Source organism: Eleutherodactylus coqui, chromosome 3, assembly GCF_035609145.1.
Source record: "Eleutherodactylus coqui strain aEleCoq1 chromosome 3, aEleCoq1.hap1, whole genome shotgun sequence".
NCBI lineage: Eukaryota > Metazoa > Chordata > Amphibia > Anura > Eleutherodactylidae > Eleutherodactylus > Eleutherodactylus coqui.
Window position 1 is genome coordinate 177,731,351 of NC_089839.1, and position 72,089 is coordinate 177,803,439.

The following is a 72,089-nucleotide window of genomic DNA, read 5'->3' on the forward strand; positions in this document are numbered from 1 at the left end:
TTATTTTACATACTCCAGGGCCAGTAGTGGTGAGGCAGGGACAGAAGACATATATTTATTGAATATAGGCAGTGGGCCTTTCCAAAAACATTTGGGAAAAAAATGTATTTGGGCTGCCTGTGACTGTCCTCAGTGTACTGGGTCTGTGCTGGGTGTAGTTGTCCTCCTAATTAATACGCAGCCAGCTAAGTGTTACAGCAGGCTTGCGCAAAATTATTTCCTGGCTCTGTGTTGGCTGTTACATCACCGCTGTATTCCTGTCCACAGTGCAACAGTCTGCAGTTATTTTACATACTCCAGGGCCAGTAGTGGTGAGGCAGGGACAGAAGACATATATTTATTGAATATAGGCAGTGGGCTTTTCCAAAAACATTTGGGAAAAAAAATCTATTTGGGCTGCCTGTGACTGTCCTCAGTGTACTGGGTCTGTGCTGGGTGTAGTTGTCCTCCTAATTCATACGCAGCCAGCTAAGTGTTACAGCAATCTTGCGCAAAATTATTTCCTGGCGTTCCGTAAGCGAAGTCAGCCTCCAAAAGCGGCACATTTAATTACAGTGTTCTGTTTCTGCACTACTGGTAATACACCATGCTGAGGGGTAGGGGTAGGCCTAAAGGACGTGGACGTGGGCGAGGACGCGGAGGCCCAAGTCAGGGTGTGGGCACAGGCCGAGCTCCTGATCCAGGTGTATCGCAGCTGACTGCTGCGGGATTAGGAGAGAGGCACGTTTCTGGCGTCCCCACATTCATCTCACAATTAATGGGTCCACGCGGTAGACCTTTATTAGAAAATGAGCAGTGTGAGCAGGTCCTGTCGTGGATGGCAGAAAGTGCATCCAGCAATCTATCGAACACCCAGAGTTCTGCGCCGTCCACTGCTGCAACTCTGAATCCTCTGGCTGCTGCTCCTCCTTCCTCCCAGCCTCCTCACTCCATTACAATGACACATTCTGAGGAGCAGGCAGACTCCCAGGAAATGTTCCCGGGCCCCTGCCCAGAATGGGCAGCAAGGGTTCCGAATCCTCTCCCACTGGAGGAGTTTGTCATGACTGATGCCCAACCTTTGGAAAGTTCCCGGGGTCCGGGGGATGAGGCTGGGGACTTCCGGCAACTGTCTCAAGACCTTTCAGTGGGTGAGGAGGACGATGACGATGAGACACAGTTGTCTATCAGTGAGGTAGTAGTAAGGGCAGTAAGTCCGAGGGAGGAGCGCACAGAGGATTCAGAGGAAGAGCAGCAGGATGATGAGGTGACTGACACCACCTGGTTTACTACGCCTACTGAGGACAGGTCTTCAGGGGGGGAGGCAGGGGCAGCAGCAGGGCAGGTTGCAAGAGGCAGTGCGGTGTCCAGGGGTAAAGGCAGGGCCAGACCGAATAATCCACCAACTGTTTCCCAAAGCGCCCCCTCGCACCATGCCACCCTGCAGAGGCCGAGGTGCTCAAAGGTCTGGCAGTTTTTCACTGAGAGTGCAGACGACCAACGAACAGTGGTGTGCAACCTGTGTCGCGCCAAGATCAGCCGGGGAGCCACCACCACCAGCCTCACCACCACCAGCATGCGCAGACATATGATGGCCAAGCACCCCACAAGGTGGGACGAAGGCCGTTCACCGCCTCCGGTTTGCACCACTGCCTCTCCCCCTGTGCCCCAACCTGCCACTGGGATCCAACCCCCCTCTCAGGACACAGGCACTACCGTCTCCTGGCCTGCACCCACACACTCACCTCCGCTGTCCTCGGCCCCATCCACCAATGTCTGTCACCGTCCAGCCATCGCTAGAGCAAGTGTTGGAGCGCAAGCGCAAGTACGCCGCCATGCACCCGCACGCTCAAGCGATAAACGTGCACATAGCCAAATTTATCAGCCTGGAGATGCTGCCGTATAGGCTTGTGGAAACGGAGGCTTTCAAAAGTATTATGGCGGCGGCTGCCCCGCTCTACTCAGTTCCCAGTCGCCACTACTTTTCCCGATGTGCCATCCCAGCCCTGCACGACCACGTCTCCCGCAACATTGTACGCGCCCTCACCAAAGCGGTTACTGCCAAGGTCCACTTAACAACAGACACGTGGACAAGCACAGGCGGGCAGGGCCACTATATCTCCCTGACGGCACATTGGGTGAATTTAGTGGAGGCTGGGACCGAGTCAGAGCCTGGGACCGCTCACGTCCTACCCACCCCCAGAATTGCGGGCCCCAGCTCGGTGGTGGTATCTGCGGCGGTGTATGCTTCCTCCACTAAACCACCCTCCTCCTCCTCTGCAACCTCTGTCTCGCAATCAAGATGTGTCAGCAGCAGCACGTCGGCAGCAGTCGGTGTCGCGCGGTGTGGCAGCACAGCGGTGGGCAAGCGTCAGCAGGCCGTGCTGAAACTACTCAGCTTAGGAGATAAGAGTCAGACGGCCCACGAACTGCTGCAGGGTCTGACAGAGCAGACCGACCGCTGGCTTGCGCCGCTGAGCCTCTAACCGGGCATGGTCGTGTGTGACAACGGCCGTAACCTGGTGGTGGCTCTGCAGCTCGGCAGCCTCACGCACGTGCCATGCCTGGCCCACGTCTTTAATTTGGTGGTTCAGCGCTTTCTGAAAAGCTACCCATGCTTGTCAGACCTGCTCGGAAAGGTGCGCCAGCTCTGCGCACATTTCCGCAAGTCCCACATGGTGGAACTCTACGCTCCACATGTTGGCCAGGCTCTATGAGCAGCGTAGAGCTATAGTGGAATACCAACTCCAACATGGGCGGCGCAGTGGGAGTCAGCCTCCTCAATTCTTTACAGAAGAGTGGGCCTGGTTGGCAGACATCTGCCAGGTCCTTGGAAACTTTGAGGAGTCTACCCAGATGGTGACTGGCGATGCTGCAATCATTAGCGTCACCATTCCTCTGCTATGCCTCTTGAGAAGTTCCCTGCAAAGCATAAAGGCAGACGCTTTGCGCTCGGAAACAGAGGCGGGGGAAGACAGTATTTTGCTGGATAGTCAGAGCACCCTCCTGTCTATATCTCAGCGCGTTGAGGAGGAGGAGGAGGAGCATGAGGAGGATGAGGAGGAGGGGGAAGAGACAGCTTGGCCCACTGCTGAGGGTACCCATGCTGCTTGCCTGTCATCCTTTCAGCGTGTATGGCCTGAGGAGGAGGAGGAGGATCCTGAAAGTGATCTTCCTAGTGAGGACAGCCATGTGTTGCGTACAGGTACCCTGGCACACATGGCTGACTTCATGTTAGGATGCCTTTCTCGTGACCCTCGCGTTACATGCATTCTGGCCACTACGGATTACTGGGTGTACACACTGCTCGACCCACGGTATAAGGAGAACCTTTCCACTCTCATACCCGAAGAGGAAAGGGGTTCGAGAGTGATGCTATGCCACAGGACCCTGGCGGACAAACTGATGGTAAAATTCCCATCCGACAGTGCTAGTGGCCGAAGGCGCAGTTCCGAGGGCCAGGTAGCAGGGGAGGCGTAGAGATCAGGCAGCATGTACAGCACAGGAAGGGGAACACTCTCTAAGGCCTTTGACAGCTTTCTGGCTCCCCAGCAAGACTGTGTCACGCTCCCCAGTCAAGGCTGAGTTGGCGGGAGCACTGTAAAAGGATGGTAAGGGAGTACGTAGCCGATTGCACGACCGTCCTCCGTGACGCCTCTGCCCCCTACAACTACTGGGTGTCGAAGCTGGACACGGGGCCTGAACTCGCGCTGTATGCCCTGGAGGTGCTTGCTTGTCCTGCGGCTAGCGTCTTGTCAGAGAGGGTGTTTAGTGCGGCTGGGGGAATCATCACAGATAAGCGTACCCGCCTGTCAACCGACAGTGCCGACAGGCTTACACTCATCAAGATGAACAAAGCCTGGATTTCCCCAGACTTCTCTTCTCCACCAGCGGACAGCAGCGATACCTAAACAATACGTAGGCTGCACCCGCGGATGGAAGCATTGTTCTCTATCACCATCAAAAACGGGGACCTTTTAGCTTCATCAATCTGTGTATAATATTCATCCTCCTCCTCCTGCTCCTCCTCCTGAAACCTGACGTATTCATGCCGAACGGCAATTTTTCTTAGGCCCACAGGGCTCAGTCATATAATTTTTGTAAACAATTTTTAGATGTTTCAATGCTCATTAAAGCGTTGAAACTTTCACCTGAACCAATTTTTATTTTAACTGGGCTGCCTCCAGGCCTAGTTACAAATTAAGCCACATTAACCAAAGCGATTAATGGGTTTCACCTGCCCTCTTGGTTGGGCATGGGCAATTTTTCTGACGTACATTAGTACTGTTGGTACACCAATTTTTTGGGGCCCTCGCCTACAGTGTAATCGAATTAATTTTTTCCCCACCTGCATTAAAGCTGACGTTACATCAGCTGTGTTGGGCACTGCAATGGGATATATTTATGTACCGCCGGTGGTTTCCAGGGAGCCACCCATGCTGTGGGTCCACAGGGAGTTGTAACTGCATGTGTCCACTTCTAAAGAACCCCAGTCTGACTGGGGCATGCAGTGTGGGCCGAAGCCCACCTGCATTTAATCGGTCGTTACCTCAGCTGTGATGGGCACTGCAATGGGATACATTTATGTACAGCCGGTGGGTTCCAGGGAGCCACCCATGCTGTGGGTGCACACGGAATTCCCATTGCGGAGTTGTACCTGCCTGTCACTATTTATAAAAAAACGCGGTCTGACTGGGGCATGCAGACACCTTGACAGAATGAATAGTGTGTGGCACATAGGTTCCCCATTGCTATGCCCACGTGTGCAGCTCCTGATGGCGGTGGCACAGGATTATATTTCTCATTGCTTCTGTACAGCATTGTGGGCTATCCCCCGCCCCTTTTAAAGAGGGTCGCTGCCTAGCTGTGCCAACCCTCTGCAGTGTGTGCCTGCGGTTCCTCCTCATGGCAGACGCACTTATAAATAGACATGAGGGTGGTGTGGCATGAGGGCAGCTGAAGGCTGCGCAGGGACACTTTGGTGTGCGCTGTGGACACTGCGTCGTGTGTGTGTGTGTGTGTGTGTGGGGGGGGGGGGGGGGTTGGACAGCATGTAACCCAGGAGAAGTGGCAGCGGAGTGTCATGCAGGCAGTGATTGTGCTTTGTTGGAGGTAGTGTGGTGCTTAGCTAAGTTATGCATTGCTAATGAGGGCTTTTCAGAAGTAAAAATTGTTGGGAGGGGGGGGGGCACTCTTGCCGCTATTGTGGCTTAATAGTGGGACCTGGGAACTTGAGATGCAGCCCAACATGTAGCCCCTCGCCTGCCCTATCCATTGCTGTGTCGTTCCCATCACTTTCTTGAATTGCCTAGATTTTCACAAATGAAAACCTTAGCGAGCATCGGCGATATACAAAAATGCTCGGGTCGCCCATTGACTTCAATGGGGTTCGTTACTCGAAACGAACCCTCGAGCATTGCGATAATTTCGTCCCAAGTAACGAGCACCCGAGCATTTTGGTGCTCGCTCATCTCTAATAATAACACATTACACGGATTATCATGTGGTGTTTGATAGCGATATATTTTGTGGTGTATAATACTGAAATATTATGTGGTGTATTATGTGGTGTATGATGGTGATATATTATGTGGTGTATTAGAGTGATATATTATGTGGTGTATAAGAGTGATACATAATGTGGTGTATTATGTGGTGTATGATGGTGATATATTATGTGGTGTATAATAGTGATACATTATTTGGTGTATTATGTGGTGTATAAATCCATGTATGGTAGTGATATATTTTCTTATACATATAACAACATACTTGCTGCACACAATAGTTCATTTTCTTATTCCACATTTCCTTTATGATTCTTCCTTATTTGCATGTTATTCCTGTTTGAATCTTCTAGAAATATTGTGAAATGTTGAAATAAGGTTGACTTCCTTATCTTACAGTCACCTATAAAGGTCATTTTCAGGTTGAAGGCAAGGTAAACTGGCCATTACAAATATGTATTGTATTTTTTATGGTTACTGGTTTTAAGATCATGTAGAAATGTATTAACTCATTTAGCTCACCGCAGCAATATATTATATGGTGTATGATAAGGATTAGAGATGAGCGAGCATACTGGGTAAGGAAAATTACTCGAGCGAGCATTGGCATTTTCGAGTAACTGTCTGCTCATCCGAAAAGATTCGGGGGGCGGTGGGGGAGAGTGGGGGAGAGATCTCCCCCCCCCCCCCCTGCTTTCCCCCCTGAATCTTTTCGGACGAGCAGACAGTCAGTTACTCGAAAATGCCAATACTCGCTCGAGTAATTTCCCTTAACCAGTATGCTTGCGCATCTCTAATAAGTATATATTCATTTATGTATATTATTGTAGTATGATAGTGATATATTTTGTGTATATTATGGGGAGTATGATAGTGATATCTTATGTGGTGCATTATGTCATATATGATCCGAAAGTCATGGAAACACCATAGAAACGGATAGGGCAGGGAAGGGGCAGCATGCAGGGCTGCATCTCAAGTTCCCAGGTCTCACTATTAAGCCACAATAGGGGCAAGAGTGCCCCCCCCCCTAACAATTTTTACTTCGGACAAACCCTCATTAGCAAGGCACACCTTAGCTAAGCACCACACTACCTCCAACCAAGCACAATTACTGCCTGCGGGTCACATGGCTGCCTCTTCTCCTGGGTTACATGCTGCCCATCCCCCCCCCCCCAAGACCCTGCGGCCACAGCGCACACAAAAGTTTCCCTGCGCAGCCTTCATCTGCCCTCATGCCACACGCTCGCTTCATAGCTACATCACCCTCATGTCTATTTTGTAAGTGCGTCTGCGATGAGGAGGAACCGGAAGCACACACTGCAGAGGGTTTGGCAGGGCCAGGCAGCGACCCCCATTGAATGGCGTGGGGGGAGGGGGATAGCCCTCAATGCTGTTGAGAATCAATGATAAATTGACGTACGATCATCATTCCAATCCCATGCCTCCTCCATCGCAAAATTGCCACGAGCTGCAAACGTGGGCATAAAGGGGACTCAGGTGCCAGTACTTCCACACATCTCCACAATGCAGCAATACTCTGTGTGGGAAGCACGTGAGCGGGCCCAGGGTCAGGCTCGGTCCCAGCCTCCATCTTGTGTGACCCAAAGTGCCGCGAGTTACATAGCAATGGGAAATCCATGTGTCTCCACACAATTCATTCTGTGTAGGTGTTAGATAGCGCAACACCGCAATGGAAAGTCTTAGAGTTCCTTGGGCTTGCCTATGCTGTCGGTGCACAAAGATGGTATTACACAAGAAGAAATCAGAGCGCCCAAATATGGCAGAGTTTCTACCCACCAAGGACCTCGGCCCACATTTCTACCCTAGTCAGTCAGTGCATTTGTGCCAGACAGGTAAAGCAATGCAATGGGAACTCATTGTGCACTCACAGCAAAGGCTAGCCCAAGAAACTCAAGCATGGTATTACACATGAGGAAATCAGAGTGCCCAAACATGGCAGAGTTTCACCCTGTCAAGGGCCTCGGCCTACTTTTCTGCCCTAGTCACTCAGTGCGTTTGTGTCAGACAGGTAAAACAGACCCCTGTAACATTCCTGTAGCAAAGGTATAAACAGACCCAAGTAACATTTCTGTAGCACAAGTATAGGCAGACCCCTGTTACATTTCTGTAGCACAAGTATAGGCAGACCCCAGTAACATTTCTGTAGCACAAGTATAGGCAGACTCCTGTAACATTTCTGTAGCAAAGGTATAAGCAGACCGCTGTAACATTTCTGTAGTAAACGTATAGACAGACACCTTTCTCGTGACCCTCACGTTAAACGCATTCTGGCCAACACGGATTACTGGGTGTACACCCTTTTCAACCCACTGTATAAGGAGAACCTTTCCACTCTCATTCCCAAAGAGGAAAGGGGTTCGAGAGTGATGCAATACCACAGGGCCCTGGTGGAAAAAGTGATACTAAACTTCCCATTTGACAGCGCTAGTGGCAGAAGGCGCAGTTCCGAGGACCAAGTAGCAGGGGAGGCTCGGAGATCAGGCAGAATGTCCAGCGCATGCAGGGGAACACTCTCCAAGGCCTTTGCAAGCTTTATGGCTCCCCAGCAAGACTGTGTCACCACTCCCCAGTCAAGGCTGAGCTGGAGGGAGCGCTGTAAAAAGATGATGAGGGAGTATGTAGCTGATCGTATCACCGTCTTCCCTGATGTCTCAGCTCCATACAACTATTGGGTGTCAAAGTTGGACACGTGGCATGAACTTGCGCTGTGCGCCCTGGAGGTGCTGGCTTGCCCTGCTGCTAGTGTCTTGTCAGAGAGGGTGAATAGTGCAGCTGGGGGAATCATAACGGATAAGCGTATCGGCCTGTCAACTGCCAGTGCCGACATGCTTACACTCATAAAGATGAACAAAGCTTGGATTTCCCCAGACTTCTCTTCTCCACCGGCGGAGCGCAGCGGTACCTAAAGATTCTTTTCGCTGCAACCGGAGAAATAAGCATTCTCTATCACCGGAAAAAAAGGGGGAATTAGCTTTGTCAATCACTCTCGGATATTAGTCCTCCTCCTCCTCCTTCTACTGAAACATTATGTCATCACGCTGAACTGCCTATTTTTCTGTGGCCTAAAAGGCTCTGCTTACAATTTTTTTACAATTTTTCAAACTTTCAAAAGTATTGATACTTTAACAGAAACCAATTTTTTTTCTCAGGGCTGCCTCCAGGCTCTGTTACAAATTAAGCAACAGCGAGCTGTATCTTTAAAAAATATTTATGGGTTTCACCTGCCTTCTCAATTGAGCAATTTTTCAGGGGTGGACTTGTACTCTTGGTACACTAATTTTTCTGGCCCAAATTGCTCTTCTCTGCTCCCCCCACCACCTGCACTAGCGACCCCCTCCCCTCACACCTCCCCCGATCCTTCTCCCCAGTGGTCATCTCCCATCCCACCACTATATTCAACCTCTCTCTGGCATCTCTGGCTCTTCTTTCAAACATGCCATCATATCCCCACTGCTAAAGAAGCCGACTCTGGACGCGAATGATGCTGCCAATTACCGACCCATCTCAAACCTCCCCTTCATCTCCAAACTACTAGAAAGCCTGGTTTACTCCCGCATTGTAAGCTACCAGAGCACTCACTCCTAGACCCCCTACAGTCTGGCTTGTGACCTCAACACTCGACAGAAACTGCCCTTACAGGGGTATCCAATGACCTACTGACAGCCAAATCGAGGGGCGATTACTCCCTACTGATCCTCCTCGACCTCTCCGCAGCATTTGACACTGTTGACCACGAACTCCTCCTCAGTATGCTTCGCTCCATTAGCCTAAAGGACACTGCTCTCTCCTGGTTCTCTTCCTACCTATCTGACCGCTCTTTCAGTGTCTCCTTTGCTGGCTCTACCTCCCCTCCTCTTCCCCTTGCTGTTGGGGTCCCCAGGGCTTGGTCCTCGGCCCCCTTCTTTTCTTTATCTACACAGCCGCTATTGGACAAACCATCAGGAGATTTGGCCTCCAATGCCGCCTGTATGCTGACGACACCCAGCTATACACCTCTTCCCGTGACATCTCTGCACCTTTACTCCAAAACATCACCAACTGTCTGTCTGCTGTCTCTAAGACCATGTCCTCTCTCTACCTAAAACTAAACATCTCTAAAACTGACTTACTGGTATTTCCCCACCTCCACTAACCGACCTCCTCCTGACATCTCCATCTCACTGTGTGGCACCACCATAACTCCTAGACAACATGCCCGCTGCCTTGGGGTCATATTCGATTCTGATCTCTCTTTTACCCCCTACATCCAATCTCTGGCCCGAACATGTCAGCTGCACCTCAAGAACATCGCAAGAATCTGCTCTTTTCACACTGTGGACACGTTAAAATGCTTACTGTTGCCCTCATCCACTCGATTATTGCAACTCGTTGCTGATCGGCCTCCCCTGCACCAGACTCTACCCTCTCCAATCCATCCTAAACGCGGCAGAAAGGCTCATCTTCCTGTCCAGCCGCTACTAGGACGCCTCTGTCCTGTGCCGGTCACTGCACTGGCTGCCCGTTAAATACAGAATTCAATTTAAACTCGCTACCTTCATCCACAAAGCCCTCCACAGCGCAGCGCCCCCCCCTATATCGCCTCCCTCATCTCAATCCATCAACCAGCCCGGGCTCTCCGCTCTGCTAATGAAACCAGACTGAGCGCCCCTTTAATTCGAACTTTTCATTCCCGCCTCCAGGGCTCTCCAGAGCAGCACCGGTCCTCTGGAACGCACTACCAAAGGCTGCCCGAGCAATCCAGGACTCACAGAACTTCAGGCGTGCTCTAAAAACGCACCTCTTCAGGGAGGCATACCGCATTCCCTAAACAAACCCCTCTGTACCCCCCTGATAACATGCTCCCTGACCTACTGACTGCAATCCCTGCTAGCCATCATAAACCGCTCCTGCAGTCATACTGTTTCTGCCGTCACACTGCTAATTGTCTATGTGTATAACATCGCTCACTCTCCACCTCGCCATACCGGGCACATCTCCAGCCCTTTTACCTTTTGTATCCCCCCATTATGTGTAGTATGTAAGCTAGTTGGAGCAGGACCCTCACCCCTATGGTTTCAATCAACTGATTACTACATTTAACCGTGGTTCTGTAATTTTTGTACTTTTGTCTTTCTGTATTCCCCCTGTCTTTGTAAACGTTGCCGAATCTGTTGGCGCTATACAAATAAAGATTATTATTATATAAAATATCAATATCATTCACACATATATCATTATTATACACCACATAATACACCACATAAGATATCACTATCATACACCACATCATATACATAAATTATATCTCACTATCATAGACCACAAAATATATCGCTGCGGTGAGCTGAATACGTTATTATTAGAGATGAGCGAGCGTACTCGTCCGAGCTTGATACTCGTTCGAGTATTAGGGTGTTCGAGATGCTCATTACTCGAGACGAGCACCACACGGTGCTCGACTCCATTACATTTCCTTCCTTGAGAAATTTGCGCGCTTTTCTGGCCAATAGAAACACAGGGAAGGCATTACAACTTCCTCCTGTGACATTCCAGCCCTATCCCACCCCCTGCAGTGAGTGGCTGGGGAGATCAGATGACACCCGAGTATTTAAATCTGCCCCGCCCGCGGATCGCCACAGATGCATGCTGAGAGACATTAGGGAAAGTGCTGTCTTGCTGTAGCTGCTATAGGGAGAGTGTTAGGTGTTATATTCGTCTTCAAGAACCCCAACGGTCCTTCTTAGGGCCACATCTGACCGTGTGCAGTACTGTTGAGGCTGCTTTTAGCAGTGTTGCACAATTTATTTTTTGTATATCGGGCGTGCAGACCATAGCGTCCTCAGTCTGCAGTCCTTTTACAGAGTATAGGGGCAGTACTGGTGAGGCAGGGAAAGAGGTATACTGGCTATATAGGCATTGGGCTTTTTCCCAAAAAGTGGAAAAATATACTATATTTGGCCTGCCTGTGACTGTCTTCAGTTTACGCCGTGTCTGCTGGGGGGAGTAGTCGGTGATTAATACCCAGCCTTGCGCATAATTGTTTCCTGGCTGCACTTCGTTTTCAGTAACCACAGTCATCCTCCAACAGGGAAATCCAAATACAGTGTATATCAGAGGCAGTGGGCTTTTTCCCAAAAAGTGGAAAAATATACTATATTTGGCCTGGCAGTGACCGTCTTCAGTTTACACCGTGTCTGCTGGGGGGAGAATTCGGTGATTAATACCCAGCCTTGCGCATAATTGTTTCCTGGCTGCACTGGGCTTTCAGTAACCACAGTCATCCTCCAACAGGGAAATCCAAATACAGTGTATATTAGAGGCAGTGGGCTTTTCCCCAAAAAGTGGAAAAATATACTATATTTGGCCTGGCAGTGACTGTCTTCAGTTTACGCCGTGTCTGCTGGGGGGAGTAGTCAGTGATTAATACTCAGCCTTGCGCATAATTGTTTCCTGGCTCTGCTGTGCGTTCCGTAAGCGAAGTCAGCCTCCAACCACAGGCCAATAAGCGGCACATTTAATTACAGTGTTCTGTTTCTGCTCTACTCGTAATACACCATGCTGAGGGGTAGGGGTAAGCCTAGAGGACGTGGACGGGGGCGAGGACGCGGAGGCCCAAGTCAGGGTGTGGGCACAGGCCAAGCTCCTGGTCCAGGTGTATCGCAGCCGACTGCTGTGGGATAAGGAGAGAGGCAAGTTTCTGGGGTCCCCAGATTCATCTCACAATTAATGGGTCCACGTGGTAGACCTTTACTAGAAACTGAGCAGTGTGAGCAGGTCCTGTCGTGGATGGCAGAAAGTGCATCCAGCAATCTATCGACCACCCAGTCTTCTACCCCGTCCACAGCTGCAACTCTGAATCCTTTGGCTGCTGCTCCTCCTTCCTGCCAGCCTCCTCACTCCATGAAAATGACAAATTCTGAGGAGCAGGCAGACTCCCAGGAACTGTTCTCGGGCCCCTGCCGAGATTGGGCAGCAATGGTTCCTCTCCCACCGGAGGAGTTTGTCGTGACCGATGCCCAACCTTTGGAAAGTTCCCGGGGTCTGGGGGATGAGGCTGGGGACTTCCGGCAACTGTCTCAAGACCTTTCAGTGGGTGAGGAGGACGATGACGATGAGACACAGTTGTCTATCACTGAGGTAGTAGTAAGGGCAGTAAGTCCGAGGGAGGAGCACACAGAGGATTCGGAGAAAGAGCAGCTGGACGATGAGGTGACTGACCCCACCTGGTTTGCTAAGCCTACTGAGGACAGGTCTTCAGAAGGGGAGGCAAGTGCAGCAGCAGGGCAGGTTGGAAGAGGCAGTGCGGTGGCCAGGGGTAAAGGCAGGGCCAGACCGAATAATCCACCAACTGTTTCCCAAAGCGCCCCCCTCGCGCCATGCCACCCTGCAGAGGCCGAGGTGCTCAAAGGTGTGACAGTTTTTCACTGAGAGTGCAGACGACCGACGAACTGTGGTGTGCAAGGTTTGTCGCGCCAAGATCAGCCGGGGAGCCACCACCACCAGCATGCGCAGGCATATGATGGCCGTTCACCGTCTCCGGTTTGCACCACTGCCTCTCCCCCTGTGCCGCAACTTGCCATTGAGATCCAACCCCCCTCTCAGGACACAGGAACGACCGTCTCCCGGCCTGCACCCACACGCTCTTCTCCGCTGTCCTCGGCCCCATCCAGCAATGTCTCTCAGCGCAGCATCCTGCGCAAGTGTTTGAGCGCAAGCGCAAGTACGCCGTCACGCACCCGCATACTCAAGCGTTAAACGTGCACATAGCCAAATTGATCAGCCTGGAGATGCTGCCGTATAGGCTTGTGGAAACAGAGGCCTTCAAAAACATGATGGCGGCGGCGGCCCCGCGCTACTCGGTTCCCAGTCGCCACTACTTTTCCCGATGTGACGTCCCAGCCCTGCACGACCACGTCTCCCACAACATTGTACGCGCCCTCACCAACGCGGTTACTGCCAAGGTCCACTTAACAACGGACACGTGGACAAGCACAGGCGGGCAGGGCCACCATATCTCCCTGACGGCACATTGGGTGAATTTAGTGGAGGCTGGGACCGAGTCAGAGCCTGGGACCGCTCACATCCTACCCACCCCCAGAATTGCGGGCCCCAGCTCGGTGCTGGTATCTGCGGCGGTGTATGCTTCCTCCACTAAACCACCCTCCTCCTCCTCCTCCTCCTCCTACCCAACCTCTGTCTCGCAATCAAGATGTGTCAGCAGCAGCACGTCGCCAGCAGTCGGCGTTGCGTGGCGTGGCAGCACAGCGGTGGCCAAGCGACAGCAGGCAGTGCTGAAACTACTCAGCTTAGGAGAGAAGAGGCACACGGCCCACAAACTGCTGCAGGGTCTGACAGAGCAGACCGACCGCTGGCTTTCGCCGCTGAGCCTCCAACCGGGCATGGTCGTGTGTGACAACGGCCGTAACCTGGTGGCGGCTCTGCAGCTCGGCAGCCTCACGCACGTGCCATGCCTGGCCCACATCTTTAATTTGGTGGTTCAGCGGTTTCTGAAAAGCTACCCACGCTTGTCCGACCTGCTCGGAAAGGTGCGCCGGTTCAGCGCACATTTCCGCAAGTCCAAGACGGACACTGCCACCCTGCGGACCCTGCAACATCGGTTTAATCTGCCAGTGCACCGACTGCTGTGCGACGTGCCCACATGGTGGAACTCTACGCTCCACATGTTGGCCAGGCTCTATGAGCAGCGTAGAGCTATAGTGGAATACCAACTCCAACATGGGCGGCGTAGTGGGAGTCAGCCTCCTCAATTCTTTACAGAACAGTGGGCCTGGTTGGCAGACATCTGCCAGGTCCTTGGAAACTTTGAGGAGTCTACCCAGATGGTGAGCGGCAATGCTGCAATCATTAGTGTCACCATTCCTCTGCTATGCCTCTTGAGAAGTTCCCTGCAAAGCATAAAGGCAGACGCTTTGCGCTCGGAAATGAAGGCGGGGGAACACAGTATGTCGCTGGATAGTCAGAGCACCCTCATGTCTATATCTCAGCGCGTTTTGGAGGAGGAGGGGGAGGAGCATGAGGAGGAGGGGAAAGAGACAGCCGGGCCCACTGCTGAGGGTACCCATGCTGCTTGCCTGTCATCCTTTAAGCGTGTATGGCATGAGGAGGAGGAAGAGGATCCTGAAAGTGATCTTCCTAGTGAGGACAGCCATGTGTTGCGTACAGGTACCCTGGTACACATGGCTGACTTCATGTTAGGATACCTTTCTCGTGACCCACGCGTTACACGCATTCTGGCCACTACGGATTACTGGGTGTACACACTGCTCGACCCACGGTATAAGGAGAACCTTTCCACTCTCAGGGCGCCCACCCACTGGCGTTTGCGATTTCCGTGCGTGAAAAACGCCGCATTTTCGCGGCGTTTTTCCCGCGTTTTTCGCTGCGTTTTTTGCCGCGTTTTCGCGGCGTTTTCGCGGCGTTTCCATTAATTTCCATTGACTTTCATGGGTGCATTAGGAGAAAAATAAGGACACATATGCAACTGACAGTTCCTATGTTAAAAAACGCTACGCAACGCAACGCAAAACGCCAGTGGATGGGAGTACATTCAATTCTAATTGCTCTTGAGAAAAAACGCAAAACGCAGAGAAACGCAAATCGCCAGTGGGTGGGCGCCCTCATACCCGAAGAGGAAAGGGGTTCGAGAGTGATGCTATAGCACAGGACCCTGGAGGACAAACTGATGGTAAAATTCCCATCCGACAGCGCTAGTGGCAGAAGGCGCAGTTCCGAGGGCCAGGTAGCAGGGGAGGCGCGGCAATCAGGCAGCATGTACAGCGCAGGCAGGGGAACACTCTCCAAGGCCTTTGCAAGCTTTATGGCTCCCCAGCAAGACTGTGTCACCGCTCCCCAGTCAAGGCTGAGTCGGCGGGAGCACTGTAAAAGGATGGTGAGGGAGTACGTAGCCGATCGCACGACCATCCTCCGTGACGCCTCTGCCCCCTACAACTACTGGGTGTCGAAGCTGGACACTTGGCCTGAACTCGCGCTGTATGCCCTGGAGGTGCTTGCTTGTCCTGCGGCTAGCGTCTTGTCAGAGAGGGTGTTTAGTGCAGCTGGGGGAATCATCACGGATAAGCGTACCCGCCTGTAGCCAACATGTAGCCCCTTGCCTGCCCTATCCGTTTCTGTGTCGTTCCCATCACTTTCTTGAATTTCCCAGATTTTCACAAATGAAAACCTTAGCGAGCATCGGCGATATACAAAAATGCTCGAGCCGCCCATTGACTTCAATGGGGTTCGTTAGCATCGCGGAAAGTTCGACTCGAGTAACGAGCACCCGAGCATTTTGGTGCTCGCTCATCTCTAGTTATTATATTTCTACATGATTTTAAAATCAGTGCACCATAAAAAATACAATACATATTTGTATTGGCCAATTTACCTTGCCTTTAATCCGAACATTACCTTTATAGGTGACTGTAAGACAAAGAAGTGAACTTTAGTCCAACATTTCACAATATCTCTATAAGATTCAAACAGGAATAACATGCAAATAAGGAAGAATCATGAAGGAAATGCGGTATAAGAAAATGAACTATTGTGTGCAGCAAGTATTGTTGTTATATGTATAAGAAAATATATCACTACCATACATGAATGTGTAGTGGCCCAGCGGGTACTAGAGAACACTAGCAGCACACTTGTCCTGTCTCACCTGTCTGTATGCCATCCCTGGATACAGAAGGTGCCGTCTGTGGGAGAGAAACTGTATCTCCCCTTCTGCTCTAAGCTAGAGCTGATCACTAACATCAGCTGGCCTCTCATTGACTGACAGTCAGGTTTAATTCCAGTGGTGCAAAGCCCCAAGGGCGGGAAACAAACATACAATTCCTTATGCAAGTGAGCAGGTAGAGAGAGGTGATAAAAGGAAATGACAGACCTAGGCCGTACCTGAGGCACATCCGCTCCTTAATAACAAAATTCATCTGGCGAGGCCGCAGACCCAAGCTAAAATATAACATGCTTGCCAGACCAAAGGAGAGAGGTGGCTTGGGCCTACCGGACTTCTCTTTGTATTATAAGGCTAACATTGTCAACTGCGTGCTGAATCTCCTCAAGCACCGGGGGTCCAAGCTTTGGGTCGAAATTGAACATGATCTCGACCTGAGGTTGGCTCGGGGTTTGTTCTGGATCCCCAGGGGCCTAATCGGGGGCTCCCCTAGATTGTCCCCTTTGCTGAGACAGCTGGTGGAGGCGTGGGTGGGCATCCTGAGAGGACACCCGCTGGTCACAGTCCTGGGACCTCTCACCTCACTATTTGCAAATCCCTAATTTAAAGCTTTCGAACAGCGGAAATCCTTGCTGATCGACCCTGCGAATATAACACCGCGCCTGAGAGACGTGCTGGGGTAGTCAGGGCTCTGAAGCCCCTGATGGAACTTTTTATAGAGAGTCATGTACCTCCAGGGGCCTGGATGGAATACTTCCAGCTGAGGGGCTCAATGGATTCCCTGACACCTGGATCAAACCTAGTAAAGGATCTCACCCCCTTCGAAAAAATAAGCATGTCTACTGGCTCTCCCGGTCACTTGATCTCACTGCTTTATAAGATGTTGCTGGAGTGGGGGATGGGGGACACGCCGCCGGGGTACATCGCGGCCTGGGAGAAAGAATTAGGCAGAAACTTGCCCCCGGAAGCATGGGAGAAGTCGTTTGCCCTGACACACAAAGGGTCGGTCTCTTCCAGACTACAGGAATTAAACTTCAAGATTGTGTCACGCTGGTACAGAACCCCAGAGAGAATGCACCGAATGTTCCCTCGGGATCCTCCCACATGTTGGAGATGCCCGGACGTAAGGTGTAACATGTCGCACATCTGGTGGGAATGCCCGCCAATAGCAGCACTATGGGAAGATGTGTCAGGGTTGTACAATAATCTATGCAGAAGGGAAGAGTGTCTCACACTAGAGATAGCGGTGTTATCCATGTATCCGAAAATCTGTTTCAACCACCAAAAAGGGGCTGCTTCGCTTCTTCGGGCAGGCAGTAAGGCAAGGCATCCCAAGGTTCTGGCGGTCTTCTGCCCACCCCTCCAGGAGTTAATGGGTCGAGGCAGTCAACGAGCTGACAAGGTTTGAGGAAATGAGGGCCGACGAAGACATGACCACTGAGAAGTTTTATGAGATCTGGAGGCCATGGCTATACTTTAGGTCGTCCCCAGGGCTGCGGAATGGATAGCACATGATCCGATCTCGACTTAGTTATGCAACCAACCCCGTGAGACCAGGAAAAGGAGACACCGGAGACCAACATTCCAGAAAAGACCCAATATTGACTCCTGGATAGGTCAGTGCAACCCGGGTAAAGTTCAACTCGTGGAAATGCAATCATAACCGCTGAGGCATGATGTCAGCCCAACTCTCTCACCCCTCCACCTCTGTCTTACCCCCTCCTCTCCCACGCTTCCCCCTACACCTTTCCTATGCTGTAGTTAAACTCTTTCTAGTTTCTAGATTTCTTTCCTTTTCGTAAGTTCTAATGTTAATTCTCTGGTTAGACTAATAGGTTTAGTTTAAATATACTCTAGGGCAACATAACATCGGCAGAAGGACTCCAGAGATTGTTAAGGATAGAAGAGAGTAGATGATATGGCATGTCATGTTTTGGAAAATCTGGTGTCTGCTGCGACACAGCCAGACATAATATCTGTATGTAATAAGCCTTGTCCTAATAAAAACTTTTTGAACAAGGAAGTGACAGGAGAGTGTAAGGAGAGGTTGCAGTTCTGTAGTTGGCAAGGAGGAGTATTCAGCAAGCCATTCCTAGCCAAAGTAGAGTGTGGTGCGCAACCTGCTCCCTTGCTTTTCTACAGCAAAGTTCCAGAAGACCATTTCAGAGGTGCATCTTCATCAAACAGTGAGTGTGAAATCAATGCCAAGATCAGCATATTGTCACTAGTCTCTCTGCTTCACTAAAATACCTTTAGTTAAAGTAAACTTAAATCTGTTCATCTAACTTCACTAGTGGTGAAAATTGTCTAATCAATCAGTCTTCAGTTAATATCAGAGAGAGCATTGAAAGCCAGCGAATCAAAGGGCCATTTACTACAGACTGAAGCCCACTACCTTGAGGATATCGTCAGTGCCAAAGGGGTATACCCAGATCCAGATAAAGTAAATGCCATGAAAAATTGGCCCACTCCTAAGACCTTGAAGGATATTAGGAGTTTTCTCGGGTTTGTTGGGTATTACATGTGTTTCATCCCCAAATTTGCGCAGATCGTAGCCCCATTACAAGAGGTTTTGCGCAAGCACCCAAAAGAAACTTTTAAGTGGCTCGTTGCCATGAATTGGGAAAGAGAGCAAGAGCAGGTCTTCCAGGTATTAAAAGAAAAATTAACTACTCCCCCCATTCTTGCTTATCCCGATTATGTGCTCCCATTTAACTTATACACGGATGACAGCTTCAAGGCCCTAGGCCCAGTGCTTAGTTAAGTACAAGAAGACAAGGAAAGGGTAGTTGCTTATACTAGCTGCTCATTAAAGGGTGCTGAATGAAATGACCAGAATTACAGCTCCTTGAAACTGGAACTTCTCACCCTAGTCTGGGCTGTGACTGAAAAGTTTAAGGACTACCTTGCTGCTTCCACCTTTACTGCCTATACAGAAATAACCCAGTTGCCCACCTAAAATCTACAAAACCAGGGGCATTAGAGCAGAGATGGCTGTCCTGCCCAGCTAATTTGACCTTCCAGGTCAAATAGCACACTGAGAAGAGCAACACCAATGCTGACGCTCTCTAGGCTACCCACTACACTAGACAATTCCCCTGAAGAGGACACATGGCTGGATGTTGAGATGCCAGACTTTACCCTACAACAAGCCCACCAGAGTTGCCAAACCAGTTCTTTTAATCATCCATCAAAAACTGTAGACACGTTAAAAAATGGTTTTTGCTTCAACAGGACAGTCGGACCTTTGGAGACTCATAGAAACATTTGCTCACAAGAACAATCCCAAAAAGTCTATTACGCAAATCCATGGACCCCAAGTTACAGCGATTATGGAGACAGAGGAAGAGACTCATCCTCAAGAAGAATATCATTTACAGAAGTTCCATCGACCCTGCCTCTTGACACCGCCTGCACTAAATAGTCATTCCCTGCAGAGATGTCAATCAGGTACTACTTTCTTAACATGACTAATCTGGACACTTTGGAGTCCATAAAACTGAAGCTGTGATTCGCCAGTGCTTTTACTGGATTGGCATGAGAGATGATATAGTGAAGTGGTGCCAAGAATGCACAGTTTGCGAAATCAAAAGAAGAGCCCAACATGATCTAAGAGCCCCATTACATCCCATCATCACCAACAAGCCCTTGAAAATCCTCACCATCGACCATTTAAAAGTAGAAAGTACTAAGTCCGGATATAGCTATGTACTCACCCTAATTGATCACTACATCAAATTCAGTTGCCATCCCTGTCAAAGATCTCACTGCCAGAACCACTGCTGCTGACGTCTGGAAACACTTCATCCTCAGCTACGGATGCCCTGACCAAATCCTTTCTGACAGACAGCCAGCCTTTGAGTCACAACTGTTCCAGGAGTTGTGTGACACCTATGACTGTAAGAAACTGCGTACCACCACTTATCACCCCCAAGGAAATGGAAAAGGCAAAATCAGACCATAGTGGATTTGCTCAGAACCATCCCATCTAAACAGCGAGAATATTGGCCCACGTTGCTATCTGAATTAATATACACGTACAACAATACCCCTCATTGCTCTACTGGATACACCCCATATTATTTGATGTTTGGCCACCAGGGAAGATTGCCCTCTGGCTTAAAACTGGGAATCCAAGTAATTGATGACTACAACACAATGCCCAAGTCTGACTAGATTCTTTTTAACCGTGATGCCTGCTTTGGTCACGCAAATTTTTGCCGTATGCATTTTGCGGGCGTTTTATGCAAGTAAATGTTCAGCAAAAAACGCTCATCTGACTGAGCCCTCATACAGCACATAATGCTCCACATAATAAATACCTATCATACACCACAAAATACACCCTTTAATATATCATTATTATACACCACATAGTAACATAGTAGGTTAGGCTGAATGAAGACAATGTCCATCTAGTTCAGACTGTTTAACCCCCCCCCCCCCCCCCCTCGCCCCTCTCCCGGTCCATGTTGGTCCAGAGGAAGGCAAAAAACCCCCAACCAGCCAATTTAGCTCACCTGGAGGAAAATGGCAGCCAGAGTAATCCCTGGATCAGCGTTTAATTTCAACAACCCCACTGTTCACCTAATGTCTATATCCTGTAATATCCTTCTGCTCTAGAAAGACATCAAGTCCCCTCTTAAACTCCTCTATGGATTTTGCAATCACCACATCCTCAGGCAGAGAGTTCCACAGTCTCACTGCTCTTACAGTAAAGAACCCTTTTCTGTGTTGGTGATGAAACCTGCTTTCCTCTATACGTAGTGGATGCCCTCTTGTTACCGTTGCAGTCCTGGGTATAAACAGATCGTGGGAGAGATCCTTGTATTGTCCCCTCATGTATTTATACATAGTTATTTGATCACCTCTTTGTTGTCTTTTTTCTAGAGTAAATAATCCCAGTTTTGGTGCCTCTCTGGGTATTCCAGTCCCCTCATTCTGTTTATTATTTAGTTGCCCTTCTTTGAACCCCCTCCAGCACTGTAACATCCTTCCTGAGCACCGGTGACCAGAACTGTACGCAGTATTCCATGTGAGGCCTGAAAAGTGCCTTATATAGTGGGAGGATAATGTTCTCATCCTCTACCCCTTTTAATTCACCGCAAGGCTTTATTAGCTTTTGCAGCTGCTGACTGGCATTCATTACTCCAGTTTAGTCTACGGTCCACTAGTACCCCCAGGTCTTTTCCCTAGCGGTACCCCATTTAGTGTATATTGGTGACATCCGTTTCTCCTGCCCATGTGCAGAACCTTACATTTATTCACATTGAACTTTATCTGCCATCCCCCCCCCCCCCCCCCCAAAAAAGCCCCTGGCTTATCTCGGTCCGTTTGTAGCCGCACATTGTCCTCCGTTGTATTATCTTGTATAATTTTGTGTCATCTACAAATATTGATATTTTACTGTGCAGTCCCTCTATCAGGTTGTTGATAAATGTGCTGAACAGAATGGGGCCTAGTACTGAGCCCTGTGGTCCCCCACTAGTGACGGTGGCCCAATCAGAGTACAAACCATTTATTACCACCCGCTGCTTTCTATCTCTGAGCCAGTTCCTTACCCAGATACACACGTTTTCACCCAATCCGAGCTGCCTCATTTTACATTTTAGCCTATTATGCGGCACAGTGTCAAATGCTTTAGAGAAGTCCAGATATACGAGATCAATAGACTCTCCCAGGTCCAGCCTAGAGCTTACTTCATCGTAGAAGCTGATCAGATTGGTCTGACATGATTGACCCCTCATAAACTAATGCTGATGAGGAGTTATCCCGTTGTTCTCCTTGAGGTATTCTAGGATGGTGTCCTCCTTAGCAATTTTGATCTTTTCTTTACATCATTTGTTTTTTTCCCTGTATGATTTTAGTGCTTCTTGTTTTCGTAGTTTAAACACTTTCTTTTTTTTGTTTATTGCCCCTCTTACAGTCTTTCGAGCCACATTGGTTTCACTTCTACTTGTAGTTTTTTTGTTGCAATGGGATGAAGGCAACCCCTGCAGGAATGACTTTTAGGGGGAGATGGCTTGAAATATAGGCCCTACCCCGAAAATCATCCCTAGCTATAGAAAAAAAAGGTTAACTCACCTAGAAGCACTGTTCAGCTCTTCTCCCCATCCCAGGTAGTCTTCTGTGTATTCTGGTAGTCAGGTATTGAAAAATTCCCATCTCCAGAAAGCACTGGCTCTGATTGGTTGAGTGGTGTGACCAATAAGAGGCAGCACTCAGTAATTAATTGAATGACAGCTGAGAGCTGCCTTTTATTGGTCACAGCACTCAGCAAATAAGAGCCACTGCTTTCTGGAGATAGGAATTTTTCAATACCCGACTACCAGAATACACAGAAGACTGCTAGGGATGGGGAGAAGATCCAGACAGCGCTTCTAGGTGAGTTAAAAAAATGTTAACAGCTAGGGATGATTTCCAGGGTAGGGCTTATATTTCAACCCTCTCTAGAAAATCATCGCTGCAGGGGTTGCCTTCATCCCATTACTTTCAATGACAGCAACGACGGCCCCATTGAAAGAAATGGGATAGCATTGCGCTCCTCTGCCACAGCCGTCATAGCTATGGCAGGGGATTCCTTCATCCCCCCCGATCACCAATAAGTCCTTTTTTTTACAGGTTTGACTTTTTCGCGCATGTAAAAATCGGAGATATGACCGCTTCTATTGAACAGCATTGGTTCTATCAAATGCAATTTTTTTCGCACGCCTATACATGCGCTTAAAAATCGCTCATCTGACTGAGCCCTCATATACCTCATAATATACACATAATATATCATTCTCATACATCACATAATGCTCCACATAATAAATAACTATCATGCACCACAAAACATTATCACATACCACATAATACACCACATAATATATCACTATCATACACTACATAATATACTGCTGCGGTGAGCTGAATGAGTTATTATGTTTGTACATGATCTTAAAATCAGTATGTAGTGGCCAAGCGGGTACTAGAGAACACTAGCAGCACATGTGTCCTGTCTTACCTCTCTGTATGCCATCCCTGGATACAGAAGGTGCCATCTGTGGGAGAGACCCTGTGTTTCCCCTTCTGCTTTAAGCTAGAGCTCATAACTGACATCAGCTGGCCTGACAGTCAGGTTTAATCTCACTGGTGCAAAGCCCCAAGGGCGGGAAATAAACATACAATTCCTTATGCAAGTGAACAGGCAGAGAGAGGTGATAAAAGGAAGTGACAGGAGAGTGTAAGGAGAGGTTGCAGTTCTGTAGTTGGCAAGAAGCAGTATTCAGCAAGCTATTCCTAGCCAAGGTAGAGTGTGGTGCACAACCCGCTCCCTTGCTTTTCTACAGCAGAGTTCCAGAAGACCCTTTCAGAGGTGCATTTTCATCAAACAGTGAGTTACAGCAGAGGCGTAACTTAAAGCTTCTGGGCCCCAATGCAAAACCTGGAACGGGGCCCCCAACTATAATGCTTTATTCATAGTACTGGGCTCCCTATATGGAGAAGAGAGGCCTTATAGGCCCCCATGGCTCCTGGGCCCAGGTGCAACCGCATCCCCTGCATCCTCTATAGTTACGCTACCCGGTGAAATCAAAGCCAGGATTAGCATATTGTCACTAGTCTCTCAGCTTCACTAAAATACCTTTAGTTAAAATAAACTCCAATCTGTTCATCTAACTTCACTAGTTGGGAAAGTTGTCTAGGAAATCAGTCTTTAGCTAAATAATATTGAGAGAGCGTTGAAAACCAAAGAATCATCAAATCAATCTTACGGTATCTTGCCTGTCTTATATTGCATCCTTGTTCACCTGAGACAAAGCCCTCCACAGAAAGGCTGCCTGCTGATGGCTGGATCCGACTGCAGGGACCAGCACGGAACTCACCTGCTCCCACGGCTTCGTCTCTGTGATGTGCCGGCTGCCGCCCAGCCGGTGCTTGCGTAGAGCGAAGCCAGCGGCCGGGGAGTGACATTAGGGCATGCCGCGATTTGTTTTCTGCGCAAGATTTTGCGCGAACAAATCGCGGCCGTCTGCAAAGGATTGCATTTTCTAACCCCCTGCACACGTCGCAGAATTTTCGCCCGTGTGCAGGGGGCCAAAGTTGTAAAGTTAACCTGCTGTTTATCAATACCGCGGTTTTGCCGCAGCAGATCCGCACGCGGCAAATCCGCCGCAACCGCTAATCTTGGGATTAGCCAGCCATGTGGATGAGATTTCTCAGAAATCTCATCCACATGGGACGGCTAATCAGCTGCGGTAAATCCGGTTGAAACCGCGGCTGCGGCAGCCGCGGTTTCAAAACATGCAGCATGTCTATTTACCTTTCCTTTTTTGTTTATTTACGTCGCGGCCGTGCTCTCCTCTACCGCAGCGGTTCTCCCGGCGGAAATCTCGCGGTTTTTGCTGCGGCCAAACCGCGAGATTTCCAACTGGAATCCGCCCTGTGTGAACCCAGCCTTAGTAAAACTGCTCACTCTCAGTTTACTAAACTATACTGGACTGGTCTCCATTATTTCTCTGTCATCATAATCTGGATGATGTCTGTGGCTGTCTCATCAATGAGATGATGACAGAGATAACAGTGGCTCCCCTCGTGGTGTCCTTCCATGAATACCATTTGTGTTCACTTGGTTTTCTATTAGTGGACACATGGACAGAGTTTATTTAGCATTTTCTGGAATCTTCTGTAGGCCTTTTGCTGTTACTCTTGGCTTCTTTGTCACCACTTTTAGGATTACCCATTGTGCTCTTGGAGAGATCTTAACAGGACACCCACCCCTAACATTATGTTCACACTGCAGATATTTGCAGCGGATTTGGCATTGAATTTACATCAAATCTACAACAAATCCAAAATGCTCCATTGCTGTCATTGAAGTCACATTTTTTTATGCCGACTGATATGAATTTTCTTCATTTGTAGATAATTTCTCTAACCATGGATTGATGTACACCAAGATACTTTGCAATTTTTGTAGCTTTTTCCAACCTTATGTGTCTCTGTATTATGCATTGTGAGGTCTTCTGAAAGTTGTTTGCATGAACCAGTCTTTCTTGAAAAAGACTTTGTGTGCTTTTAATTAATGGGCAAGGCACCTGTTTAACCCACGCTTCCATCTCATTTCCTTAAAGGGGTTTTCCCATAAAAAAAACAAATACATTCTATACTCACCTATTCCTCCACAGGCAGTCTTCTTACAGCATCTTCTCCTTGCTCATCTTCTGTAGTCACCAGGGTCACGTCTCCTCCAGCCGTGCCGGTTTGTTATGAAGCCAGCATTCCTCACATTCTTCAGTGAGGGTCACGTGACCATGACATAGCCTTCACTGACTAGGAAGGAATCCCGATCTATTGCCGAGATTACATGCATGAGTAGTTTTTGCAGAAGCTCGGCATTTCCCCTGCTGCCCAGTGAACTATGACGTAGTGTACATTGGTTGGCAGGAAAGAGACTGCCTGTGAATGTACGCTTTGACACAGGAAGTTGAGGAATCAGCCAGCTGTAGGAGACAGGAGAAGATCGGGGAGGTGAAGATCTGGTAAGTAGACTGACAGGGAAGGAATAGGTAACTACTAAAGATGAGCGAACACCAAAATGTTCGGGTTCGCGTTATTCGAAACGAACTTCCCGCGATGTTCGGGTGTTCGTTTCGAATAACGAACCCCATTGAAGTCAATGGGCGACCGGAACATTTTTGTATTTCGCCGATGCTCGCTAAGGTTTTCATGTGTGAAAATCTTGGCAATTCAAGAAAATGATGGGAACGACACAGCAACGGATAGGGCAGGCGAGGGGCTACATGTTGGGCTGCATCTCAAGTTCACAGGTCCCACTATTAAGCCACAATAGCGGCAAGAGTGGGACCCCCCCCCCACTGTCAGCATAACGATCGTTCTCTGCCACAGCTGTAACAGCTGTGGCAGAGAAGAACGATGTTAGCCCATTGAATTCAGTGGAGCCGTCAATACAGCCGACTCCACTGAATGCAATGGGCTGCCGGCGATCGCGGGATGAATTGTCGGAAAGGGGTTAAATATATAAGCCCTTCCCTGCAATTCATCCAGAAATGTGTAAAAATAAAAAATATATATATACTCACCTGGTGCCCGCAGACGGAGTTCAGCGCGGCAGGCTGCAGTTCTCCTGAACTGCTCTGAACAGCTGTGAGTAGTATTCAGCAGCCGGGGATTTAAAATCCCCGCCTGCTGAATAAGATGCCTCTGATTGGTCACAGCCTGACCAATCAGAGGCCAGCCCTCACTCACCCATTCATGAATTCCCCTTTCCGACAATTTATCCCGCGATCGCCGGCAGCCCATTGCATTCAGTGGACTCGGCTGTATTGCCGGTTCCATTGAATTCAATGGGCAAACATCGTTCTTCTCTGTCACAGCTGTTACAGCTGTGGCAGAGAAGAAGGATTTGTCTTCTATATGTTCTCAATGGGGTTGGCGCTGCTGCCGCCGGCCCCATTGAGCGCATATAGAAAAGATTTCTCAGGGAAGAAAGTTAAAGTAACCCGAACATCCGAACATCGTGTGGTGTTCGTTACGAATAACGAACATCCCGAACACCCTAATATTCACCCGAGCATCAAGCTCGGACGAGTACGTTCGCTCATCTCTAGTAACTACTGAATTTTTTCTTTTTAATGACAGAACCCCTTTAATTGAAACTCTTTTTGCCAATTAGCTCTTGCAGAAGTCGCAGAGGCTCACTTAAGGGCCATTTACACGGAAAGATAATTTTTCAAACTTTTGAAAGTTTTAGCGATCTTTATGCATAGAGTGTTAATGGACACTAATGTCCATTAACACTTTATCATCTTGATTTGCAGGTAAAGGGGCCTCCAGGAGCTGTTTGCAAAGCCCAGCATGTGATTACTCACACACCCAGCTGTGCACACAGCTGTACTGCTCTCATCAGGGCTGCCAGTAGAATACAATGTAATCTCTGGCTCCCGTGGAGAACACAGCATGCAGTCTGTTGAGAGATTCTTTTTCTCTCTCACCTTATAATCATTGTTTAGACAAAAAGTGCATGATGGCAGTATTTACATGTAATGATTATCACTCATTTTCAGTTGTTTGAACAAATTTTGAGCGATAATATTGCATGTAAATGGGTGTTTTTTTCCCTCTCTCAGCACTGTGAATAATTAGTTGAAGGGGTTCTGTTACTAGAAAAAAAAACAATGCTTACCTATTCCTCCAGCCTACTTACCGCATCTTCTCCTCGCTGATCTTTTCTTGGCTCTTGCAGTTTCCTATCAATCCACAGTCAGTGGGGAAGCTGGAAAGGTGCACGCTTGTTGTCCAGACTCCGACTCCAAGGAATTAACCAGTAATCATCAAGACAAGTAGAGAGCATGCAGTACTCAGGAAACTTCTTGGTAGAAAATCATATGTGCAGATGTATTTTATTCGGTCCACTAAAGCAATGTTTTGACCAACTTGCATGGTCTTTATCAAGCTTGAGTGCTGCCTTCTCTCTACTAGTCTAACCGATTCTTCGCTGTCTTGTCGCGCAAGTTTATATACTATTGCAGAGAAACAGAGAGCATGCACAGTCTCTGCAATAGCTTGGCATTCCCTGCTAGGCAGTTAACGTTACGTCACTACTGACGTAGTGAACATTGCCCAGCAGGAAGAAGAGTGCTGGCAAAGGGCACATCATAACAAGATGAAGAGGATCTGGACGGTTTGCAGTGAGGTGACCCAGGGACTGTAGGAGATCCTATAAGAAGATGGCCTGCGGAGGAATAGGCAAGTATTTTTTTAAAATAACAAAACCCATTTAGTGTGCTTCACTCTGTGCCAGCACTGTACTGATGCCTCAACTCTGTACCAGAGAATAGAACTAAAAAACTGGCAATGGAGAAGGCGCAACACTCCGGGTTAAAGAAAATATGAAGTGACCAAAGGTTTGTGAAACTTCCCCTTTTATTCAATAAAGTACGTGATCAGCTTATGAAAACGCATTTCGGGGATAACCCCTTCGTCAGTTCAGCTGGTGTTTAAAACATACAAGCAATTGGTGGGTTCCAAAAGGGTTAATGATTAGATCAGTTTGCCTGTGTAGTGTGGGTCAGCCAGGGCAGGAGCAGGAGAAGTTCTGTACTGATGCCTCCACCCTGTGCCAGTCATAGTTCTGGTTGCCATCCAGTGTAGGTTACAATATAAACTCCTTGCTCTCATCCATAAAACTCTCCACAGCGCTGCACCACCCTATATCTTCTCCATATGTATCACCCTACCCTGCTTTGCAACTTGCTAATGATCGTACTCCAAGGGTGCCTTTACATGGGCCAACTGTCATTCTAAGAGCAGCTGGAAACAGTCACTTGTGTATGGTTTTAGCATAAGAATAAGTATTGTTTTTGCGCTTTTACACAGAACAAATGTTCTTGATTTATCCATTTTTGCGGGTGCTGAAGCGCGTCTCTCTGCAAAATTATTGGCTTGTTGTTGGAAGACGAATAGAGATGAGCGAACCTACTCGGCCACGCCCCTTTTTCGCCCGAGCACCGCGATTTTCGAGTACTTCCGTACTCGGGCGAAAAGATTCGGGGGGCGCCGTGGGTGAGTGGGGGGTTGCAGCAGGGAGTGGGGGGGGGGGAGAGGGAGAGAGAGAGGGCTCCCCCCTTTTCCCCGCTGCTACCCCCAGCGCCGCCACGCCTCCCCCCGCCCCCCGGCGCCCCCCGAATCTTTTCACCCGAGTACTGAAGTACTCGAAAATCGCGGTGCTCGATCGAGTAATTACTTGAAAAGAGTATGTTCGCTCATCTCTAAAGACGAATGATTAACCGCTTATACCAGATGATAATTAACCAATCAGGGACTATTTTTAGGTGAGCTGAAACCAAGTGACCAGTGAACAAATTCTTTCATCCTGCTGGTGGCCTTGTTTATACGGCGCAATGATTGCTTACATTCACTGTTTTGAGAAATTATTTGAAAGACAGTTGTCCTTTGTAAAGACGCCCTAAACTCATCAGACAGAGAACAGAAGGATTGGAAGAAACACAAACTAAGGATTTGTTTTAAGTAGAGGAATTCTTTTTTAACTTTTTCAATTTTTTAAATTATTAATATATCAATGGTAAAAGGGGGAAAGGGTAGGAAGAAAGGGTAAAGGGTAAAGAAAGGGGAAATGGAAGTTAGGAAGTAGAACGAAATGTTCCACTGTTTTCTTTTTCAAGATGACTCTGTTTTCCTCTTGGGATCATCAGGCCAGTTTCAGGTGTAGACTGGATCCTAGAAGAACAATGAAACATGAGAATACCTGAGTAGATGCAAGTAACAAAGCCATCTGTTATATCATCACGATAACATTATAATAAGCCACCCTTATAAAAGAGATACCCGTGTGAAGGTATTCTCAGAGGGAGAAAATCGTGCGAGTTTTGTGCATTGTAAAACGCACAAAATATCCTCGAAAATACAGCCCGTTATTTCTGATGGGTATATTTACATGGGAGATTTGTCTCTCGCAGCGATGCTGTAAGACGGAAAAATCACAGCATGTTCTATTCTCATGCAGATGTGCGTCTCCTGCTCGGCACACAGACAACGGGGAGTCCGTGTGTTGTGCGATGCGACTTCTGTCCGAGAATGTTGGGTGGAACACTCTCTCGCCCATGTGAATTCAGAGCTCTTCACAATAAATCATGTGGCACATAAGTAGATTTGGTTTTGCTAAAAGATTTTAAAAGTTTTATCAGTCCTTATCCAACTGAAAACAGCAAACCCCAAGTTCAAGTTTGTACAAGTATGTTAAACTCCTGCTCCCTCTCCGCCCCTCTCTGGCTGTCAGCAAGGGGAGAGGGCAGGAGGGGGCAGACGTAGTGCGCTAATTTCCTGCCCCTCCACTTGCTGGAAGCCAGGAAGGGGAGGAGAGGGGGAGGGAGTTTAGCAGAGCCTCGGATAAAATCTCTCCCACCTCCCTTTTTTTGGCAGCTCCCATAGAAGTCTGAGGGACTGGCTGCCTTATTCCGGCTGGAAGATAGTTCCAGAACTGTCGTTTTTGACCGGTGTAAAAATAGCCGTCCAGATAGCGCACCATATGCTCAATTTTTTGGGGCCGGCCTTTTTTACAGACAGGCAAATCATCCATCTGAACTGATGCATTGGGATTCAGTGCATCAGATGGTCGCGTATATCGGGCAGTCGTGAAAACTTGGCAGAAATACGCTGCCGTGGAGAAAAGAGAAAGGGAGAGATGTGAGCGATGACAATATCTGTATAGCTGCAAAATATGATAAAGATATAAAAACAACAGAAACAAATGATTACCTTTATTTAGATGGAAAGCTTGTCATTCAGCCATTTGTCTTTGAGGAGTGTCTTCAGAGTAGGTCTTTTTCGCGGGTCAGGCTGCAGGAGTTTCCTTATAAAGTTTACAGCTCCTGATTTAAAATTACATTTACAAAATAAATGTGAGTATATATTCTTATTCTAGACACTACAGAGACAAGTTCTGGAGGCAATGCTTTATGTCCCATGTTTAATTGTAACAGCCCCCCGTCATACACTGAGTGTTACCTTTAGATAGTTCTGTTGGGAATATCATTTGCCTGTCTTTCAGTTCGTTGAGTAAGTTATTTCCTTTGATTAGCTCTGAATTATAAGGGAACTGGCCAGTCAGCATTGCGTAGACGGTGACTCCACTGAAATAGAGAATACAAATCAAAGAGGTAAGTTAGAAATTATCCATATTGTTGTATTTGTACAATTGTGCTAAATGGAAGCTTTTAAGACAATCCGTCATCAGTTTTCTGCTGCCGAAGGACAGCACTGGCTTCTCCCCGCCCGGATCATCTACTCTGCCAGGTCTCTCCCTGTTTGTGCATAGAAAGAGACATGTCCGTCTAGGTGAACTGGGCAGGGAGAAGCCAGCGGGGCCTGAGGAGTCCTTATAAAACTAGCTAAGTCTACTTACATTGACCAGACGTCAACTTTGGCATCGTACGGTTTGCCCATCAACAGTTCTGGGGCCGCATAAGCTCTTGTGCCGCACTGGGTTCTAAGAGGCTGGGGGCATAAGCCATAATAGCTGATGGTGTTGCTTAGGCCAAAATCTGCAAATTATAAATAAATATTCATAAGAAGTGATTCATAATTCTATATAGATTCATATCCTACACAAATCTAGAAGGAATTGTATCTAATTTATCTACATTTCTGCTCTTTCTATGCCTAGGAGTCTTCACTGAAGCATTCATGGAAGGCGCTGTGCGGGGCATTAGCAGGAAAGGTACTTACCCACAAGTTTGATGTTACTCTCATCATCCAGCAAAATATTTTCCAATTTGATGTCTCTATGAATAACAAAGGAAATCGTAAATCAGTTCAGTAATAATAAATTACAAGCTAAGTACAAGGTAATGGAAATCATCTTCAGGGCGGCTGCACATGAGTGTTTGCAAAACTGCTCGCTGCAGCGCATGAGCGAGGTGTGTCTGCGCAGAGTGCTGAACTTTTTGGGCATGCAGGGCCATTTCACACACGACACACCCTTTCCATGGATTAAAAGGCTAATTAGCCCAATGAGGTCCAGATGTGTTCTTTTCCTTTTACGCAGTGTTTCACAATTACCCCTTTCGTATTTGCACACCTGACGTAGGCCGCTATTGGATCTTTGTTGTGCAGAATACAGGAAAATAGAGCAGGTCCTACTTTTTAACGGGCGTGCAAAACGCAAACCTATTGATATCAATGGGTTCTATTCTATGCTTTTAGCTGTGCAAATACGGTCATGTGGAGAAGCCCCTACTTTATTATATGTATGGCATTTTGAGCCGCCATGAAGTAACTGCATTGCATTATGTATCCGGCTCTAGTCCTGAATTTTACAACCCAGAGCCGCAGTCACAGTTTTGCTGGTTTATGTTGGAAACCGTCAAGAATCTTGCTGGCGGACTCCTCCATAACAGCTTAGCTGAGTCCCTATATAACGCAGTGAGGCGGTTATGCTTCATAGACCAGATCATTGCAATAACGCCACTTTCCAAAATGTCAATCACTGGAGGAAGCTTTGAAAGAACATTGACTTAGTGAAAAATGTCAGGAGGTTTCAGCTCTGAAGCCTCCAGAAATGTAAAGCTAGAATCGTAGAATTCAGTATCAGAGCACAATAAGTAATGCAATGTACATAGAATGTGAATGTATGTAATATACAGTGCATAAAGATGTTTTACCTGTGCACAATCCCCTTTCTATGGAGATGCTCTACGGCGGTGACAATTTGCCTGATGTAACTTTTGGCTTCCCGTTCTTCAATTTTATTTTTTTCAGATAACTTATCAAGGAGGTCACCGCCCTCGCAGAGCTCCATTACCAGATAATATGAACTGCCGGTCTCATAAGCTTCATATAAAGGCACGATGTTTGGGTGCTGAATCATTTTCTGGATCTTGATCTCCCGCTGCAAGTTCTTTATGGCAGTCGGGGTCTTCAGGGTATTGGCCTTATTAATGATTTTTACTGCGACCTATATTACAGACAGGATACATGATGTGCAGTTAGCAAGCGGAAATGAACCCAAACATTATATATTAACTATACTAGGATATAGCAGAGGTGAATTTATCATTATAGCCATTCAGTTCTTCACCTTGATCACTCAGATAACTGAGAGGGTTTACATGCCGTCCTATGAACTTCAGAGATACCATCTAGCAATATGATGGCACATGTTGGCACACTGACGCATGATTAACAGCTCTTCTGCATTAAAACAATTCAGCTCTGCTATACCTGTGTGTGTATTGGTCTGCGTCGTTCATTATAATGTAATGTAGGTGATGAATGATGCTACAATAGTCTTCTTATAATAGATAGAAATAAAAACTGTACCTTGTGGCCGGTTGGATAGTGCAGGCCTTCAGCTACTTTCCCGAAGGAACCTTGGTTTATGGTTTTTCCGATATAATATTCCCCCACACGCAGCCTATGGGGGTAGTGTGGCAGACTGGGCTGCCCACCTCTTGTGCCGTCCTTGACAGGCATGTTTCTGCTAAAGAAGAAAAGATTTCTTTGCATGTTAGTCCCAAAAAACATAGGGTTTTAATGAGGCAATAATGCCTGTCCTGAGTTATAAGCCTATACATATGCCCATATAACCATATCATTCAGTGCCTAATTAACTATAGCATACAGGCTGGTGCACAAATAACACCTATACATTGACCAAACATTACACTTCTAATGTTTATCCGGAGGAAGGCAAAAAAATCAGGTAAAAGCCAATTTTCCCCATTAAAGGGGAAAAAATCACTTGCTGAGCCCAGCCTGGCAATCGGAATAATCCCCGGATCATGACCCTTCTGGAGTAATTAGTGGCTATAACACCTAATATTGTATTGCTCAAAAAAGGCGTCTTGGACCCTCTTGTACTTTTCAGTGATTTCACCATCACCCAGACAGCTGTTTCATGGTTTTTGCCCCTCATTAGTGTACAGTAGGTCAAAAACCCAGAAGCAGCTGTCTGTGTATGGTATTCTGGCTTAGTTAACAATTCCTAGTCATTATTATAAGGCTTGTCTAAAAAGTCTACATTGACTTGCAGGAATGGTGCCTTCCAATAGGGGGCGATGCAGAGGTATTGTTCCATCTCCCATATTTGCAAAATTCCCAGAGGAGCACACGTGGCCTTATAAGTTTTTTCACTAAAATATACCCTTCCTGACCCATGTATTATGGCCGAAAACAGAGCTGAAATCTGGTCCCGGCCAAATGTTGATGTTGCAGCAAATGAGACCATTACTTGCCCACTCAGGAACTGATATCAATTACAAGACAGAAAAAATGTGAATTTTTCCCAGCAAACAGTGCAGATTGTATACATGATGATGGTGGTCTTACCTCAGTATGCAGGTCAGGCACTTTCTCTCTTCCAAAATGGAGGAGGACAATCCGTCCCCTCGCCCCCAAAGGGGGAGCGGAGGTAAAGAAAGCTCTGGAAAGTAAAGAAAGTGGATCATTTACTGAACACAGGCCCCTGGGCACATCTAGTAGCCCCCAGTATCAGCCCTAGGAGCCAAAGTGCTCCTTATCCCCTTCACGCCCCAGGATGGACATTTATGTCCTCTGGGTGTTGGGTCAATATGACGCACGATCGGAAGCCGAGGTCGCTCCATAATATGGATTTTGTGCATATGTGCTGCAAACTTGCAGGTTTCCTGCATATGTCTGGCGCATTTATGCTCTTGCACTGTGCAGAAAATAGGACATGTCACATATTTGTTTGTGCTACCAACATGCCCGTACAAAATACGCATATGGGGACAAACCCGTTGTAATCACTGGGTTCTATTCACTGCGTGTCATGTGCGCTGGTTTTGCGCGCATTATACATAATGCAAATATGACCATGTGAACCCGGCCTAAGTGTCAAGTTGAACTTTGCTACATCTGTACACATCCAGTCACTGAGCTACCTAATAATATGAGGTGAATTATATACGGCGATCTGCTATCATATTACAACCACTGACAGAGGAATTAAATAACATCAACTATCTCATTACACGGACACCATAGTGTTACCTTATAGGAGGGGATACAATTATAACATTGACTTGTACATTCCCACCCCCTAAATAATGCATTTGCCAGCACCCCATATTTTGGACTATTGGCAATTACTCCAGCTTTTGCTTCAGGTACTTAATAATAAAAGTTCTTACCTGATGAGCTTTTCTCTCAATAAAGGTTTTCACCAGATGAGTTTTTCTCTCGATAAAAGTTATCAATCCTATGTAGGAAATGTGAAAAGTGCGAGCACAGTGTCACCAAGATGCCACTGCGTCCCACCGTCCACAATGTCTGGCCAGCCAAGCGGCTGCTAGAATGTTAACCGCTGTCTGGATTGTGACATCATCATGGTAGTGATGCCATACAGATCGTGGCATACTGCGTATACAGCACTGATACATGTACTGCTTAGGCTGCCTTTACCATCATGGCATTCATTTATATTGACCGTAAGACACCATTGTTTTATAATGGCGGCCCTTTAGGTTTCTGCAATGTTTCCATTGTTTGGTGGCATAATATTGCTGCGTGCGGCGCTATTCATTGCAGTCAAATATTAAAATCCGCAGACAAAATCCCCAATACCCTGAAATTTGTGTTGTTTTATTTCTGTACGATATCTGAGTGCGGCTCTAAAACCCCATTCACATGTATTATAGTGTAAGTTCTTCCAGCGTATCGGTGCAGAACCCATGAGACGCCCACCATGGCTGTCTGGTAACTTAACCCCTTAGTCACGGGCCCATTTTATGTCCCAAGGACGATCTGATATGTCAGTTTTTTTCGTTGTGACATTCCTAGAGCCATTACTAGGGCTCATTTTTTGCGGGATAAGTTGTATTTTTTATTACATCATATTGGGGTAGATATAATATGTTGGGGGTGAGTTTGAGAGAAAAAAAATCACTATTGTTTCTTTAATTTCCTTTTCTCGGCATTCAGCATGCAGAATAAATAATGGGATGACATTATTCTTTGGGTCAGCATGCTTCTGGTGATACGAAGTTTATACAGTTTTTTTTTATTTGCTATTTTTGTAAACTGAAAACACTTTTCTTTATGAATGATTAGTTTTTACATTCGAGGAGCTCTATGAGGCTTGTTTCCTTGCGGGATGAGCTCTAGTCCTCATTTGTTCTATTTTCAGGACCCTTTTTTGTCTTACGGTGTTCACCATGCAGTATCAACAATATGTAAAATTAATTCTGCTGGTCAGTACGATTCCATCAATATGAAACTTATGTAGTTTAAAAAATATTTTACTGCTTTTTTCACCCTTTTTTAAAAATGTTTTTTTGTATAATCGCATTCATAGACCCCCCACATTTATTTTTCTTTGCTCAGCTGTGCAGTTTGAGGCTTTTAATTTTTGCAAGACAAATTCTAATTTTTGTCCGTACCATTTGGTGACCCATATGGCTTTTTGATCACTTTCTATTTAATTTATTCTGAGGCGAGATTTACAAAATTAGCTATTTTTGCCATGTTTTTTGTGCGGGCAAAATAATGTACTAACTTTTCTTTGTGTGTTATTACAAACGCGGCATCACAAGATTTGTAATGATATATATTTATAAATATATATTATTTTTGTACATAATGAAGTGGGAAAGGTGAAGTTTTAACATTTTTATTTTCCTTTTCTCTTTAATATTTTTTTACTTTTTAATCTTTGTTCCATAATCGGACTTCAATATCTCTACATTTGATGTTAAAATACATTAAAGAGGTTTTCTGAGATTCATTTTTTTGCACATACGTACTTATACAAGTTTAAAAATAAGCAACTCAGCTATATATTTTCATTATTGGTTTGTCTTTCGCTGCTGAATGCAGACGGCTGGGTCAGATCCTGCTGCGAGAACTCCCACAGCGGGATGCGACCCGTGCTCCTGCAGTGATCCGTGGCTCACCTCCTCCTGCCGTCTTGTCTCTGCACTACTATGTGCGGCTGGCGCATAGCGCACATAACAGAGCAGAGCCAGCGCGTCACCAGTGATGTTTCTGTGCAGGCCTCTGCGAGGCTCACACAGAAATAGGGCATGCCGCAATTTGTTTACCACGCGACTTTTCACAAGGTCAGATTGCGGCTGCCCGCATAGGATTGCAGGATTGTGTGCATGTATGCAATACTATGCCAGAGTGCACGGGTGGAAATTCTGCGGAAAATATCGCTGCGGAATTTCCGCCTGTCTGCATTCACCCTTAGTTAAAATACTGCGTTTACATGCAAACAATATTTCCAAGATCCAGCAGCTTGTGCCATGTGCTGAAGTGCCTGCTTTGTGAAGGTGCATTTAGACACAACGATGATCGCTCAAAAGATGGCTTTTGATTGATCATTTTGCATAATCTACTAATTGGTACTAATGCCTATTAGTGCCCATTAGTAGCGTGTGTGCCACTGGGAGTTGAATTTATTTAGGGGACCGCACACTGTTCTCTGAATAAATTCTCTTTGTTCTGCAGGGCTGACAGCTGAGAACAGTTGAGACAATGTAATCAGCTGTTATCAGCACTCACCAGCAGAGCACAGCGTGCGGTCCGTCTTATCAGCTGTTCTGCTGAACTACGGATTTCAAGCCAAACTGAAATCCATCGTCCAACAGAAAACTGAAAGATGGGCACATTTACATGCAACAATTAGAGCTCAAAAGTTGTCTTTTGAGCATATTTTCAGCAATAATCGTGTCTAAATGGGGCTTAAAACCCTGGACTACGCAGCCACTTCAAAAAGAAAGTGGGCACTAAATAGAAAAACATTCAACTCCAATTTATACCATAATCTTTATTAGTGGCAAAGACAGAAAGATTTTAGGAAAAAAATCAAGATGAAAAAAGTCTATTTTACATTATCAAGTTGTTTATTAGTGGAAAAAATTAAAACATACAATAAAAAAAGTACAGAATTGGACTCTGGATCTGTAATGACCTAAACATTAACCGTTTTAGGCTATTTGTTCCACATAGTGAATACCATAGAAGCGAAAAACAAAAAAACAGGAAAACAATACCAGAATAGCTGTTTTTTAGTCACTTTGCTTCCTAAATATGGAAAACTGTGTGATCAAAAAGTTGCATCTACCCAAAAATGGTATCAATGGAAACCTCAACTCATCCCTCCCTCAAACAAAATCTCTCACTCAGCTCCACTGATAACAGAATAATGAGACTTCAAAATATGTTGACAAATCAGTTTCTTTTTGTTAAATTTCATCCACTGACTGGGGGGGGCAGTGCTGTGTTCTTTAGCTTCCATGAAATAGTGGAGTAGAAGACCCACCAGAGTGCTTCTGTTAACACAACACTGGGCACAATACCGCACCTGGGCTTGTTAAGTTGCTAACTGAACCCTAGAAGACTGGCAACATATCATGGCCCAATGAGTCATAGAATCATGGAATGGTAGAGTTGGAAGGGACCTCCAGGGACATTGGGTCCGACCCCCTGCTCAATGAAGGATCACTAAATCATCCCAGACAGATGTCTGACCAGCCTCTGTTTGAAGACTTCCATTGAAGGAGAACTCACCACCTTGATCACCATCACTATCAAAAAGTTTTTTCTAATATCTAATCTGTGTCTCCTCCCTTTCCGTTTCATCCCTTGTGCAAATGAGAATAGGGCTGATCCCTCTGCACTGTGACAGCTCTTCAGATATTTGTAGACTGCTATTAAGTCTCCTCTTAGCCTTCTTTTTTGCAAGCTAAACATTACCGGATCCTACAACTGTTCTTCACAGGACAATTTGCAGACCACTCATCATCCTGGTAGCTCTTCTCTGATCTGTTTGTCTATGTCTTCTTTTAATTCTGGGTGCCCACAACTGGACACAGTATTCCAAATAAGTTCTTGCTAAGGAAGACTAGAGGGGGATAATTACCTCATATGATCTAGACTTTAGGCTTCTCTTAATACATCCCAGAATTTTGTTTGCCTTTTTTTTGCTGCTGCAATACGCTGTTGACTCATATTCAGTCTATGCTCTATTAGTATACCCAAGTCTTTTTCACATGTGCTGCTTAGTTCAATTCCTCCTGCAGCATCCGAGGAGTGGACCCACAGGCGAAAAGATAGCGGGGAAGAGTTAGTCCCTGTCAATTGGCTCTAACATCTCCTCCCCTGGGGGTAGCATGGGGCCCATCTAAGTTACCGCTGGGGAAACTTTCACGGGGGTAAACCAAAAGTAGATTATCTTACGAGTCCTGTCACTTGTGACACCACCGTTCCTTCCTCCGTGGTGAACCCAGATGATTAAATAAATGGTCCAAACACAGGAAAACGTTTAAGGAGCAAAGTCGGGAACAGTCTGCCGTGCTCGTTTTCTTGAGAAATTATTCACAGTCCAAAAACAGTAGATTCACGCGGCAGCAGGGAATGGTGTATAACACAAGGGAGGAAATCACAGGATCACAGAAGAATCCACAGTCCAAAGTTATCTGTGGAATTCTGTTTCCCGTCACTCTTCTTCACTCTAGCTCTCTACCTATCAACACTCACATTTGGAAGCAGAAATCACTCAGCGCTGCTTGGCGGTTTCTCTCTCTTGTTTCACTCACAGTGTTTTAGGGGTAACACTGGCATCTCCCGGGTAAAGTAGGCCCAGGGAAGACTGTTGGATATCTCTCAGCCTCTTCCATTCCGGCCCACACAGAACAGATGGTGTCTGTGTGATTCACATGCAGAACTCCACACACTCCTCTCTCTTGCAAGACTAGAAGAGACTCCTTGCAAAACACCTTGCAAACACATATACATAGCACAATCACATGACAAACAACAAGATTCATTTTCCAGACACTTCACATACCAGACAGTTAACCCACTCAGTGCTGCAGCTATGCAATACACATCACATTCATGCAACATATAAGACACTGACAACACATAGACACAAGACAAATGCATACATACATTATGGAGGGGCCCTGTTAACTCCCATTCTGTAGGTGCTTTTATTCTTTTTTTTTGCCTAGATGTAGGACCTTGCATTTCTACTCATTAAATATCATTCTTTTAATCGTTTCCCACTGTTCCTGCTTTTCTAGATCTTTTTGAATCCCCTCTCTCTCTCTTCTATCCAACACAGCTTTGTTTCATCTGCAAATTTGATCAGTTTCCCATCAATCTCCTCTTCCAGATAATTTATAAAAAGGTTGAACAACACTGGGCCCAGGACAGAGCTAGCTTTGTCGTACCCTACTTGACACATTCACCTAATTGAATGAGCAGCTATTTATGACCACTCTCTGAGTATGACCACGCAGCCAGTGGGAAATCCACCTAACATTTGCTTTGTCAATCCTATTATTTGGTCATTTTTTATCAATAAGGATGATATGACACATTTTGTCAAATGCTTCACCAAATTCAAGATTTACTATATCCACCACATTTCCAGTCAGTGATTCTGTCATAAAGGAAATTAGATTTGTCTGGCATGACTTGTTTTTTTTACAAATCCATGCTGGCTCTGGTTAATTACTCCATTCTCATCCAAGTACTTGCACATACGCTGTTTAGTAATTTGCTCAAACACCTTACTCAGTATAGAAGTCAGGCTCAAAGGCCTGTAGTTTCCTGGATCCACCTTCTTCCCTTTTTTGAAGACTTACTTCATTTGAAGGAGATATTGCAGTGTTCCTAATAAGAGCGCATGATAACGTTTTTTCATTATCAACCCCTTGTTATCCAAAATTCAAGAATAGCATAATCAATGCCTCCTAAGGTCCCAACCACCCGTACTTCCTCAACCATTTCCTCCCTACCAGTTGTTTCAGGCTAATGGTCAGGTTCGTGTGTGGTGCAGACCCCTTGAAGCAATGGACCCCAGTTGTCAAGAAGTGGTTGCATACTGGTGTACGGTGTGTTCTCATGGCATGGGTTGGGTCCACTGATCCATGTAAACACATCATTGAACAGTGCCTGCTACATTTCCCTGCTTGGTGACCATTTGCAGTCCTTTATGGATTTCATGTAGCCCCAAGATGATAGGATATTTTAGCAGGATAATGCACCATGCCATGAGGCTCAAGTTTTCCAGAATTAGTTTGAGGAGCGCTTGTGAGAGTTCCTATGAATAGAAAGGCCTGCACATGTGCCCATCATGAGCTCAATGGAGCATGTATGTGGAGGATAAATCCATTCACACCCTAGATCATGCACAAACAAATATCCAAACAATTATCATAGAGGGTGTCCTATATGATAATAGTTCCTATCCCATGACTTTTGGCATATCAGTAAGATGCCAATAGTATACCTTTAACACAAGTGAGAAACTGGATACTCCAGGATAAAATTTGAGATATTTATTCAAGTTGGATTAAAAACAATGAAAATGGCTAGTAGACCCCAGGTTCGTGAGTGCACATGCATGGACCTGGGTCTGCTATCCATTTGCATTGTTTTTAATCCTTCTTTAATTAATGGAAATGTTCATTCAATGTTTGTCAATATTGTGGACAGATATGCACATCTGTATGTATCGGAATCTCTGTGCTTGTTTATAATGTACTTTATTTCCACTGTGAAAATTAATAAAATTTATATTTTTTTAAATCCTTCTTTAATAAAAATCTTGGATATTTCAGGCACAGAGTAAAAGCCATTATAGTTGCTACTTCCGCTTGCTTCAGCAAGGAATGTATGAACAAGGGCTAATGATGTCATGAGGTGATCACAGGTGAGAAGGACACTTATTTACATCCACAGATATAGGTAACACCAACCAGTATTGACGACAGTCATGAAATATACCAGAGGCTATTAGTTTATTCATTATTTTACTTCTTGAATAGATGCGCTCAGATATATACATACATAAATGGGGATTTATACTATTACATTGTGCAACAGAAAACAAGGGTTTTGGTAACATTACAGGAGCAGTCCCATGAAAATAACGCATCTCCTATCCACAGTACTGAAGTTAAGTATCTAATTTGTGGAGTACTACTGACACACACAATGGTCACGAGGATGGGAAAGCGCAGTGGCAAATGGCTCAGTTTAAATGGGAAAATATTCCTGATAGCATAGTACTGCTCTATGGGCTTCTATTAGATGGTTTGTCATACTTTAATTATCCAGATATGATATGGGAAAACAAAACCTGTGAATCTCACAAGGGTGATAAGTTATTGAGAACAAATAAACATAGCTACTAGAGATGAGCAGTGTAGTGTCTTACGCGAGTACCTACCCGCTCATCTCAGAAGATTCAGGTGCCGGCGGTGGAGTGCAGTGAGTTGCGGGAGTGAGCAGGGGGGAGAGCCGGGGGGGGGGGGGGGGGGGAGAGTGAGATCTCCCCCCTCCGTTCCTCCCCGCTCTCCGTCGCCGCCCCCCGACGGTACCCGAACCACCAGTTACTCGCATAAGGCACTACTCGCTTGAGTAGTTTGCCTTGGCGAGTACCCTCGCTCATCTCTAATAGCTACCTTACCCAACTTGTATGGGAGCCTGCTAGAGGGAGCGACGCTCTGGATTTATTATTAATAGTTAATTTCCAGCTGTCATTCAATAGGAAGTCTTATCAGGAAGCGACAAAAAAACAAAACTTTAGTAAAGCAAAATTTGATCAGAACTACTATCGGTAACATTAATTGGGACTGCGTCCTCAAAAATAAAAGTACAGACGACAAATTGGAGAAGTTTAAAAACATCCTAAATACCTCATGTGAGCAGTTCATACCCTTTAAGAATAAAAGAACTATAAGTAGAATGTGGCTCAACAAGACGGTAAGGGGGGCAATAAGCAGAAAAGAAAACTAAAATTATTAAAACAAGAAGACAGTGAGAAACCGCTAAAAACATACAGGAAGAAAACAAATGATGTAAGGAAAAGATAAAAACTGCAATAAAGGAGGCAGAAAGACTGATTGCAAACAGAGCAAACATAACCCCAAAGTATTTTTCAATTATATAAATGGTAAAAGGATTGGACTGGAAGCACTGGCCCTTTAACAAATAATGCAGGAGAAATCATAGAAGATGAAGGGGAAAGGCAAATCTATTAAATGTTTTTTTTCTCAAGTGTATTCACGAAGGTAAAAGAAATTTCACATGAGATTCAGGAGGATAAAATGTACCCCTCACAAAAAAGAGATGGTTCAAAAAGATTAAAATCGACAAATCGTCAAGCCCAGATGGAATACACCCAAAGGTTCTAAGGGAACTAAGTGACGTCATAGACAGACTGCTATTTCTTATATTTAGGGACACTATTGAGACCTGGGTTGTACCACTCGATAGGTGTATTGTTAATGTGGTTCCATTATACAAAAAGGGGTCAAGAAGAGAGCCTGGTAACTACAGGCCGGTAAGCCTCACTTCAATAATTGGAAAAATATTCAAGGGGTTTCTGAGAGATGCCATCCTGGAACACCTCAAGAAAAACAACTGCATAACTCCTCATCAGCATGGGTTCATGAGGGGTTGATCATGTCAGACCAATTTGATCAGCTTCTACAATGAAGTAAGTTCTAGGCTGGACCAGGGAGACTCTATTGATGTTGCATATCTAATTCCTTCTAAAGCATTTGACACCTGGCTGAATAATAGGCTGGTATATAAAATAAGACAGCTCAGACTGGGCAAAATTGTGTGTAGTTGGATAAAGAACTGGCTCAGTGATAGAAAGCAGAGAGTGATAATAAATGGTTCATACTCTGATTGGGCCACCGTTGCTAGTGGGGTGCCACAGAGTTCAGTAGTAGGCCCCATTCTATTCAATAAATTTATCAATGACCTGATAGAGGAACTGCACAGTAAAATATCGATTTTTGCATACGATACAAAATCATACAATGTGATTAATACAAAGAAGGACATGTACAGCTGCAAATGGACCTAGATAGGGATATACTGCATATGTAATAGTCTGGAGGAACAGAATTTATCTTGTGATAATTTGCCCTGTTCCAGTCTATTCAGTGCAAGCTAATGCCTCCATAGATTCATCTCAGGTTACTTATTGGAGAGTACTGATGCAGTGTGCAAGAAGTGAGCCCACAGCCGAGGAGATGGCAGGGTTGTAACTTGTCATGGTAGTTCTACCATCTCCTCCCCTGTAAAGGTAACACAGGAATCGTCCAAGTTACTACTAAGGGGAGGTCTCGGGAAACCGCAGTGTGGTTTTAACTTGCAGTTCGTTGTCATGGGTGACACTACCATTCCTTCCTCTGAGGTGAATCCGGATGATGGATTAATAGTCCACACACACAGGGGGTAGTTTGAAACAAAGTCAGGAATGGACGGCAGTGTTACTTTACTTGTAAATCCAAACAGAACAGTTCAACAGGTACGTAGGCTAAAACATGTCTCTGGTGCAAATGCAGTTGATGGTACTAGCTGGGAGCAGGGAGATTTTAATTCTCCCAGGCTGCCCTGCCTTCTATGCATGTGCCAAGCATTTAACATGTGGGACATCAAGGAGGACGGAGGTGAGTGGGTTTTAGCACCCCTCATTGATCCAATCCATGAGGGGAGTTGAAACTTTAGCTTTATTTCACTTTTTGTTTACTTTTATGTGATCACTGTTATCCATTGGATAAATCAGTTTTAGCTTAGTGTCTGAAGGAGGCAGACCTCCTGCTTTGCAGGATTTCTATTTTTCATTATTTTTCTCCCTTCTTCTAGCTGGGCATCAGGGACTGGCTAACAAGTGGGGAGAGGTCAAACAGTGCTGCCAGATACACTGTTATCCCCTCCTCCCAGAAGGTAAAGTAGACCAGACATCACTAACGACTCTGCTTCCAATCAGCAATAGGGTCATCTGAGTGTGCCTGACTCCTACCCCCAATTACAGTGACTTCTCAATGCAACATCACTGAAGCAGTGACATTGCTGGTGGCAGAGAGAGCTGAAGGAAAGAGGATTAAGATACGTGAGTAGATGGAAGTAGGTGAATATTGCACCATCGTCCCTCCACTCCTCTTCCCCTTCTCACCTTCCCTCTTAGATCTATCCACCACCGCTCCAATGACTGTAGTTGCTGGCATGCTCCTCCCTCCCCCATCAGTGCAGTGATGATGTACCTTTGCGGGCAGGGGGCAATATCTGGGGTCCCATTAGTATGCAGGGAGGGAGTGCAATTACCCGTCATCCCTGCACTTTTCTTCACCATCTCCTCTCAGTCCGGCCACGTTATGCTCCAGCGAGCCCCTAGCCTCTAGACCCCTAAAGGATGCAACTAGGGGTCTCCCTCTGCCCATGTGGCTATTTGAAGATGGAGACGCCTTTGGCCTAGGCTTAACTCAAGCCTCCAGCTCTAGGCTGGTATACCACAACTGGAGGCAAAACTCCTGACGGATGGGGTGTGGGTGAAAATTGCATGAATCCTCTAGGTATCCAGCCTAGCCCTTGCTCCCAACCATGAGTGCTACTGGCCTCACCTCTAGGCAGGGGGTGGAACCTTCTCTCCATGCATGTCTCGCTTACAGCACTGAAAATTGAGCCCCTTCCCCTCAGCTTCCAGGCCTTTTTAGGCGGCAAGGGAGGGGAGCAGAGTATAGAAAGCCAACAGAACTCTAGCTGCCCGGTGGACAATCATTCGTCATCTGTAAAGCAGGAGACGCATTATAGCTCCTCTGCCTTCATACATTGAGTTGTATTGTGAGTCGGAGTATTTGCGCCCTTTTTTCTGAGGTGCAAATATCCTGTTGATAGACCCCATGTGTGACAGGACATATGGCCTTTCAGTATCTGACATCATAGTTATATACGCAATGGTAAGGGAATCTTCTATAGCCTAAGAATGGTACCCTTCACATAGCAGTATCTTTACTATGCTTAGGCATGGTATGTACGGATAATTAACATTTCCATCCATGGTAGTAAACTTAATCCTGCGGCAGTCTGCATAGCCTCACTTTACATTCCCAGGAGTTTGAGTGGGACAACATCTACCACGGTTTATGACAAAACTTTATTTGTATGTGGTGTGGCAAGTGGAGTTCTTTCGCCTCTGGATCGTCAACCTCTCTGTTAGGAAATGGGCACCACAGGTGTACAAAACAGCTCACGAGACTTCAGATCTCTTTAAATCTGGCACCTGTCAGTTTTATTTTGTGCCAGAGCAAAGTAAATACAACATATCATAAAGTCCGATGCATCACTCTGAATCTCTTCCCTCATCTCGGTCTACTTCCCCTATCTATGCTCTCCACTCTGCTAAGAACTTAAAGTAAATTTCTCTCTAATTCAAACCTCCAACTTCTGCCTCCAAGATTTTGCACGAGCCGCACCAGTTTTCTGGAATGCACTATCCCAGACAATCAGGTTAATTCCCAACATAGTAACATAGTAACATAGTTTGTAAGGTTGAATGAAGACAATGTCCATCTAGTCCAGCCTGTTTATCCTCCTGTTTTGTTGATCCAGAGGAAGGCAAAAAAAAAACCACGAGCAGAAGCCAATTAGCCCTTTTGGGGAAAAAATTCCTTCCCGACTCCCTAATGGCAATTAGACTAATCCCTGGATCAACCCCTAATAGTTCCTACCTGCCTGTATACCCGGATTAACAATTAACCTAAGATTTATATCCTGTAATATCCTTCCGCTCCAGAAAGACATCAAGTCCTCTTTTAAACTCCTCTATGGATTTTGCCATCACCACATCCTCAGACAGAGAGTTCCACAGTCTAACTGCTCTTACAGTAAAGAACCCCTTTCTGTGTTGGTGATGAAACCTGCTTTCCTCTAAACGTAGCAGATGCCCTCTCGTTACCGTCGCAGTCCTGGGTATAAACAGATCATGGGAGAGATCCTTGTATAGTCCCCTCATGTATTTATACATAGTTATTTGATCACCCCTTAGCCGTCTTTTTTCTAGAGTAAATAATCCCAATTTGGATAGTCTTTCTGGGTATTCCAGTCCCTTCATTCCATGTATTAGTTTAGTTGCTCATCTTTGAACCCCCTCCAGTACTGTAACATCTTTCCTGAGCACCGGTGACCAGAACTATGCGCAGTATTCCATATGGGGCCTGATAAATGCCTTATATAGTAGAAGGATAATGTTCTCGTCCTTCACCCCTATACCTCTTTTAATGCACCCCAAGACTTTATTAGCTTTTGCAGCAGCTGACTGGCATTGGTTACTCCAGTTTAGTCTACAGTCCACTAGTACCCCCAGGTTTTTTTCCATATCACTTTTCCCTAGCGGTACCCCATTTAGTGTATATTGGTGACATCCGTTTTTGCTGCCCATGTGCATAACCTTTCATTTTTCAACATTGAACTTCATTTGCCATTTTTCTGCCCAAGCCCCCAGCTTTTCCAGGTCTGTTTGTAGCCGTACCTTGTCCTCCGTTGCATTCATTATATTGTATTATTTTGTGTCATCTGCAAATATTGATATTTTACTGTGCAGCCCCGCTATCAGGTTGTTAATAAATATATTAAACAGAATGGGGCCTAATACTGAACCCTGTGTCATACCCCGCTAGCAACGGTGGCCCAATCAGAGTACAAACCATTTAGTACCACCCTCTGCTTTCTATCATTGAGCCAATTCTTTACGCAAATACACACGTTTTCACCCAATCCGAGCTGTCTCATTTTATATATTAGCCTATTATGCGACACAGTGTCAAATGCTTTAGAGAAGTCCAGATATACGAGATCAATAGACTCTCCCAGGTCCAGCCTAGACCTTACTTCATTGTAGAAGCTAATCAGATTTGTCTGACATGATCGACCCTTCATGAATCCATGCTGGTGAGGAGTTATTCCCTTGTTCTCCTTGAGGTATTCTTCAATGGCGTCTCTCAGAAACCCTTTGACTATTTTTCCCGTTATTGAAGTGACACTTACCAGTCTGTAGTTTCCAGGCTCACTTTTGGTCCCCTTTTTGTAAATTGGAACCACGTTGGCAATGCGCCAATCCAATGGTACAACCCCGGTCTTGATAGTATCCAGAAATATTAGATATAGCGGCCTAGCTATCTCATCACTTAGCTTTCTTAGTACCCTTGGGTGTATTCCATCTGGGCCTAGCGATTTATCGATTTTAATCTTCTTTAACCTGTTCCGCACTTCCTCCTGCGTTAGGTATGAGATATTTTGTGAGGGGTTTATTTTATTCCCCTGCATCTCATGAGGCATTTCCTTTTCGTTTGAGAATACACATGAAAAGAAACTATTCAATAGATTTGCCTTCCCTTCATCATCTTCAAAGATTTCTCCTGCATTATTTGTTAAAGGGCCAGTGCTCTCGGTGCAAATCCTCTTGCTGTTAATATAGTTGAAAAATAGTTTCAGATTGTTTTTGCTCTCTTTGGCGATCAGTCTTTCTGCCTCCTCCTTAGCAATTTTCATCCTATCTTTGCATATTTTGTTTTTTTCCCAGTACGATTTTAGTGCTTCTCCGCTGCCTTCTTGCTTTAGTAGTTTGAACGCTTTCTTTTTTTCATTTATTGCCCCCTTACCGTCTTGTCGAGCCACATTGGTTTCCTTTTAGTCAAAGTTCTTTTATTTTTTAAAGGGACAGCTTTAAGCATGCCCTAGAAACACATCTTTTTATGGAGGCCTACCATATTTCCTAAGCTAAACTCTTCTTAATCTACACTGCCTCTACACTCTCCCTTGAAAACCTGTGACCGTTCTTCCCATTGCATCCCCCACACACCACATCCATGCATTATTCATCCATGCAGATTTATTCATAAACACGCTGGTGATCCACTCACACAGCTTTATGTATGTATAGTATCCTATGTGTATACTTCTTTATAGTCTGCAAGCTCTTGCGAGCAGGGCCCTCACACCGATGGTTCAAGATGTTCATTGGTTTAATACTGGATGTTATGACCTTTTTGTTAAGGTTTTCCCCAATTAATAAAGTGCAACAAATTATATTATCCCTATATAAATAAAGATTATTATTATTACTCCAAATAGCCAATGGAAGCCAGGAAGGGGAGTAGGTGATAGACACACTACTTTTCTCTACATTACAGTCTATAAGAGGTAACTGAAAATAGCCAACATGATATGGGTTTTCTCATCATAGACATTGGTGGCACATCTGGATTAGTGGAGTCCAACGTGTGTGCTCCCAGCCAATCACTGTAAATCAGCTGTGCTTCAGGCCTCTTCTAGTTGGACCCAAGAATTGGCTAATTTACAACAGCTATAGTTAGCAGTTTGGGATCTATAATTGTCACCAATCTTTGTGGTTTTCAAAGAATAATGTGCTCCCCTTGACCTATCCACTTAAATTCAATAAAGTGCCTGTCCTATGGAAATTTGAAAGTGAAAATCTAGAAGAATCAATTCAGATGTAAAAGGGGTTTTCCAGGGAAATATTATTGGTGACCTATTTTCAGTTGATCGACTAGATTCTGCTGCTTAGGACTCATTGGATGCTCGCTAGCAGCACAACACACAGGTGTATGGAACGTAAGCTGCTGCTCTGACCCCTGTATAGTGGAGAACACTTGCAATTGGAAGTGAATTTCCCATTGATGTTAATGAGAGCAGTGCCTGCAATTAAGTAGTAAAAGTCATCAGAGCAGCAACTTCCACTTCATACCCCTGTGTATTGATGCGCTGACAGTAGGCACCTAATCATAAAATCATAGAATCGTAGAGTTGGAAGGGACCTCCAGGGTCATCGGGCCCAACCCCCTGCTAAGTGCAGGATTCACTAAATCCTCCCAGACAGATATTTGTCCAGCCTTTGTTTGAACACTTCCATTGAAGGAGAACTCGCCACCTCCCGTGGTAACCTGTTCCACTCATTGATCACCCTCACTATCAGAAAGTTTTTTCTAATATCTAATTGTGTCTCCTCACTTTCAGTTTCATCCCATTGCGTCAAGTCTTTCCTTGTGCAAATGAGAATAGGGCTGATCCCTATGCTGTGTGACAACCCTTCAGATATTTGTAGCAGGGATTGCAGTCAGTAGGTCAGGGAGCATGTTGTCAGGTGGCATACGGAGGAGTTTGTTTAGGGAATGCGGTATGCCTTCCTGAAGAGGTATGTTTTTAGAGCACGCCTGAAGTTTTTCGAGTCCTGGATTGCCCGGGTAGCCTTTGGTAATCCGTTCCACAGGATCGGTGCTGCTCTGGAGAAGTCTTGGAGGCGGGAGTGAGAAGTTCAAATTAGAGGAGTCTAGTTTCCTTAGCAGAGCGGAGAGCCCGGGCTGGGTGATGGATTGGGATGAGGGAGGCAATATAGGGGGGTGCTGCACTGTGGAGGGCTTTGTGGATGAAGGTAGTAAGTTTAAATTAAATTCCAAATTTAACGGGCAACCCATGCAGTGACCGGCACAGCGCAGAGGCATCTGAGTAGCGGCTGGACAGGAATATGAGCCTGGCTGCTGCATTCAGGATGGATTGAAGAGGGTAGAGTCTGGTGCAGGGGAGGCCGATCAGCAACGAGTTGCAGTAATCGAGCCGTGAGTGTAACAATAAGAGTTTTAGCGTGTCTACAGTGAGAAAAGAGCAGACTCTTACGATGTTCTTGAGGTGCAGCTGACATGTTCGGGCAAGAGATTGGATGTATGGGGTAAATGAGAGATCGGAGTCAAATATGGATGAGGTCAGTTAGTGGAGGATGGAAATACCAGTAAGTCAGTTTTAGAGAGGTTTAGTTTTAGGTAGAGAGAGGACATAGTGTTAGAGACAGCGGACAGACAGTCAGTGATGCTTTGGACAAAAGGTGCAGAGATGTCATGGGAAGAGGTGTATAGCTGGGTGTCGTCAGCATAGAGGTGGTATTGGAGGCCAAATCTCCTGATGGTTTGTCCAACAGGGGCTGTGTAGATAGAGAAATGGAGGGGGCCGAGGACCGAGCCTTGGGGGACACCAATAGCAAGGGGAAGAGAAGGAGAGGTAGAGCCAGCAAAGGAGACGCTGAAAGAGCGGTCAGATAGGTAGGAGGAGAACCAGGAGAGAGCAGTGTCTTTGAGGACGATGGAGCGAAGCATACTGAGAAGGAGTTTGTGGTTGACAGTGTCAAATGCTGCAGAGAGCTCAAGGAGGATCAGTAGGGAGTAATTGCCCCTCGATTTGGCTGTCAGTAGGTTGTGTGATACCCTTGTAAGGGCAGTTTCTGTTGAGTGTTGGAGTCGGAAGCCAAACTATAGGGGGTCGAGGAGAGAGTTCTCTGATAGATAGCTTACAAGGTGGGAGTAAACCAGGCGTTCTAGTAGTTTGGAGATGAAGGGAAGGTTTGAGATGGGTCGGTAGTTGGCAGCATCAGTCGCATCAAGAGTCGGCTTCTTTAGCGGGGATATGATGGCGTGTTTGAAAGAAGAGGGAAAGAAACCAGAGGTCAGAGAGAGGTTGAATATAGTGGTGAGATGGGAGATGACCACTGGGGAGAGGGATCGGAGGAGGTGTGAGGGGAGAGGGTCGTTAGCGCAGGTGGTGGGGCGAGCAGAGAAGAGCAATTTGGAGACTTCTTCCTCTGTCATGGGTCTGAGTACAGACAGTGAGCAGGTGCTAGATGCAGTGCTGACAAGACTAGGGTCAGGGCTAGTCTGGGATTGGGAAGTTATTTCTTGACGGATGTCATCAATTTTCTTTTTGAAGTAGGCAGCAAACTTTACAGCACAGAGATCTGTCACAGGGGGCTGTGGTTTAGGGCTGAGAAGGGAGTGAAAGTATCAAAGAGCCGTTTAGGGTTGTGGGATAATGAGGAAATGAGAGAGGTGAAGTAGACTTGTTTAGCATGATGGAGGGCAAGGTTGTAGGTTTTGAGCATGAATTTGTAGTGGAGAACGTCCACGAACGTTTTCAACTTCCTCCACAGCCGTTCAGCACTTCTAGAGCACCGCTGGATGAAGCAAGTTTGAGGCGTGAACCAGGATTGCCGTGTTCTACATTGATGGCTTGGATCCTGGGGGGCGCCGCTTTATCCAGGGCATGGGTTTGTTTGTTACAAACCCATGCTGGCTCTAGTTACTTGCTCTATTTTCATCCAAGTACTTGCATACATGCTGTTTAATAATTTGTTCAAATATCTTACCCTGTATAGAAGTCAGGCTCACAGGCCTGTAGTTTCCTGGATCCATCTTCTTCCCTTTTTTGAAGATAGTGACAACATTTGCCGTTTTACAATCTTTTGGGCCTTCACCTGATCTTCAGGAATTTTCAAAGATTATGGCGAGAGGTTCAGCAATTACCTCCACTGCTTCCTTTAGTATCCCAGGATGTAATTCATCTAGACCTTGAGACTTGAATTAATTTAAATTAGCTAAGTGTTCCCTCACCATCTCTCTGCTTACAGATAGGCTGCATTCTTTTATTCCCCCAATAGCACAGGGAAGATCAGTTGATGTTCCATACACTTTCTGAGAGAAAACACATACAAAATAGGTATTTAAAAGTTCGTCCTTCTCAACATAATTTTTAACCTATTCACCATTTTCATCTATAAGCATCCAATAGCATCTTTGACTTTTCTTCTGCTTTTGACATACCCCCCAAATCCTTTTTTTATTGCTTTTGGCTTCTGTTGCAAGCCTCAATTCATTATTAGCTTTAACTTTTCTGACACATGCCCTACAGTTTCTACAGACCGCATTATGTTCTTCTTTAGATATTTCCCCCTCTTTCCATCTGCTAAACATTTTTTTCTTCCTTTTTAACGTGTGCAAGTTCTGTGTTCGTCCATCCTGCTTCCTATTCTTCCTTCTTTTAGGGATTGTTAACGATTGTGCTTTGAAAATCTCATTTCGCAGTATTTCCCAACCTTCTTGGACATTTACCTCCTTAAGAACATCCAGCCATTGGATTCTTCCTATCCTCTTTCTGAGTACATTGGATGATGTGCCTATGTCATCAACAAGCGGCTCCAGATCTCACTGGAGTGCGCAAGACCTGAGAATGGCGCTTGTACAGAGAAAAAAACAACTGTACATACTCCTGTTCCAAAAACAAAATAGAGGAATATTAAAATATCAATAAATTTGTAGATAATTGACAGAAAAGCTATAGCATTAGAAATACGAGTCCACAATCAGGAGAAGGCATGCTGATTGCCGGAGATATGAAATCCAAAAAACAAGGTTGGAATTTCTTTTTTTTTCAATCCCCCCCAAAAAAACTATTAAAAAATTATACAATAAACTATTTGTACTCCAAAATTATGTAATTAAAAAATACAACTTGTCCCGCATGAAAGAAGCCATCATACAGCTGTGTCAATTGAAAAATGTAAAAGTTATAGCTCTAGAAATTTAGCAATTAAAAAAACTGAAAAAGTGTTTGGCCATTAGGGCCTAACATTAGAGGGTTATTGCCCCTCTGCCACTAATATGTGTGTTGTGTGGTTGTGATTCTTTGTTCCTATTTTGTCTTTTGTGCTAAAGATTGCATAGTACCTATTTTATTTGATAGTCAATTAAAGTTATATTTCAGTGATAATGCCCTTAAGTGATAGTTTACCCGTGACACTGCATGTAGATCCAGTTAAAGTTATATTTCAGTGATAATGCCCTTTAGTGATAGTTTACCTGTGACACCGCATGTAGATCCGGTTTTGATCTATGGGGATTTTTTCAGTTACCATTAATTATGCATCTGTCATGTTAACATTTTTGCTTTTCCCAGCTTTAGACGTTAGCCTGCAAAATTCATTAATTTTGATCATAAAATGGAAATAGTTTTTATCATGTATAATTTGTACAATGTTACATTCCTCAATTCACAGTGTCCCTGTGTGCATTGGGAATATACCATAGAACGCATTACCACCCGCAATGGACAACGCAGTGGCTGCCCATGGGTGCCTAATGTTTGTAACCAGTGGCGTCTGGCTAGAATTGTCAGTGCGAACATATAATTGACCCCATCAGAAATCACATCCACATTCAATGCAGGATGGTCCACAGGCATATCCCGCAGGTCAGTGCAGAGTTCTTTAGCTTCCATGGGATATGGGAGCTGAAGAGACACCAGTACCTATTGATTCAGGCTGATGGTAGGGTTCATGTGTGGCACAAAACCCATGAAGCCATGGACCCTAGTTGTCAACAAGGCATTGTGCAGGCTAGTGGTGGTTCCTTTCTGATGTGGGGTGTGTTTAAGACATGGATTAAGTCCACTGGTCCACCTAAACACATGATTGAATGGTGCCCACAACATTTCACTGCTTGGTGAACATTTGCAGCCCTTTTTGAACTTCATGTACCCCCACAATGATGGGATATTCCAGCAGGACAATGCACCATACCATCGGGCTCAAGTTGTCCAGAATTGGTTTGAGGCACATTCTGGAGAGTTCCTACAAATGTTGTGGCTTGCATGTTTGCCCGACATGAGCCCAATCAACGACTTATGGGATGTGATACAGATGTGCATTTGGACCTGAGATCCTGCACCTACAAATACCATGGCTATCTAGATGACTCAACATATCTCCAGACGATTTTTGTCCACTTCAGGAATCTATGCCACGTCAAATTACTGCACTTTGCCAGGCAAAGAAGAGGTCCTACATGATATTAGCACTTATCCCATGACTTTTGGCACATCAGTGTCATTTTTTTCGGAGCACATGGCAGCTTCTGCTCCACCACATCAATCTGATCATAGATTGTAGGCATAACTGTCATATTCAAACACACCAATAATGAGTCTTATTTCTAAGGCATGGTTTATGTCACTTCAGGATAGAATGGACTTACCATGTCCTAGTTCAGTCTGTGCATAAATTCCTAGGATCTTATAATCCATTGCAAGGCTCATCCACTTGGCAATCTGCTCCTCCGTGCCCAGGACATTGATCATTTTCATAAAGACATTGTGTACAACATCAGTTTCTCCATTTAGCGCCCTAAAATCGAAAGAACTGAATAGAAAAACAAAGTAACACGGCTGGAAACTCTGATATCGAGAGACCTCGTACCAACACAGTAGTGTTCTTACAGTAAAGCTATGGAAATCAGTAGATGAAATGGTATCAAATAACTCAAAGTCAGTAGAAAAAAAAATTAAAGTACTTACATATTTATTTCATATTTTTTATGTAAAGCATAAAACATAGTGAGGTAATTTAGAGAACGTTAAAGACAAACATGGAGACGCAGCCCTTCCTTTATAATCCGATTATCCACAAATTCTCATTACAAATGGATCAGCGCAGCTTTTGATAATTGGTGAAAGTCATCCCAGCCGTATTACTGAACTCCCAATTTAATATCTTTGTTTTATAATGCGGTTATTAATGGCCTTGAGGTTTTCTTATATTAAAACCCCATCACCTATTTATTTGAAAACTATGTGTGTTTTTCAGTGATATAATCTCCTCTATCTACATGGACTCCAGGCTAACTATTGTATTTTTCCAATCTTCAAATATTCAAACATGTTAGAAGCTCAAATTTTTGGTGGCACAGAATCTACGATTCCAACATGACTTGAAGAAATAGTTTCTCATACTTCAAGAGTGAAGCTATAGAGCAGTAATGACGAACCTTTTAGAGACCGAGTGCCCAAACTGCAACCCAAAACCCACTTATTTATCGCAAAGTGCCAACACATCAGGGGGCGGGGCTAATCACGACGTATGATTTTACCCCCATCATTCTGAAAAAGGACAGGACCGCTTCAAAAATAGACAGGGTGTGGATTTGCACTTCTTTTTAGATGAGGAAATGCTGCAGAATGTCCTCAGAGGAAATTTCTGTGGAAAATTCTGCAGCATTTCCGCATCCAAAAAGCAGTCAAAATCTGCATGCTGTCTATTTTAAAACAGCCCTGCCCATTTCTGCCACATGTAAGCATACCCCAGCGGTAATAGTGATCCCCCACAGCTGCCCCCAGTATAGTAGTGACACCCCACAGCCACCCCCACGTAATAGTGACACCCCCCAGCGCCCCCCCGCATAATAGGCACACCCCACAGCTCTCCCCTGCGTAATAGTGACAGACCACAGGGCTCCCCCACGCAATACTGACACCCCACAGCGCACCGCCGCGTAATACTGACACCCCACAGTGCCACCCAGCGTAATAGTGACACCCCACAGCGCACCCCCGCGTAATAGTGACACCCCACAGCGTACCCCCGCGTAATAAGCGAAACCCCACAGCGCACCCCCGCGTAATAGTGACACCCCACAGCGGCCCCAGTAGTAATAGCGACACCCCACAGCAGCCCCCCGCATAATAGCGACACACCACAGTGGCCCCCCACATAATAGCGACACCCCAAAGTGGCCCCACGCATAATAGCGACACACCACAACGAGCCCCCGAGTAATAGCAACACCCCACAATGGCTCCCCGCATAATAGTGACACCCCACAGCAGCCCCCCCGCATAATAGTGACACCCCACAGCGTCCCCCAAAGTAATATCGACACCCCACAGCATACCCCCAGTCTGTGCTGCAGCCGCTCTGTGTCCTGCTCTCCAGCTGCCACCGCCGCTCCCTCCACTGGCAATGGCTGTGCTTATGCCGCCGGTACTCTGTCTCCTGCTGCCGACGCCGCTCCCTTCAGCGTCCCTGCTGCTCTCTCTGCTCGGTCCGCCGCTGCTCTCTCTGCTCGGTCTGCCGCTGCTCTCTCTGCTCGGTCCCCCGCTGCTCCCTCTGCTCAGTCTGCCACTGCTCCCTCTGCTCCGTCCGCTGCCGATGCTTCCCCTGGTAAGGCCACACACGCCCCCAGCCTATCAAAAGCTGTGGGGGTTACACCATTTCAAACCCCTGTATTATGTCGCCACCCCTAACTTCTGGTGGCGATATAATACAAGATTACTGGGCAGCCATGGCCCCTGCTGGTACTCACAAGTGGTGAGCCGCCATTGGCAGCGCGTGCCAGCAGTGAGGACTCTGCGTGCCACCTCTGGCACAAGTGCCATAGGTTCGCCACCACTGCTATAGGGGGTGTAGAGGTGGCAATCAAATCCAAACTTTGCCACATAGGAAGAAATTAGTATTAGAAATGGCATATAAGTTTTGCCTTGGGGCCCAGGACTTTCAGGTGGCTGGTGCCTCGTTATGGGGCCATCATCAGTTTTCACACAATTCAAGGCTTTGGACTCTTAGGACAGGCCTTGGAGCATAGTGCCATAATATAAGAATGGTAACAGCCAGCTGTGAGTTTATTCATTGGCCAGTGTTTTTGGGTGAAAAAGGTGGCAACCCCAAGTCTAAGAGTACTTTTAGATGGGACAACTGCTGGGCGCTTAAGTGCCTGACAGTGGTCAGTACCACTATCGCTTCTGTGCATTCACACTGTAGTTATAGTCGTTCATTGAATGAAGGTAGAGCGCACCATAGATTTCTTACCTCCATTCACTGTGATCAGGCAGTCACTCAAAGATGAATGATTGACCATTTACAAGTGGGAACCTGCTCACTGTCTATATATATTTTTTAACGTGATTGTCAATGGGACTTTCTAATGTTAAAAACGCATCGCACAAAAATTGCAAAGCACCAACTTGCAATGCGTTTTTAACATTAGAAAGTCCCATTGAAAATCATGATAAAAAAACACTGCGATATCACAGCATTAAAAGAACTTAAATGGGTAGGAGCCCTAAGAGGGATCTTCTGATCTACTGGGAATGGACTTCATGCAAAAAAAAATGTTCAAGCAAATGTGTTGTGAGACGTTTTTGGTTTTTTAAAGCAAAATGTGAAAAATGCAGCAAGTTTGCAACATAATCAATGGGAAAATTCACATGAAGAAGTTGCCAAAGTTTTATACCAGAATCAGAAGGTCAGACATGGTGTATATTTTCTGCCTTCTGCGTCTGGTATGAAACTCTGGCAAAATCTTCACTTATCGCTTTCCTTGACCCAACAATGAGTAGACCCAGCAAGGTCACTTTATTGCTGGCAGTGGCCAAGACTCCACTGACTGCCTACGAAGCTCGGTACTTGATTAGATTGGAGGATTAGCTGCTTAATAATTACAATATTAATATCCATGTTCCCTTTTAGTTACTGCATCAGCCATCCCTTTAACATCATGACACATGGATGTGGGTAAATAACCTGTAAATATATTTAACCTCTCGGCCATTTTCATCCCATCCCATTTCTTTGATTTTCTTCTGCATGTGTAAACTGTTCCTAATGGCTCCTTCATATCTCTGGGAGCGGGTCTTGAAGTACATGTATTCTCGGCTGAAGACAGGGTCCTTGATTACGAGCTGTACTTTAGGCTGCTTTTACACCTGTGAGGGGGTTCCATTTTTCTGCTCCATTCGCGGAGCCGGAAAGAGGAATCCCCTGGCCGAACAAATCCGTGTCAGGCTGTCATTCAATAGCTGAGAGCAGCCTCTGATTGGTCCCTGCGCTGAGCCAATCAGAGGCAGCACTCACTTACCCATTCATGAATTCATGAATGGGTGAGTGAGAGCTGCCTCTGATTGGTGAGGGCTGTGACCAATCAGAGGCAGCTCATTCAGCAGGCGGGGATTTTAAATCCTCGCCTGCTGAATACTACTCACATCAGTTCAGGAGAACTGCCAGCCGGCCGCGGCTGAACTCCGTCTGCCGGGACAAGGTGAGTATATATATTTTTTTACTTTTTACACATTTTTGGATGATTTTCAGGGAAGGGCTTATATTTTTAAGCCCTTCCCGAAAATTCATCCTGAGATCGCCCGCAGCCCCATTGCTTTCAATGGAGCCGGCTATATTGTCGGCTCCATTGAATTCAATGGGCTGGACAGCTCTCCACTGCTCGGGCCTGTTTCAAAGGAAACGCAGCTAGAAGCAGATTTTTCGGCCCCGGTCACGCGATTTGCGGATACGCATCCATCATGCGATCCGCAAATCGCGGCAAAAAGCGCCCGTGTGACCGAGGCCTTATAATGAAAAAAATCAAAATAAAAAAAGCATATTTGGTATTGCTGCATCTGTAAAAGTCCAGTTTATCAAAGTAACACATTATTTGGACCGCATAATGAACATCCTCAGAAAAAAATACAAAAGTCAAACTTGTGCTTTTCTGGTCACCCCGTCTCCAGGAGAAAATTTAATAAAAAGCAATCAAAATGTTGTATGTACTCCAAATTGGTATTAATAGAAACCACAGGACACAAAAAACAAGCCCTCCCACCACTATGTCGATAAGAAAATAAAAAAGCTACGGTTGCAAAAATAATTTCATTTTTCTAAAGATATTTAATTTTTAAAAGTGGTACAGCAAAGAAAGAAAAATAAAGACATTTTATACAGTCACAATCATACTAACCCGTAGAAGAAACCATCTTGTCATTTTTGCCTGCAGTGTGTACACTGTAGAAACAAGACCCCCCAAAATGTGGCAAAATTGTGTTTTTCTTCCATTTCACTCCACTTAGAATTTTTAAATAGTTTTTCAGTACATTATATGGCACCTTAAATAGTACCATTAAAATATATAATTTGACAGCAAAACAACAAGCCCTGAGACAGCTATGTTGATGGATAAATAAAAGAGTTAGGACTTTTTGAAACTGGGGAAGAAAAAACAAAAATGAAAAAAAAAGGCAGCGTTCTTAAGGGGTTAAGATCACAATTAATTGCATGCGGTGTTGTTGCATTGTGTTATATTGGAGACGGTGAGGCATGTGGTGGTTATTATATAATTTTCAGTTCTTTGTACTTTGTTCTGGAGCTTTAAAACACATGTACAGCCTGTAGCTCAGAAACATCAAATATTCACGTTTCCTAGAGAGGTTTACTGCCACCGGCTTCTATCAACCTTCACAATAATTCATTCAGAGCATTCTGTAGTGGCCCAGAGTTAACGGGGCCCCTCCATAATGGTATGTTTGTCATGTGCAATGGTATTGTCAGTGTCTTCTATGTTGTATGCATTTGATGTTTATTGCACCTCTGCAGCACTGAATGAGTTAACATCTAGGTTAGCGCTGTGGAATATGTTGGTGCTATACAAATAAAGTTTATTATTATTATTTCTAAGGAATGTATCTTGTGTTATGTCATGTGACTATGTCTTATATATGTGATTACAAGGTGGAATGCAAGCTAGTTAGTTAGTCTAGAAGAGTCTTGAAAAGTCTGCAAATGAGTGAGCCACACAGACACTGTCTGGTCTGTTTGTTCCAGAATGGAAGAGGCAAAAAATTATCCATCAGCTTGACCTGGGACTGCTTCAACCAGGATGCGGAAGTGCTACCACTAAGCACTGGGAACGAGAGAGAGGAAAGCAGGAAAGCACCTGAAGTGCGAGTGGTGAGTCGCAGGAGGAGGATCACACAGATAACTGGGACTGTGGTTTGTCCGGATTTTTCCGAGAAAGCCTACTTGACACGCCATCCTCTGAGAGTGTAAATTGTGTCAAACTGTTATTGTTGTATTGGAACTTTATTGGAGTTAAGTAAAAGGACATTACGGACAAAAAGTTATCCCTGTGCGCGGACTACTTTATACTCACTTCAAGATTCACCGCAGAGAATGGAACGGTGGTGTAACGACTAACGAGTGACAACAGACTTTAAGGTAACCGCTAGTTACCCTTTCCCTGAGACCTCCCCCAGCAGTAATTTGGACGGGTCCCAAGCTACCCTCAGGAGAGGAGATGGTAGAGCCACCGTGACAGAAGCCTTTATCTACCCCGCCATCTCCTCGGCTGTGTACCGGCTCCTCGGATGCTGCAATTTTATAACTGTGACCAACCAACAATATGCAAACAAACAGATCTGTCCAATGATCCAGCAGCAAGAAAATAAAGGATCTGTATTGCAGAGTATGAACACACGAGTATAGAGCAAAGCTTACAGTTTCTCTTCTATGTGACTTGTTTGTACGTCATGATAATGCTAAGGTAATGCAGTACTTATAGGCTTCCTTCACACTGGCATAGTTATAGATGCAAAATGTGCGTACACAACACGCAGAGAATAGAGCCCACTGATATCAATGGGTTCATACACATTTTCCATTTTTGTGTGCGCGTATCTCGTGCGTGCAATAAAATAGGAGTTAGTCTATTTTGTGCGCATTTGTGCACCAAAGTCCCCCAAAGAAGTGTATGGGAGATGCGAGAATGTGCTTACAATAAACGGTACAATTTCATGAAAAAATAACACATCTGGGTACTTGTGGGTTATCTGTCACCACTTTTTGGAGTCGACCCATTCGATGCTATCTTGCAGGCTATTGCCGCGTTTATACCACCTGAATAATATTATAAATATTTATGTTTTGGAGAAGAGTTTAAGAAATAAATAGTGTTTTTGTAAGACATATGTATTTGTGAACAATTTGTGAAATTAATTAAAAACGTGGTGACAGATAACCCACAAGTACCCACATCTGGAACTCATTAGGCGGGTTTGTCTACTGTATGCAAATGAATGCTCTGCGTGCACAAAAATACAGTAAAATGTGCCAGTATGCACACAAAGCAACCTCATTCATAGCACAAATACGTTGTGCTGCAGCGTGCCCATATGCCCGTGAGAACCCTTCACTGGGTAGAATCCTTAAAATGTAACTTTTATTTATATGCAACTTAAAAATATGTATATTGGTCTGAGAGCAAACACACATACATATAAAAAAGGCTGTGTTCTCCACCAATGAGGGTGTGATCAAGAATAGTCCAGACAAAAAGAGGCAGACTGAGAAAATGTCTTGCCTGTTTGTATAACTGCCCCCCTAATACTAAGAAGAGAGAAGTTACATAAATGTAGGTCGACCACCTGTCAAATGAATTTAGGTCTTTTATTAGATATACTCACTGAGCTATCATACACCCATATGATGATTACTGTATCACTACAGATGGATATTCAGTTAGCAACAACCACAAAGTAGCTACTTCCTAGACCGTTATGAAACATATCGATATTAAAGATGAGCGAACGTGTTCGGCTCCGCCCCTTTTCGCCCGAACACCGAACTTTGCGAGCAATTCCGTGCTCGGGCGAAAAAAGTTCGGGGGTCGCCGTGGCAGCGCGGGGGGGTGCGGCGGGGAGTGGGGGGGAGAGGGAGAGAGAGAGGGCTCCCCCCTGTTCCCCGCTGCTGCCGCCCGCGCCGGCGCGCCTCTCCCCGCCCCCCGGCGCCCCCCGAATCTTTACGCGCGGACACTGAAGTCCTCGGTAAAGCCGGTGTCCGGGTGCGTAAGTGTTCGTTAAGAACACGTTCGCTCATCTCTAATCGATATACTAGAGGTTCAAGTCCTTACAGCCAAGATCAGTCTAATATAGGCCGCCTGCGCACGTCCAGGTCGGATTCCACATGCTGGATCTTGCAGGGGCATCCGACCCTGTGCCCAGCCGGTGATTCTGTACTGTGGATGTGCTGCGGTCGCACCAGTGCACATGAGCAGTACAGATTATACTGCGCCGTCACTAGGTGATTTTTGCTCATGGGCAGGGAAATCTGCTTTTCCATAGCCTGCTATGTAAGGTATTTGCTGCATAATCTGGTTTACGCAATGCAAATCCGGTCGTATGCAGTCTGCCATACCAGAAGAACAATACTCCAATAAATAAAAATTTTTTCTAGTTACTAGACTGACCATTATATCATAATACAGGAGTAGCATTGCTCGGTTGACTGATCCTTAATCCTATGTCCGGTAAAAGAGATCAGCCAAATTAAATAGTAGGTGTACTTTCCTGTTAGGCTTAGATTGAATGGGGTTCTAGTGTATAATTGATGTATTAGAGGTTTACAAGGTCCATGGTTTGACACATTTCTTTTGATTACTCAAATCATCAGGAAGCTTATAGCTGAGTTTGTTATGAGAGGATCACAATTATGGTCCCCTATCCCTTGATCCAATGGAACACATATCCTGTTGGATATCCATGAGGAGCAACCTTTTGGGGTCAAAAGGTCTCCCTATCTTTTCCAATATTAGAGTTCTAGGTTTTATCGAGTAATAGCACAAAGCAAAAATAAGAATAAGGGCTCACACCCACTGGCGTTTTTTTTTCTTGCGCTGCGAGAGTGAGTGAAAACACTCACCTCACAGTGCGATGTCACCACTGTTTTCAATGGGGCCAGCGGCAGCAGCGCTAGCCCAATTGAAAACATAAGGAGAATATCGCTGCCTGCAATTGGCTGAGTGCTCAGCCAATCAGCACATCCCTTTCAGGAGGTGGGGCTTTTTAAATCCCCACCTGCTGAAAGTGCTGGACAGCAGTGCAGGGGAGCCAGCCAGAGGACACGTCTGAGCGGCGGAGAGGTGAGCAAAGATTTTTTTTTTTAACCAGCTAGGGATGATTTTCAGGGAAGGGCTTATATTTCAAGCCCTTCCCCAAAAATCATGCTGCGGGGGTTGCCACAAAACCACTGCTTTCAATGGGGCCGGCAGCGCAACAATGACTTCCAGATCAGATCTTACCTACTGCTTTCCTGATGCGAGTCTCCTCCTTACCTCCATTAAAATATTAGTAAGGGTCTTCACATTAAAGGAAGGTCTTTCCCTTTCACTGGCAAGGTCAGGGTTAAGGTGTCTCCTTGCAGCGCTCACTTTCCTCCAGGCCATTGTATAATGTATACAGGGAGCGAGGGCCTTCCTTGCAGGGTGGCTGTCTGGATGGTAACTTCACAGATATAACATCCCCAGATAGTAGAGTCAGGACTCGATTGTCAGAGACAACACAAACCAATATAAGAAGTTGTCCTATGTTTTTTTTTATTAAGTACCAGGCAAATAGGAGGGGAAGATATACAAGTGTTGTCATGAGCCTGTAGAGGGAAGGCTTGTAGATGATAGATAGATACAAAGGAGGAAGCATTGTAATTAAAGACGATGAATTTTATGATTTAGAGGCTTTTGTAATTCTTAAAGATATAAACTACCCAAAAAAATTAGACAATAAACCTACAGGAGAAATCACTATCACTTTACATGAACTGGCAGAGGAAGCTTTATTATATGAGTGCTTGACAAAATACATTTCTTTACTCCAATATACCAGATATGAAGGGGATCGAGGCAATATGCCTCTTTTAGATTCAGATGCTTTGATGCCAAATCATCCGAAGTTGTTTTAAAATCTATTCATTTCATTTTACGCAATAATCTACAATAAACAATTTTATCTTCAAACGAAAAGAACAGCCAAGGGGACTAAATTTGCCCCAAGTTATGCCAATTTGTATATGGGTGCTTTTGAGTTGGAAATACATGACCGCCGTATAATATTTTACAAGATTCATTGATGATGTTCTGATCATTTGGGATGCGGGTGAGATCGATCGTCTGACTTTGCACATTCCCTAAACCAAAACTCATGGGGGCTTGAGTTCACTGGGACTTTTAATAGAGACAGAATTACCTCTTTAGACTTGGCAATTTATATCAAAAATGGTTCCATTTTAACTAGGGCACTTTTTTTAAACCAGTAGACTCAAACACCTACTTGGATTTTACGCTAAAGAATGGAAAGTAAATATCCTGTATGAACAATTTAGAAGAATACGCAGAAATTGTATGACTGCTGAATATTCTAAAGATCAATCTGAAGTTCTAATTAGACGTTTTAGGGAAAAAGGGTATCCCAATACTCTGGTCGAGTCTGTCTATAGTACGGTTTTGAGCCAAAATTGGACCAGTATATTCACAGAGGAGGCAGTCGAAAAAGTCTCCAAAATTATATATAAAGCCCTATCACAGAGGGGACTTAAAATAAAAGAATGAATTTTATTAGGAAAATTGTTAAAATTGGAACACACTGGGGCACAACAAATAACAAACACAAAGAAAAACGTAGTGTGGTGGGATATAGGACACATATAACACGATCCCTGGGGATAATTTGTCAGCCAACGCAGATCTTGGTCCGATGCGAGAGTATCGGTTGCAACTTTTTGGACCACAACGTCCAATGCGTAATGGCCTGACAAATAAACCCTTAATTGGAATCCACAAAGGTCTTGTCAATAATAGTTGGATGAATAGAAGACTATTGTGGTTTCGAATTAAATGGAGGAAATAAATATTTCCAGCTGCTAATTAGTCTCAGGAAAGTTAGTGGTGTTCAACAGCCTAGACACCGTCACCGAGTCTAATGCATGCAAACTTGTTAAAAAAAATTTTTTCTCTTCACAATTGATGGGTGTTTTTTTAGTTTCGGTATTCCGAATCTCTGAGTGTCAGAGTCGGAATTGAACCAAAAGTGATAGAGTTATGGAGATTTGGTACTGTTGTTTCTGCCAAATCCCTTTTTAACCAAAAAGTCTCACAAAGAAATATGAGACTCGGTGTATTCTTGAGGGTCAACTAACTCAGATTTTGGTTCAAGACCCGTGGCTCCAAATTCCTCTATTTTATTACTCTGTTACTTGACGCGTTTCACCACAAAATTACGTGGATCATCAGGAGCATACTGGAGTTAGAAAAAAGTTTTTTCCATCATGTGGAGAAAGTTAAAAAGTCTAAATAGACTTGAATGAAGAAAAATGAGTGTCCTAACGGACAGGGACAACTGTTTTAGCAGGAGATTCTGAAGGTAAGCATAATACGGAGAAGGTCTCTGTTCCTGGTCCTTTAAAGTGAAGAGGGACCAATCTTCAAATTTACGATAGTAGGAACACGCGGCCAAAACTGCTAAAACAGTTGTCCCTGTCCGTTAGGACACTCATTTTTCTTCATTCAAGTCTATTTAGACTTTTTAACTTTCTCCACATGATGGAAAAAACTTTTTTCTAACTCCAGTATGCTCCTGATGATCCACGTAATTTTGTGGTGAAACGCGTCGAGTAACAGAGTAATAAAATAGAGGAATTTGGAGCCACGGGTCTTGAACCAAAATCTGAGTTAGTTGACCCTCAAGAATACACCGAGTCTCATATTTCTTTGTGAGACTTTTTGGTTAAAAAGGGATTTGGCAGAAACAACAGTACCAAATCTCCATAACTCTATCACTTTTGGTTCAATTCCGACTCTGACACTCAGAGATTCGGAATACCGAAACTAAAAAAACACCCATCAATTGTGAAGAGAAAAATTTTTTTTTTAACAAGTTTGCATGCATTAGACTCGGTGACGGTGCCTAGGCTGTTGAACACCACTAACTTTCCTGAGACTAATTAGCAGCTGGAAATATTTATTTCCTCCATTTAATTCGAAACCACAATAGTCTTCTATTCATCCAACTATTATTGACAAGACCTTTGTGGATTCCAATTAAGGGTTTATTTGTCAGGCCATTACGCCTTGGACGTTGTGGTCCAAAAAGTTGCAACCGATACTCTCGCATCGGACCAAGATCTGCGTTGGCTGACAAATTATCCCCAGGGATCGTGTTATATGTGTCCTATATCCCACCACACTACGTTTTTCTTTGTGTTTGTTATTTGTTGTGCCCCAGTGTGTTCCAATTTTAACAATTTTCCTAATAAAATTCATTCTTTTATTTTAAGTCCCCTCTGTGATAGGGAAAATTGGACCAGTGGTTTAATAGGTGTATCAAAAGAGGATCTTTTGACTTTAAACCCCTCGTTATAACCCACTGTAGCTCCCAACATCATCTTTTGAAAAAAAAATGTAAATAAGCATTGAGGCATTCTGAGGGGGGATCCTTTTTTACAGGAATAGATCCTACATAAACTGAAGGTCGTCTTTCAAAAAAACAGCAACCTCAAGAACATCTTAGCTCCCTCTTGTCGATGCCCCCCTAATAAAATGTTACAGAGTGGGCCCAAAAATAATAAAGAAAAAAAAATTATAAAGCAATTTTTAAACTGCAGGTCTTCATATTTAAGTGTGTCCAAGCATTTTTTTTTACCATCACAACAAGGACGCTGCTAAAATGCGAATCACTCCATTTATCACACCTAAAACCCAAGGAGATGTTTGGATTTTTGTCTGAATACTTTGAAACCCCATGGTTTAAATTAAAGGGGTTGTCCCGCGAAAGCAAGTGGGTCTTTACACTTCTGTATGGCCATATTAATGCACTTTGTAATGTACATTGTGCATTAATTATGAGCCATACAGAAGTTATTCACTTACCTGTTCCGTTGCTAGCGTGCTCGTCTCCATGGTGCCGTCTAATTTTCAGCGTCTAATCGCCGGATTAGACGCGCTTGCGCAATCCGGTCTTCTTCTTTTCTGAATGGGGCCGCTCGTGCCGGAGAGCGGCTCCTTGTAGCTCCGCCCCGTCACGTGCCTATTCCAGCCAATCAGGTGGCTGGAATCGGCAATGGACCGCACAGAAGCCCTGCGGTCCACCGAGGGTGAAGATCCCGGCGGCCATCTTCACCAGGTAAGTAAGAAGTCACCGGAGCGCGGGGATTCAGGTAAGCACTCTCCGGTTTTCTTTTTTAACCCCTGCATCGGGTTTGTCTCGCGCCGAACGGGGGGGCTATTGAAAAAAAAAAAAACCCGTTTCGGCGCGGGACAACCCCTTTAAGTTTTAGAAAGTTTGAAGTATACATTATATATTACTATTTGATTATTACAACACCATTACTATTAAATAATGTATACATATATTACATTTTTGTAGATAATATTGCTCTTAACCATGTGACATATATATATATATATATACACACACACATTCCCACCTATATACGTCTCTCATCCCTACGGTCCGTTTGTGGTTACTTTTATTTCATCTTCTTATTGGAATTATGATGCATTAGTTTTTTAATAATTTAACTACTTATTCCTATACCCTAAACTTGATATATTATTAACCAGCTGTTTAATATTCTGACAGGCATTCAGTCATTTATTATATGTCCTTTAACAGTCTTAAATACTAAATTCAAGCAGGGGGTTCATTATTTCATTCAGGGGTTCATTATTTCATTCGCACATATTTGTTTATTGTTTATGGTAGTATGTTTTTTTCTATCATGGTTTGTGATTTTTTTGCTTTATATGGTTTATAAGTTTATGACATTGTCATGCATTCTGTGTTCATTTTAATTGTATACTTTTCTTTAAATATCCATGTTTTTTTCTCATACATATTATTGATTAATCAAATAAGAACATTCTTTGTCCTTCTCTTCTTGTACAATAATTGGTAACATTATACACCGCACAAAATCTTGTTTCCTTGTAGTTCATTAAACACCGATGTCTTTTGGTGCTTAGGCCTTAGTCACACGGGCGTTTTTTCACGCGATTTGCCGATCGCATGACGAATGCGCATCCGCAAATCACGTGACTGGTGCGCGCAAGTCGCCCGCAAATCGCCCGAAAATCTGCTCCTAGCCGTGTTTCATTAGAAACGGGCCGGAGCTGTCCAGCGCATTGCATTCAATGGAGACGGCAATAGAGCCAGCTCCATTTAAAGCAATGCGCTGCGGGCGAGCCCGGGATGAATTGTCGGGAAGGGCTTAAATATATAAGCCCTTCCCTGCAATTCATCCTAAAATGTGTAAAAATAAAAAATATATATATACTCACCTTCTCCCGGCAGCCGGAGCTCCGCGCGGCCGTCCTGCAGTAGGTGTGAAGGGGGTGTGAGTCAGACCTGCCCCCTGATTGGCTCAGAGCTGAGCCAATCAGAGGCATGTCTCACTCACACCCATTCATGAATTCATGAATGGATGTGAGTCAGACCTGCCCCTGATTGGCTCAGCACTGAGAGGCAGCAGTCACTCACCCATTCATGAATTCATGAATGGGTGTGTGAGTGAAACCTGCCTCTGATTGGTCAGGGCTGTGACCAATCAGAGGCAGATCATTCAGCAGGCGGGGATTTTAAAGCCCCGCCGGCTGAATAGTGCCGAGAAGCAGTTCAGGAGAACTGACAGCGGCCGCGGCTGGACTCCGGCTGCAGCGGAAAGGTGAGTATCCAATTTTTTTTTATTTTAACACATTTTAGGATGAATTGCAGGGAAGGGCTTATATATTTAAGCCCTTCCCGACAATTCACCCCGCGCACGCCGGCAGCCCATTGCTTTCAATGGAGCGGCTGTATTGCCGGCTCCATTGAATTCAATGGGCAAAAATCGTTCTTCTCTGCCACAGCTGTTACAGCTGTGGCAGAGAAGAATGATTTGTCTTCTATATGTTCTCAATGGGGTCGGCGCTGCTGCCGCCGGCCCCATTGAGCGCATATAGAGAAGAGAACAGGAATCGCAGATCGCAGATAGGTGCGATCTGCGATTTCTGTTCTATAATTTATCGGATGAGCGCATAAAAAGCGCTCATGTGTCCGATACCATTGCAAAGCAATGGTTTTATAAAATCGACGGACGCATGCGCATGCGCAAATCGCGGCTAAAAACGCCCGTCTGACTAAGGCCTCAGAATGCACATTAAGCGCCGACCCCATTGAGAACATATAGAAGACAAATCATTCCTCTCTGCCACAGCTGTAACAGCTGTGACAGAGAAGAACGATGTTTGCCCATTGAATTCAATGGAGCCGGCAATACAGCCGCTCCATTGAAAGCAATGGGCTGCCGGCGTGCGCCGGGTGAATTGTCGGGAAGGGCTTAAATATATAAGCCCTTCCCTGCAATTCATCCTAAAATGTGTTAAAATAAAAAAAATTGTATACTCACCTTTCTGCTGCAAGCTTTAAAATCCCCGCCTGCTGAATGATCTGCCTCTGATTGGTCACAGCCCTGACCAATCAGAGGCAGGTTTCACTCACACACCCATTCATGAATGGGTGAGTGACTGCTGCCTCTCAGCGCTGAGCCAATCAGGGGCAGGTCTGACTCACATCCATTCATGAATTCATGAATGGGTGTGAGTGAGACATGCCTCTGATTGGCTCAGCGCTGAGCCAATCAGGGGGCAGGTCTGACTCACACCCCCTTCACACCCACTGCAGGACGGCCGCGCGGAACTCCGGCTGCCGGGAGCAGGTGAGTATGTATATATTTTTTATTTTAACACTTTTCTGGATGAATTGCAGGGAAGGGCTTATATATTTAAGCCCTTCCCGACAATTCATCCCACACTCGCCCGCAGCGCATTGTTTTCAATGGAGCGGGCTGTATTGCCGGCTCCATTGAATGCAATGCACTGGACAGCTCCGGCCCGTTTCTAATGAAACGCGGCTAGGAGCAGATTTTCGGACGATTTTCGGGCACCCGGTCACTTGATTTGCGGATGCGCATCCGTCATGCGATCCGCAAATCGCGCGAAAAAACGCCCGTCTGACTAAGGCCTAACACAGATAAGGAGATATTTGTTCATAGCCCTGTTCGGCCACTTACAGTATTCACATGTGTCAGTTGGGAAGAATGAAAAGAATGTGCATGTTCCAGGTGGAATTATGCGTGTCATTTGGGCCCCTCGTCTGTGTTTGCGGTATCTCTGTCCATGAGTCCAGTTCACAGTTTTCTGTGTTCTGTCTGAGTTCCTGAGTTCTTGTGTTAGCTGGACTTCACAGAATGCACACATATTGAGGAAGGAGTGACTAGATTACAGGAAGCAGAATAGTGAAGGATGAATTGTTATACAAAGAAAAGAAAGTAAAGGAAACAGTTTAACAACGGATCTCTGTGTGTGTTGTTTGTGTTCTGTTCCTCTCCTTGTCTGTCACACATGTGTATCTGTATTAGGCCTGTATGGATAAGTCCTACGTGTCATTCTGTCAATCTGGCTTATGTCTGTTTTCTGTCCTATGTCAAATCCACCGGTCCACTGGTTGTTGGACTCCTGGTTCTTGTTTGTTTATTCTACCCGTCTGTTAGTGAATGGCCACCCGAGCCTGTTCCTGATCCCTTCATCCTTTGGTAGGCTTATGCTAGGATTTTGATTGTTCGTTTATCAGTAATTTTTGTATGTCTGCTCGTGTGATATAAGCAGACATACAAAATCTGCATGTAGGTATGATACCTTTTTATGACTAACAAAAATACATGATGTTACAGCAAGCTTTCAAGTTCTTCTATCGACCCTTCATCAGGCTAATGAAACTGGTTTGGACGGGGCACAAATATAGCATAGAAATGCAGAAGGGAGGGGACACACACACAGAAATCAACTTTTTGGACACCACCATAAAAATTTCAAACAACTCAATTTAGGCATCCCTATACTGCAAACCAATTTATCGACCCACATACCTCCTAACTTGCTCTTAACTTGATATCACTTGTTACATCATTAGTTCCATTTTGTGGGTTTGACCTCTAAGTGCAGGAGAACCTTTTTTTATTTAGTTCTGATAGATAGATATCAAAATAGGTGCTTCTCCCAGACAGCTTGAATTCATGTATTGTTGATTTTTCAACCACATCTGCTAGAAGTTTGTTCCAAGAATTGACTACACTTTCAGTAAAATTATATTTCTTGATGTTGCTTCTGATTTTTCTCCAATCTGTCTCGGATTGCACTCCCTTGTTCTACTGCTTAGCTTCACACAAGATGGAAATTTTCCCCAAGACCATTGGTGCAGATTTTATTGAGTTTTTAACAGCGTTCTGCAGAACCTCTCGTTGAATTTATTGCTTTTTTTTCCTACAAAATTTTATTGCAGAATTAAATCTTTTGTACATTAGACGTCCGCAACAACGATTCCACAAGACGTCCTTAATTCCACAGCAGAAAGCTTTTCCACTGCAAAATAAAATGAAATAAATCTTGTTATTTGTATAGCGCCAACTTATTCCGCAGCGCTTTCAGGTAATTTTTTTATTTATTACCCCCCACCAAATTGGGTACTCATTTTACCGACCTCGGAAGGATGGAAGGCTGAGTCGACCTTGAGCCGGCTACCTGAACCAAGCGGGGATTGAAGTTGCAACCTTCAGGTTGTGAGCGAGAGCAGTTTTAAAGCAAAGAAACACAGATTTTAACAGGTTGAGAATTCAAGCCCCATAGGGACAACATTGTAACATAGAAATCTCCACGCAGACTAATTCTGTCCCGTGGGAAAGGTCCCAATAAAAGCACTTCCCTCGTAAACCTTAGTATGGCAGAAAGCACTCAAAGACAATCGTCATACAGTAATCAGAAGTGGGAAGAGTAAAGTAGAATACTTACTCTACCAAGGAGGTGCATAGGTCCCGGATGAACCTCCGTCAGCACCCCATATCCGGAAATACAGTGATCCACATGGGTACTCCAGAGTTGGTACATGCAGTATAAAGAGACTATTGTTGATAGGGTTTATTGGGGATAAATAACAATTAATCACTTCGTTATACCTTTACCATATATAGTATAAGTTTTCCATCATGTCCCCCCTCTCCCTTCTCTTCTCCTGTAACATATAAAGGTTTCCATCATGTCACCCTCTTCCTTTATGTTCTCCTGTAACATATATAAGGGTTTTCATCACATTCCCCCTCTCCCATCTTCTTTCTGGAACATATATAAAGGTTTCCATCATGCCCCCCTATCCCTTCTTCTTCCTGTAACATATATAAAGATTTGCATCATGTCCCCCTCTCCCTTCTTCTTCCTGTAACATATATAAAGGTTTCCATCATGTCTCCTCTCTCTTCTTCTTCCTGTAACATATATAAAGGTTTCCATCATGCCCCCCTGTCCCTTCTTCTTCCTGTAACATATATAAAG